Source organism: Danio aesculapii, chromosome 16 (genome assembly GCF_903798145.1).
Source record: "Danio aesculapii chromosome 16, fDanAes4.1, whole genome shotgun sequence".
NCBI lineage: Eukaryota > Metazoa > Chordata > Actinopteri > Cypriniformes > Danionidae > Danio > Danio aesculapii.
Genome location: NC_079450.1, coordinates 20,523,816 through 20,582,631, shown reverse-complemented (window position 1 = coordinate 20,582,631; position 58,816 = coordinate 20,523,816). Strand labels below are relative to the sequence as shown.

General features: G+C 35.4%; 2 protein-coding genes across 5 annotated transcripts; one reads left to right on the top strand and one right to left on the bottom strand.

The window, feature by feature from the left end:
- The first annotated feature begins 835 nt into the window (after positions 1–835).
- Positions 836–29,389, top strand: sh3d21 (SH3 domain containing 21). 4 transcript variants are annotated; one of them, XM_056475416.1, is made up of 16 exons: positions 836–1,030; positions 4,340–4,497; positions 4,600–4,657; positions 7,781–7,893; positions 9,560–9,650; positions 10,391–10,440; positions 11,073–11,118; positions 11,445–11,539; positions 13,740–13,838; positions 14,276–14,327; positions 19,047–19,109; positions 19,258–19,381; positions 20,840–20,906; positions 25,593–25,658; positions 27,178–27,489; positions 28,873–29,389. In XM_056475416.1, exons 1-15 carry the CDS (start codon positions 1,027–1,029, stop codon positions 27,352–27,354), a joined length of 1,263 nt encoding a protein of 420 aa, XP_056331391.1. In that variant the 5' UTR covers positions 836–1,026; the 3' UTR covers positions 27,355–27,489; positions 28,873–29,389. The 4 variants fall into 4 exon arrangements, with proteins under 4 accessions (XP_056331391.1, XP_056331389.1, XP_056331392.1 ...); XM_056475414.1 differs by having other exon boundaries at positions 837–1,030; positions 20,840–21,053; XM_056475417.1 differs by lacking the exon at positions 25,593–25,658 and having other exon boundaries at positions 837–1,030.
- An 8,549-nt stretch (positions 29,390–37,938) lies between these two features.
- On the bottom strand, positions 37,939–43,985 carry eva1ba (eva-1 homolog Ba (C. elegans)). Its single transcript, XM_056475103.1, is given in 7 exon segments — positions 37,939–39,136; positions 39,138–39,264; positions 39,267–39,338; positions 39,341–39,382; positions 39,495–39,524; positions 39,527–39,585; positions 43,852–43,985. Coding segments are annotated over 7 exon segments (645 nt in total). The 3' UTR covers positions 37,939–38,955.
- Between the last annotated feature and the right edge of the window lie 14,831 nt (positions 43,986–58,816).

Sequence of the window (58,816 nt, the reverse complement as noted above, 5' to 3'; positions counted from 1 at the left end):
CGTTAACACCATAAAAGCATAGATCCATCCTGCCCATCCTGTATCAACGGTTCAGGCTGGTGGTGTTGGTGTTATGGTGTAAGGGATATTTTCTTGGCACGCTTTGGGCCCATTAGTACCAATTGAGCATCTTGTCAATGCCACTGCCTACTTGTTTGATGCTGACCATGTCCATCCCTTTATGACCACAGTGGACCCATCTTTTGATGGCTACTCCCAACAGGATAATGCACAAATCATCTGAGACTGGTTTCTTGAACATGACAATAAGTTCACTGTACTCAAATGGCCTCCACAGTCACCAGATTTCAATCCAATAGAGCACCTTTGGGAATGGTGGAACGGGAGATTCGCATCATGGATGTGCAGCCGAAATCTGCAGCAACTGAAAAATTCTATCATGTCAATATGGACCAAAGTCTCTGAGGAATATTTCCAGTACCTTGTTGAATCTATGCCACGAAGGATTAAGGCAGTTCTGCAGGCAAAGGGGTCCAACCCAGTATTAGTAACCTAATAAAGTTGGTGTATCAACGTAGTCTAGTCATCATATAAATAAATAGAATTAACCAGTGTTAACGCTACAAACATTTTTTAGTTCCCGAATTCATGTGTTACGAGCAGCTGATCAATTATAGCCTAATTCCGACTCGATGCGATGTGGCAGACATTGCAATAGATGCTTCAATATTGCAGCCCTGATCCAAACATCAGGCTTTCCTTGAGTTCCTTCCGAGTATGCACGTGACACCAGGAAGCTCATACCAACACAAACCTGTCTCACCTGTCGCGCGTTCTCTCTCTATCTCTCCCTCAGAGTGTAAACGTGTCTTGACTAGCTGGGAGGTGTTTTTTTCTTAACAATGCTAATGTTTGACTAGAAAGAAGGAGGTCCAAGAAAGATTTCGCTGTTTCTGGATTACCACTGAATCAAGCAGTGCAGTTCGCAGGGATTCATGCCACTTTGAGAAGTGAACAGAATCTACATTGTCTGATTGGTGCTCTGAGCACAGCTTTAAACGGGCCATGGGTGAGTTTTTGTCACTTTTTTCTGCTTTTAAAATAATGTCTTGTTATGATGTTGTCTGTGGTGTGTGTGGAATTTGGCTGGCCAGTATTCAAGTATGTACAATTCACACTGTAATTGAGTAAATGTAACCATAAAATAAGTGACAAAATGATTCACAGATGGTTTAGAATATTCTGGTATATTTCAGATTTTATTATGTGTTTTATTAAATGTTTATTATTATTATCATCAGAGATGGAAAAGCTTTAATAATATATTTTCTCCACACGTGACGTGTGTGTGTGTGTGTGTGTGTGTGTGTGTGTGTGTGTGTGTGTGCGCGTGTGTGTGTGTGTGTGTGTGTGCGTGCGTGCGTGCGTGTGTGTGTGTGCGTGTGTGCAAAAAAAACAAATTACCATGACACATTTGGCCATTTGTTGTGCAATATAATGTCACAGAAATTGTTGCGATAAGCGATAATATTGTCATTTAACACACATTTGATTATACAATGGTTATATACAGCATAGTAATGCATATAACCATAAAAACTTTAAAATACTTTCTTAAGGTTATTTAGATTCATTAATTTGATGTTAAAAAAGTTAATGTCCTATTATGTACTGTATACTAATTAAATGTCCTATTAGTTATAAAAACTTTGACACCGGTGAGGTTGAATGTAAATGTCTTTGTAAAAGGGCCTTAAAAGTTATTTGTGAATTTGTAAATATATATCGCAATGGCAAAAATAATTGAGGTCACTTTCAAGTATTGCACGATAAGATTACTATGACAGGCCTATAGTTAATATACCAAAAACTCTTGTCAGGCTCATTTAGAACTAATCATTTGATGACAAATCTAAAGGCTCAATTTAAGGATCACATTTGTCCATGAGAAATATCTAATTATTTAAATCATAATCTAATTTAGTATGAACACTGCTTATTTTTTATATGCTTTAACATGATTCCTTATAAAAGTACATATTTTATGGTTTATGTGTATTAGGCATGGGATGATAACCGTTTTCAAGTTATACCGCGGTTTGGAAAAGTCAAGGTTTTAAAACCGCCAACATTTTCTGCTATACCGCTCCGATGGTGTATGTCAGACTTTTTATTTGTTGTTTTTTAGGACAACAGTATCTCCAACAGAAAAGATATCCAAAAATGCCATTTGAAATAGTAAATAAATCTGTGTTTTTGAAACTATTTCAGACAGCAGAAGTCAATGATTCATTTGAATTATTTAGCCTGACATGTTTACTGCGCCAAAATATTATAAATGTTTCTCAAAATAAAATATATTGTTTTTAAAAGGGGAAAAAGTTTTTGTTTTTTTACCCAGACATTTAAAAAGAGCATATATTAGAGCAGTTATCACAATACCATGAAATTGTGTAATCGTGATATTTTCATCCAAGGTTATCATAAGGTCAGAATCTAATACCGGCCCATGCCTAATGTGTATACAAAATGATTCTTGGATATTTCATTTGGTGCAAACACCAAAAATATGTAGCATGTACTTTCTATGTGTACTTATTTACATCTGTACTCTGGATGTATTTTATATGCATTACATAAAAGAAAAAAAAGTATATAGAATAACTCAAATCTGAACGACATTCCTTCATTATCAAACCTCCATATTTGGTAAAGAAACTTGAGATTCCTGTCATCAAATGAGGAAACACCTACTGTATCTCATTTTGATCCTGCTTTCGTCAGTTTATAAGACCATAAACTACTAGTCACTGAGATTTGACATTCAGATTGACAAGCAAGAAGTTTCTTCCTGGAAATAAGATTTATGAAATACTATTTTGAATCTTGCACTGTGTTCTTTGTACTGATATGCATGCATTCTTGAGATCAAGCCACTCAATGTTCAGCTCACATACCTGTAGGCCTGTTCAAACACATAGCTCATGGCTGTCCAACTCCAGTATTGCACTTGATTTATGAAACAAATCTCACCACTTTTGTCTCTCCTGCATGTTTATTCATGTGTTTCATATAATTGGAAGCATTTGTCTGTAGGGTAAGTATTTAGTTTTAAAAAATAGACTGGTTATTGTCGAAAAAAACATCACAGAAAGCTTAGATCAGGGGTGCCTAAACTCGGTCTTGGAGGGCCGTTGTCCTGCATATTTTAGTTCCAACCCCAATTAAACACACCTGAACCAGCTAACCAAGCTCTTTCTAGGTATACTGAAACATCCAGGCAAGTGTGTTGAAGGAAGGTAAACTATGCAGGACACCAGCCCTCCAGAACTGAGTTTGAACAACAGTGGCTTAGATGATGCATCTTCAGCCATTTTTGCTAAGACTTTTGCAGTGTGAAGTGGATAATAAGCTTATATATATATATATATATATATATATATATATATATATATATATATATATATATATATATATATATATATATATATATATATATGTATATACATAGTCAGTTGAAGTCAGAATTATTACCCCTTCTGTTTATTTTTTCCCTAATTTCTGTTTAACAGAGAGATTTTTTCAACACATTTCTAAACATAATAGTTTTATTAACTGATTTCTAATAACTGATTTATTTTATCTTTGCCATGATGACAGTAAATAATATTTTACTAGATATTTTTCAACACACTTCTGTACAACTTAAAGTGACATTTAAAGGCTTAACTAGGTTAATTAGGTTAACTAGGCAGGTTAGGGTAATTAGGCAATTTATAGATTAATCATGGTTTGTTCTGTAGACTGTCGAAAAGAAATATAGCTTAAAGGGGCTAATAATTTTGACCTTAAAATGGCTTTTAAAAAATTAAAAACTGCTTTTATTCTAGCCGGAAAAAAAACAAATAAGACTTTCTCCAGAAGAAAAAATATTATCGGAAATACTGTGAAAATTTCCTTGCTCTGACACACATACACACATACATGTATGTATGTATATATATATATATATATATATATATATATATATATATATATATATATATATATATATATATATATATATATATATATATATATATATATATATCAGTAGAAACTAAAACTGGTTTGGAACAAGTGAAGGGCGAGTAGATGATAACAGATTTTCTGGCAACATTTATTGGAAGAATACAAAGAATAAAAGATTTTTTACAAAATGTAACTTTTGCACATTGATATTTACATCCCCATATGAATCCAAAGAAATGTATAGAAAACCTTTACAAACTGATGCTTTTTTTGAAATGTTTCAAAGGCCTGAATCATTTTGACTGCAACTAATTTACTCAAATGCATCACCGCCTATGGCTTTTGCTTTTTTTTCTGTCCATTCCAGAGGTGCTTGTGCTTCTAGGCTTTGAGGCTACGATGCCAGATGAATTAACTGTGCAGGTAGGGGATATAGTGAAGAACGTCTCCAAAGCCAAAGAGGAAGGATGGCTGGAGGGAGATCTGAGAGGAAAGAGAGGCATGTTCCCTGGCAACTTCGTCAAGGTCTGGACCTGTTAAAGCACTTTTTCCATGGCCTTGTACAATGTCTTTTTCTTGTGTTTGTATTTTTTTTCCTCTTAAAAATGACACTTCTTTTTACCTCAGGAAGTGCCTGTTTACTTAATAGGGGACAGCAATAGAGAGCCAAGAAGCATTAGGAAAAGTAAGTCTCCTTTATTATGAGTTAAATAACAAACACAATGGTGCTGTTCTGTTTGTAAACAAATCTTTGAATGAACAAATAATATTCCTTTACCTAGATTAATGATTTTGTGAAGCTGCCTCATTTGAAGGGTTGTTGCTAGATCAGATATAGTTGCGGCCGGAAGTTAACGAAAATGATTTCTATTATTTATTAAATTTCCCATGAATTGTATTTTATTAATGTCTACCCCCGGCGACACGATGGCGCAGTGGATAGCATGATCGCCTGACAGCAAGTAGGTCACTGGTCTGATCCTCGGCTGGGTCAGTTGGCATTTCTGTGTGGAGTTTGCATGTTCTCCCCGTGTCCGCGTGGGTTTCCTCCAGGTGCTCCGGTGTCCCCGACAAGTCCAAAAACATGTGGTATAGGAGAATTGGGTAGGCTAAATTGTGAGTGTGTATTGATGTTTCCCAGTGATGGGTTGCAGCTGGAAGGGCATCCGCTGCGTAAAAAACATGAGCTGGATGAGTTGGCGGTTCATTCCACTGTGGTGACCTCAGATTAATAAAGGGACTAAGCCGAAAAAGAAAATGAAAGAATGAAAATGTCTACACCCACCCCAACCCTAAACCCAACTGTCACCGTGACGTAAAACCAGTAGTTGTACCAAGTATTATTTATGTTATCTATTAAATTTCCCTATAAATTGTACAATTTTTTTAACATTTACCCCTATCCCAACCCTTAACCCAACCTTCAGAGTATTGTAAAAATAATAATTATTGTTATACAGTGTCATAAAAAATGCTGCTATATTGATGTGCATATCGCACTTCCAGCCGGCTGCGTATCCTATCTAGACTTTACCAAAGTCCCTTAAGTATTCTATAGTTTTTGACTTGACCCATAAACCCTTTTCACATTTCCGGGTTTCTCAGTAGCGGAAGTCATCATAGTTGGGAAAACTAAGAGCGCAGTGAATGGGAGAGTACAACAGATACTTTTTAAATAATCTTATTTACTCAAATACTAAAAGAAAAACTCCACAATGACGTTTAAAAGACGTTCAGAAAAAGGAGAAAAACTAAGTGAGACTGATGACGGCAGCCAGAAGAGAAAATGACGTCAAATAGATGTTGCATTAGACACACCTCGCACAAGCAGTAATTCGTTTTTTTGTAATTTGAAGCAAATATGATATAATGCATACATAAGCGCATTTAAATGTTCATACGATAAAAAAAAAAATCTAAATATAAAAAATTTTCTAGGATTTAAGATGCTGATGACTGTTAAACGCATAATAAGTCCTATGAAAAGGGTCCATTTGAGGCAAATGTATTTTTTCTCCTTTTTAACTGACTATAGCATAAACCAATGATATTCGAGTGCAAGCGGTTCAGATCTAATATGATTGGCTGCACCAAATAAAGACACGCCCCTTATAAAAACCTGGCTTTGGCAGATTAACGTAACCAGTGTTGCCGACTTTGTTGCTATATTTAGTGACTTTTCAGACAAATTGTAAAAAAAGTGACTAGCAACTTTTTTTTGGTGTTACTGGAGATTTTTATAGACTCCCATACTGTACCATTCCTACCTTTCTCAATGAGCTGAGGATGATGCTGTCAGCCCCTTCCCCACCTCAGAGTGCTCGCAGCCCAGTCCTTGTACATGCATACATAAAGCGTAGTACAAATATAAATTCATTAACCATATTCTATTAAACAAACAGAAGCGGTTGGACGTGATGATGTCAGTAATATGCAAATTGACATATGATGAAATCTAGCAACTTTTCGGGCAGAGCTTAGCACCTTTTCATTGAAAATAGTTGGCAACACTGAACGTAACATCTTCTGTTAATTCAGTCATCATAGTGATTCGCTCATGCACACAATGCGACTCTTGTCATAACTACCTGGCCTAAAAAGGTGAGCAAATCTGAACAAAACATTTCAACTAATTTCAACTAGAACAAACAAAGTCCACAGTGGGTATGTTTACATGGACACCAATAATCCGATTTTAATACGATTAAGACAATTCTCTGATTAAGAGTCTACCATATAAACAGCGTTTTTTGTTTGTTTGTTTGTTTTTTTAAATTAATTTAACCTGATTAAAGTCATAATCGAACAGAAATTAGATTAAGTCATGTGGAGTATGCCGATTTTAATGGCATAATTGAAGCGCAGTACAGACATGTAAACACCGCAATCAAACTATTACCGACATGTAGGACTTTTCACCGCATTTTGCAACAGGATAGTCTATACACACACAGCTGTTTGCCACTATTCTCTGCACATACCGAGTCAGTGAAGGACCACAGACACCTGCATCGAGAAATGCAGAGGTTTTTTTTTTCCTTTTTCCCAAAGGGCATGCAGTATCTAATTCCATTAAAACTACACTTCCAGCAGTTCATACTCCCATCCAATATCACCTTTGTCACGGGGGCATGCATGAAATGTTCCTGAATGAAATTAAAGTTGCCAAACTGCAGTTAAAGTCGACAAATTAAAAATGAAACACCCGAAGTTACATGAAACTCCAGTGGAAATGTGGATACTGTAATGATGCAATGACGTTAATCGAATTACTTTATGTGCTATAACATGTAAAACGGGATCATGAAAGGAACATTCAAAAAGTAACTCATGTAAACGCCTTAATCATATTGTTGTCTTACTCAGATTAAGGCAAGTAATTCGATTACTGATGTCCATGTAAATGTAGTCAGTGAGACATATATAGACATGTTCCCGCTTAAACATTCCGATTTCGTGGGACATCAAAATGGAGGTTTCAGTAGATTTTTAAACGTTTACCAAATCAATCTTGCTCCACAGACAGACCTCTGAAAAGTTTAAATCCTTGTCGGCTTGTCGGCTAAAATAAGTAAGCTAATGAAGGGTTTGTGCCTCCACATCCGGTCTCAAATTATACCCACTGAAAATCCATAGGCAACGACTGAACTATATCCGCTTATAAAACGCTGCCTGTCATAAAACTGAACTGTAAAAGTGAAAGGTGGAAGTGCCTTTGCAGTTTAAGTTAGTTCAGTTCAGTTTGCTGTCACTGCATCATAACGTGCTGACATGCTCCATATGTTTTCTACTTACTTCATTGCTCCAGCGACGAAAACGACGGTCCAGACGAGGAAATGCGAGGTGGTTTTTCCCTACATTCCCACACATGAGGACGAGCTGCAGCTGCTTGTCGGAGAGACCATCGAGGTTCTCAGAGAGGTAGAAAATACTGTTTTATAACCACAAAATCTCTGATGCTTGATGCAGTGCTGTGTTTTGCTAGATATTTATGCTTTCTATGTGCAGAAGCGGTTGTCTGTTATCATTGTGAATGTTGCATCTAAAATGTTTTGTACATTTGTAATATCCTTCTATTGACACAATGATTAAACTGCTAAAATATATGATTATATTAAGGATAATGTACACATGGTTGGTCAATATAAATAAATAAATAAGAATATATGGAGTGAACTTGTAGGAATATTTACTTTTTTATGGATTTCAAAATATTCATACAATGGCAGTACATTATTCAGAATGCATTGAGCCAGATTCCTCCATCAGAGATGAGACCTTTTATTAATGTTTACGCTGTAAATAAGTGGTAAGAGGAGTGGGATGCATTGGGAAATAATAAATTAAATCAAATTAATTTTACAATCTGAGTTTTAAGACATTTTAAGACTAGATTTGGTCAATGGATTTTTACCAGATCATCATATTAGGCATACAAGATTAACCCATGCTTTTTTGCTTAAAGATGAAGACCCCACTCAATGTACTGCACAATTCCCCTTACTGTAAAACACTTTTTACTCCACTGACCTGCTTTAATGATTCCAGAAGGCTTTTTTTAATGAAATGAAGTCTCTTAAGGACATTTTTAACAAATTTTTGTCATGTATTAACACTAAATATCTTATTTAATTTATGTATTCATTTGTTTGATGATTTTTAATTGTATATTTATTATTGAAATGTTCTTGCCATTAAAATATCCTTGGCTGCTGACCTGGCATTAAATTACATTACATTCAGAATACATTCACTATTCCTATTGTTCACACTTAAAACTTCTTTCAAGACTTCATACTTAGCTGATGATTTATCATAAGCTTGTTTGACATGCTGTCCCGGGAGAGAGCCCTGAGCTCAAGGGATCCTCAAATTAATAAAATTTGTGTCATATCAATTATCTTTGAATAGTCACAATATATAATTGTCATGTCAGATGTCAGTGCTTAGCATTTATAAGTACACCTCTCACAAATCTCTCTTTTAAATTCATATTTTTAATAGGAAGCTCTACAGTATTATATTTGTGCATATACATTAGATTAGAAAATTTGAAAATGAGGAAAAATCAAGAGAAACAAAAACATTTGAAAAAATTTAGTTGAAATTTTGTAGGTTGTCTTTTTTTTATTTTTTTGCAATATTTTGCTTGAATTTAATTGTATTTTCTTTCAATTTCTAAATATGTTTGGTGACTTAAATATTATTTTAATACATTTATCTGTTTAATAAATCTAGTTTGTTTAAATGCACCACAATACATTGCCTATATTCACTGAGAAATGGAGAAAAATATTCATTTTCAAAATGGGGTGTACACTATCATGCTGCGCACTGTACGTTGTGGTATATGATCTGAATTTGGGGACATATTAAAAAAAAAGAATAAGCAGAATAATAATAAAAAAGTGATCTAAACATTACATTATAGCAATATTTTTTAAATAATATATTGTACCCAGCAATATGTACTTTCTGTATGTATGTGTCTTTACTGCTGGGAAATGTTTGTTCCCAAAGCAGATGCGTCTTTACTTTTGAGTCAAGTATTGAATGAATTGAACTTTTCATTTGTTTTGTCTTGCAGATTGAAGATGGGTGGTGGATGGGAAAGAAAAATAACCAAATAGGAGCCTTTCCATCAAATTTTGTAAAGGAAATTTTTGTCCCATCAAAAGGTGAGATTTTTGTTTATGTCCTTGACGTGTTGCAGTTTGCTGGCTGTTTCATGTGTACAAGTTTGTAAGAGGACCTCCAGCTCTGCACATTTTCTGTATCCTTAACCAAACACCTGATTCAGATCACCAGCTCATTAGCAGAGACTGAAAGACCTGTAATGGATGAGACATCTAAAACATGCAGTGTTGGTGGTCCACCAGGAACATGGTTGAGAAACACTTATTTATATCATATGTAGCATCTGATATACTCCACAATTTTACATCAATTCTTAGTAGCAAATCAGAATGGACGCCAAATGCTAATGGAGTGAACTTTTTGTTTTTTGTGCTGAATTTTGTGTTATATACTGGTGCAGTCTTTTGTGTGCTGTTCTGTGGACAGATTCACACAATGCCCTCTTTTCTTTTACTCGTTTACTTTTATTAAAGTTTAGCAGTTACCTAGAACAAAGATTAGAGGATGAAGAAGTCTTATACCTGCAGGAAGCAATTAAATGATTGAGTAATCACAAACATATGTGAAACCATCAGTTCTGAACATTATAATGTCCTGCAATGGGGGGGGAAACCATAAAATTTTTTGTAATTTCCACAGGGAAAATTTGTATAATAATACTATTTAATAAAATCTGGTAATAGAAAAAAGAAGAATAAATAAAAATGTGTCCATTTTCAAACATTATGAAGAGCATTGAGTGTTTGCTTCTCTTACTGATCCCTGGATTAATGTTTTGCAGATGATGCCAAAGCCAGACCTAAACTCTCTGGTTCTGTCTTCGGTAAAGAGGTATGTTATGTTATGTTATGTTATGTTATGTTATGTTATGTTATGTTATGTTATGTTATGTTATGTTATGTTATGTTATGTTATGTTATGTTATGTTATGTTATGTTAGGTTACGTTAGGTTACGTTAGGTTAGGTTACGTTAGGTTACGTTATGTTATGTTATGTTAGGTTATGTGTTATGTTATATGCTATGTTATATGTTGTTTTATGTTATATTATGTTATGCTATATTTTATGTTATGTCATGTTATGTTATATGTTCTATTATGTTATGTTATGTTATATGCTATGTTATATGTTGTTTTATGTTATATTATGTTATGCTATATTTTATGTCATGTCATGTCATGTCTTGTGTTATGTCATGTCATGTCATGTCATGTCATGTTTTATGTTATGTTATGTTTTAAGTTATGTCATGTTTTATGTTATGTTATGTTATATGTTATGTTTTATGTTATGTTAGGTTATATGTTATGTTTTATGTTATGTTAGGTTATATGTTATGTAATGTTATGTTATATTTTGTTTTATGTTATATGTTATGTAATGTTACGTTATATATTATATGTTACGTTATGTTATATGTTATGTTGTATTTTATGTTATATCTTCTTTTTTCCCCAAACAGGGAAAACTACAACAGAGACCAAGTTTACGGAAAAAAACATCAAACGGTGAGGAGTCGCTCTGCACAGATGATGTTGTCTAAACAATTAAATGTTGTTTAGCTGGTTTCTGTGGTTGTTCTCCTTAACTTCAAGATAACGTAACAACATTCTTGTTCTATAATAGAAAGTGACCAAATCCATAGTCTTCAAACAGTACTATAGCAGTTTAATGCATGAGAAGACTTACTGCATTCTATCTATTCATTCAAGAAAAGACAATGTGCTTTCAGATTAACCCACCCAATCTGGCAGGGCAAATCCATTACACACACTGGATTAGTTGATGCTGGGCTTTTTGTTAAGGGTGTTGAGTACATTTGATTCCTTCACAGTGAAAGAATGCTGTCAGGTCATGTTCGACTACACTGCTGTTGCCGAAGACGAGTTGAACCTGAAGAAAGGAGACGTCATAACAGTTATCAACAAGGTGTGTCATCAGTGACGAGCTGACTGCTTTCTGTTTAAACGGCACGCAGTACATTATAAACAGAAAAAACAATGATGATTCACCAGATCTGAGTAATGTGCTCTCAGCTGGTTGTGACTGCAAAATAATAAAATATGATCATAATTCCAGCACAAAACAATCTGTCTATTGCTAATGAGGATATAGGAGTGGATCATCATTATCTTTAACTAACCAAGAAGTAAATAAATTCTCTTAAAATTGCTGAATTTACGACACTTTTTGAAATATAGTTTTAATTTTAAATTCATCTAAATGCAATATTTCAATTTGCCTTTGAATATGAATTTATTAAATGGGATAGCCCCTTGAGATGAACATTGTACAGAGATGTACAGAGATCTCATTTTCGAGGGGGTCCTTACAACACATCATAACAAACATACAACTAAACCAAACAAACAAACAAGCACACTTCACCCAAAACACTTCCCACAGTCTAAAGCCTAAGCAAACAAAAACATATAATCAAAAGTACAAACAATTTGATATACAAATAAATAACAAAAGAATAAAATTATAATAATATAACAAAATAATGAATTAATATAATGAAATTTTATAAAGGTTAAAAAGTTCAACAAAAAAATTAAGAAAGATGTTATATAATGCATTGATTTATTATGTTTAAACTGTTGTATTATATCTACATAGTATGTGACTTAGTTAAGTATAAAAAACCTTCTAGAATCGTTTTATAAGCCCATTTAGAACGGTGGAGTTAATATAGATAAGTCTTATTTTACCTTATTTGGAAGGATTGTGAATATTAATGAGCTCTGAAATAAGCCAGTAGTTAATAGTGTGAGTTGTTACTTTAACTAAAGTGAAAACCCAATTTGTAGATACTTTTTGTTGTGTCTCAAGTGCCAGAAATTAAAGTATATATTTTGCAAGTTAACACCTGTTAAGCATTCATAGGATATGAATTCAAAATTCATAATTGTCAAATGAATATAATAGCTCTTTAGTTATGGATAGTAATGAATGATAAATCATCACTGACTAATCTCAAACGCTTACAAATTTGATTAGAAACATACACATTCCTAACAATCTTATTAACTTGTAGACATGAAAACAACATCATGCAAAGTTCCATAAAAAAAGTAAGAAAGGTGTTATATAATGCATTGATTTATTATGTTTAAACTCTTCTCTGAAATCTACATAGTATATTTGACTTAGTTAAGTACAAAAAAACCTTTAGAAATGTTTTGTAAGCCCATTTAGAATGTGGCGTTAGCCCTAGAAAAGTCTTATTTTACCTTATTTGGAAGGGTTGTGAATATTAATGAGCTCTGCTCTCTTATTGCTCTTGGCTTATGCATCTGCTCCATCACCCTTCTCAGTTGGGTTGTGGATGAAATACAGGCTAAATTATAATTTCTACCCAAGAAAAGAGACATACAGATATATATTTAGAGTTGTATTTTGTAGTTTAATATATCTGAAAAAAAATCTTACTTTTCTCATAAACTGAATTTTACATAAAGGGATTGTCTGTTCTTCACTCCTGAAAAATCACAGCAAGTGCTGAGTGATAACATGTGATGCATAAATATGCATAAAGCACTTTTATTCAGCAGTCAACATGTGTTTGTTGCCTCATTACAAACATCCATGGCATATTTCACAATGTACATGTTAAACTAACAAAAGATACAGTTAAACAGACTTTATTCCCCTTTGGGGGCCACTGAATAGATTTGTAATCTGTCTTTCCCAAATTTTGATGAGAAGAGAGGTTTTGTGACTGGTTGCATTTCCTGAGTGCTCTGTAATGCTGATCTATATTTCAAGATATCCAGATTTGACCGTTATTTCACCGTTAACACAGCCTAATTATTTTCTTTGAGCATTTATTCCTCTTTATAGCATACAACACTCAAAAGAACATAATTCATTTAAAACTAAAACTCTTCACTTCAATCAAACAACTATACTGTCACTTTTGATCAATCTAATTTATCCTTGCTAAAAATATTCATTTTTTGCTACAACCGACAACAACGAACAAATGATAAACATTGTGGATTAATGCTGAATATGTATTGATAACTGACTACTGCCTCATTTACACCAGATATACAAGTTACTATCTTTTCCTGGGTTTTGAGTCAGCTTTATATTTAATGTTTTGTTTTTCTTCTCCCTGCAGTCCACTGAGGATGATGGCTGGTGGGAGGGGGAAGTGAACGGACGCAGGGGCTTTTTTCCCGATAACTTCGTCATGCTGATCCCAGCGGAGACTCTTCAAGTGAGTGTGGGACAGAGAAATGTTCCCATGATTGGCCCATTTTTGTGGTCTTAGAGAATGGGAGTTACCCTTTTGTCAACATTGCTTTTTTAGTAAAACACTGGCTCAGAAAGCGACTATAGGCCAAGCAAATTCATGCTAGTTTACAAATAGTTTTAAGATGGAGCAGATTGCAGGTTTTAAATCTGGTTTTATTGCCATGGTTCAGTCTGTGATGATAAAACACAGTTAACTTTGATATATGACAGTTTTTTTTGTTTTTTTTTTCTTCCTGTTACTTTGTGCTTATTAAAAGAAATTGACTCAGAGGTTTCCTTTAGAGGAGAGGAACACTAAAAACGGTCACTTGATTCCTCCTGCATGGAAAGACTGCGAGCTTTATCTTGCTCAGAAGGACTAATCTGTATTTTGTTGATCATTTTTTATTTGTGAATCAGACTGGGAATGTGGGCCAGGCACCGGTGAGAAGTGGCTCAAAGAAAGATTCAGGTAAGACATAGCTGTCATAGCGGCAGGGCCAGTCGGACTAGTTTGTTTCTTGTGTTGATACCAAACATAACTGGTAATGCTGCTACAAAAATAGCATTTAAAGGTTTTAGGGGGTGTGGAAGCTGCTTTCATAAGGTGGAAGACGTGGCTGGGCATTTTTGAAGAACTTGTTACTGTCAGTTTTGAAAGGTTTGAATCATGCATTGTGTGTCTTATAAACATTTACTTTTTTGACATTTAATTTGACCTTTTTTGTATGTGAAAATCTTCTTTATATTATCAGTAATTTACAAAAGTAAATGTTAAAGTAAAACTCAGTCAGATCATATAAAATCTGAATTTGGTCACACTTTATTTTAATGTAGAATTCACACTAATAACAAACTATTAAGTAAGACTAATAGCTTAATAAACTATTAACTAACTGACTGTTAATAGTTCGTAAGGTAGTTGTTGGGTTTAGTTGTTGTGTAGGATTAAGGATGCAGAATAAGACCATATTTTTATAAGTGCTAATAATATCTAAATAGCTAAATATCTTATTAATGCATAGGTTATGATAGTGTGAGTTATTACTTAAACTAAAGTGTTAACCTTAATTTGTAGATACTTTTTGTTGTGTCTTAAATGCCATAAATGCAGTATATATTTTGCTAGTTAATGTCAGTGAAGCATTCATAGGATATGAATTCACTATTCATAATTAACAAATTAATGTAATAGCTCTTTAGTTATGGATTGTAATGAATAATAAATTATCACTGACTAATCTCAAACACTTACACATAAGACATCATACACATTTCTAACAATCGAATTAACCTGTAGACATGAAAACAACCTCATGCAAAAATAAAGAAAATTGAACAAAATTTGTGTTGAATAGAGGAAGTCCAGTTTTTATACTTTTGCACTAAGATAAATTGTTACTTTAGATTATTATTCTTGTTATCCAATCTACAAACTGCTTCTACTCTGTATAATAAACTGCTGTGTATAATAATAATAATCATCATTATCATATTTCTCACCTTTCTTGAACAGCCCTTATTATTATTATTATTATTGCAATACATACACTCACCGGACACTTTATTAGGTACACCTGTCCAACTACTCATCAACGCAAATTTCTAATCAGCCAGTCACATGGCAGAAACTCAATAGATTTAGACATGTAGACATGGTCAAGACGATTTTCTGCAGTATCAAAATGGTGAAGAAAGGTGATTTAAGTGACTTTGAATGTGGCATGTTTGTTGGTGCCAGACGGGCTGGTCTGAGTATTTCAGAAACTGCTGATCTATTGGGATTTTCACGCACAACTATCTCTAGGGTTTACAGAGAATGATATGAAAAAGAGAAAATATCTAGTGAGTGGCAGTTTTGTGTGCACAATGCTAGGGGTCAGAGGAGAATGGCCAGAGTGGTTTGAGCTGATAGAAAGGCAACAGTAACTCAAAAAACCACTTGTTACAACCGAGGTATGCAGAAGAGCATCTCTGAACGCACAACACATCGAACCTTCAGGCTGATGGGCTACTGCAGCAAAAGACCACACCGGGTGCCATTCCTGTCAGCTAAGAACAGGAAACTGAGGCTACAATTTGCACAGACTCACCAAAACCGAAAAATAGAAGATTGGAAATACGTTGCCTGGTCTGATGAGTCTCGATTTCTACTGTGACGTTTGTGTGGTAGGGTCAGAATTTGGCATCAACAACATGAAAGCATTGATCTATTCTGCCTCATTTCAAAAGTTCAGGCTGGTGGTGCTGTAATGTTGTGGGGGATATTTCTTTCCACACTTTGGACCCATTAGTACCAAATAAGCATTGTGTCAATGTCACAGCCTACCTGAGTATTGTTGCTGATTATGTCCATCCCTTTATGACCACAGTGTACCCATCTTCTGATGGCTACTTCCAGCAGGATAACGCGCCGTGTCAGAGCGCGAATCATCTCAGACTGGTTGCTTGAACATGACAATGAGTTCCCTGTACTCAAATGGCCTCCACAGTCACCATATCTCAATCCAATAGAGCAACTTTGGGATGTGGTGAAATGGCAGATTTGCATCATAGATGTGCAGCAGACATATCTGCAGCAACCATGTGATGCTATCATGTCAATATGGATCAAAATATTTGAGGAATATTTCCAGTACCTTGTTGAATCTGTGCCACAAAGAATTAAGGCAGATCTGAAGGCAAAAGCGGGTCCAACCCGGTACTAGTAAGGTGTACCTAATAAAGTGGCCGGTGAGTGTATATGTATATAACTTTCTTTTTATTCAGCTTGACTTTTCTGAAGCTTTAATAGGCGTATGTTTGGTAGTGTACACGCACACAAAAAACGAAACCACAAACCATAAAATCTAGTTTCTGCACCTGTTAATGACAGATCTCATTTGTAGGACAGGAAGTCAATGTTTTTCCACATGTCACGTTTTGTTTCAGTGAAGTATTAAACTCTGCCTTTTCCCTTCAGGTGAATTGTGTGTGCTTTGCTGCAGCTAAGGTGGTGTTAAAATCCTAGAAATGTAGTGTTTTTGTCGAAGTTTTAAATCTGACTTTACACAAGTAACATTCATTACCGCAAACCGCTCTGAGAAGCACACTTATGCAGCTGTGTGGGGTTGTGAGAGGAAGTCGTAGGCCATGAAGAGATCATGTGAGCAAGACTCTAGAGGAAGACGAGGCCAGCACCTCATGATCTCTCTATATATACGCCTTCATTGCTTTATGAATTCAGGCTTGTGATGTTGGAAATCTAACAAAGCTCACAGGGTATGTATTTATTCTTCAGTGTTTGCGTTCTTGCAGTTTAGTGTTCTCCAGATGTGGTTGGTTAATTTTGTTTATGCTTTGTCTTAAATCTTTATGCTATAAGAAAAGTCACAGGGTATTTAGAAGATTTGCTTTTAAAAGAAAAGAAAATTGTCATGGTGTGGAAAAGAAAGCTCTTTATTAAAGAGGATGTTGATGTAGGATAATTGCATGTGATGTTTATGGCTCCGACAAAATCTGTGCATGCATTTGAATTTATATTATACTACTTTTTGCCTGCAAAAGAGTCATTCTGAGTCAGAACAGAGATTTTTGCCTCTTTTTTTTAAGGATGTGGTTTAATGACTCACTGCTTGAACCATTCCGATTTACTAAGGGAACCCATGAGGATTTGTGCATGTGTGTGTTTTGGTTTTGGTGGAAGGCAGCCATTTTTGTTAGGACATGACCTACAAGGGTACAGTATGTACTGTAAAAGGGTATTACCTAATTATTACAACATTGAAGTGGTCTATGATGACATGCCGTGTGCCCTTGTAATTCAAAACACTTACAAATCATACAAATGTTTGCCATAGGTTTCTTGTGAGGGTTGGTTTTAGGGGTAGAGGTAGGGAAAGTCAAAGTTGTGACATGTGGCCAAGTATAGTGAACCATACTTGGAAATTTTGCTCAGCATTTAACGCATCCAAGTCCACAAACACACAGCAGTGAACACACCGCCAGAGCAGTTCTGTTGCTCACGTGTTAAGAAAAAGTTGACGTTCCCATGCCACTGAGACCTCCATTGTGTTCTTCTAGCCTTGATGTAAAAGTGTTTCAAAGCATTTTGTGTTTTTAAAAAGAAAATCATGAAAGAGTATAAGCTAGATGTCCACATGCATGTGGCATGCTATTAAAAATGCTTTATTAAAACCTACCCAATGCAACAAAGCCTTGTTCGAGATGATCATTTAAAGGTGCTGTATGTAAGTTTTTGACTTTTCTAAAGCATAAAAATACCATATGTTTGTAGATATTTAAAAAACATGCCAAGTGAACATTCTTGTTTATCTGAAAAACAATGCTAAAGTCAGATATTCTGCTTTGAAAATTTGAGTAATGTGCTGGAAAGCTGTCTTTGTTTTGTCTCACTTGTTTGTCTTCAATATGGCAACCTATGCTTGCATTTGTTTTAATCCAAGAATGCAAAACCAAGTTTAACCACTGGGTGTCAAACTTACATACTAATAATTGAATCTAATATCCCTGTATGATATGCCTTTTCAGTACTACATTTGCACAAGTGCTTTTCCTTTTTTATTTGAGGGAATAGCAACTTTAATTTAAAAAAAAAACGATGTCTGATCAAAATTAAATCTTATGATTCAGATTTTTAAAATTGAAATCAAACTTTGCCTGCATATTTAAATTTAACAAATAGAAGGGGAAAAGCTTGATGGGTTACTATTTGACAAAAAAATTGACAGTACCTTTTCGGTAAATTTATTTATTTATTTATTATTAATTTTACAGCTCTTTACAAAGGTCATTTTAAAGATTTTGGTGTAGAATGTACTGTATGAATTTCACAAATGATCATAAAAAACAGCAAGTAATGCATTACATCAAGCATGGGTTTTCTGAAGTACAAATACTGAAATAGTTCTTAAAAATATTTAAATAAAAATTTGTGGAACATTGTAATTGAGCCAAAAAACCTAACCAAACTTAAAGAATAGATTTTATATTCTTAACATTTTTAATCCTGTTTAGCATTTAAAATAAAGTCCTCGTTAACATTAGGGCAAAACAATTATATCAATGATGGAGAGGAAAGAGCAGAAAAAAACAAAAAACAAAACAAAGAACAAAGCAAAAGCCACTCTTAGAAAAAATTCGTCAACAATGAAACTGACTAATAAATCATATATATCTTCTTATATCTCAGGAGACCAGATGCCAGTGATGGACCAGAACAGCTCTGATACGAAACCAAAGACAGAGACTAAAAGTAATAATTCAGAACACACCAATAAACAACATTTCTGAAGTGTAAAATTATGCCTTAAAGAAACATTCATTTATTTATATTACATGTCTGTGGAAGTTCGGCCAATATAATGATTTCTATCTTTTCTCTTTCTCTGCCTTTCGCACAGTTGACAAACCAGACAATAAAGACTTCAGAAGTGACCCACCTGGTAAAATCAAGTTGCCTGGTCTGCACAAACCACCCGTTCCACCTCCACCAGTGAAGGACAAGCTCATAAAGAAGGATCCAAAGTAAGGGAGGACATCACAATTAACACCAAATATATAAGAAATCCAAGGTCTCCATGCTTCTTGAAAGTACCTGAATTTCAGACACATAAATTCATGGAAACAAAGACAAACATAGGTTCTTGAAAGTGCTTGAATTTAAAGTTGTTGGTTTTATTTCAACAATAGTACTGTGCTGCTTTGAAAACACTGAACAAAAAAAACTTAGACATTGTTAACTTAAATCTTGTACAAGAACTATGACAAATAATCCACATTTTAGCAATTTTTGATAAAAATATTATGTATATTATCAGTACTGAATTCAACATATTGTATTCAAATTTTCTGAACATGACTGTTTAAAATGGTCTGTATATCATTACTCTGATATACTATACATATATACTGTAGATGTGTGTGTGTGTGTGTGTGTGTGTGTGTGTGTGTGTATATATATATCTAGATGTGTATATATATATATATATATATATCTAGATGTATATATATATATATATATATATATATATATATATATATATATATGTGTATATATATATGTGTATATACATGTGTATATATATATGTGTATATACATACATACACACACACACACACTCACACACACATACACGCATACATACATACATACATACATACACATACATACACACATACACACACATATATATATATACATACATACATATACACACACACACACACACATTTATTATTATTTTTTTTTTTTGCGGTTTCTCACCTTTTTATTGGGACAGGATAGTGGAGGACAGATAGGAAAGCATATTTGGAGCAGAGAGAGGGGAAGGATGGGCAAGCTGGGAATCTAACTCGGGTCGACCTGAGCACTACAGTGTTGGCGCACTTAGCCACTAATTTGGCGCTGACATTACTCTGATATTTTAATGTAAATATTATGTGTAAGTGAAATGTTAAGGATGGGGTGTGAATTTCAAAGGTGCTTGATTTAAAATGATTAGTGATTTTAAAAAGTCAGGACTGAGGGACTGAATTCCCCATAGTAAAGCAGTCGTTTAGTATTGTGTGTTATTCTAAAGGGCCTGTGAATGTTCAGTAAAGAGAGATGGAAATTTTATGAGTTGCTGAGGGACTAAACAAACTCAAACTGCCGGTTTCCTGTTTTTCCGAGTAAGCATATTAAAAAAACACAGACTGACACATCCTCAGGCAAACGCACAGACTGAACTGTCATTTTTGCTAAAATGCAATCACAAACTACATCACAGACAATTAAAAGTTAATCTAACATTTTCCATTACAACAATTTGCTTAGTAAAAGCACTTTAAAGCACATTAGACACAACTTTATTACATAATAACCATGTAACAGATGCTAATGTTTAGACTCTGTGTGACTCTATCAGTGTATTTTCAGTGTTTAAAAGTTTCTCAAGTGTTTCATTGTATTGTATGCACATAATGCATATTTCCTTCTTTTAGAAATGCTGAAGAGCCACAACCTGTTTTACAGAAACAACCGTCGCCTCCTCCTCCAGTGCACAAAGAGGTAAAAGATATTAAGGAGGTTAAAGATAAGACCCCTGACCAGTTTGATGGTGTAGACGTGTCCTCAGAGAAACTGAGCCATCCCACGGCCAACAGAGCCAAACCTCCACAGAGGAGACCACCAACAGCCCTCGCCACTGCTATACAAGTGAGCCGAACACAAGGGCACAGACATGACACTCATACTGTACATGCTTCAGGATTAAAGCTCACCGGCTTTCAGTGTGTAACAAAACAGCTCCCGATACAAAATGCTCCTATAAAGCTTTTCAGACTTTCAGCTTCCTTTAATGCTTAATGTTGCAGCTTGAGCATGTGAATGCATGAAATCGGCTGGGAATTTAGCCCTGTTCTGATTACACAATATTTTTTCCAGATTTTCTAGTTGATTTGCTTGATTTAGGGTGTTGTGGAGATTCATAAATGACAAATGGGTGACGATATGCAAAATTCAAATGTTTCTTCTTGTGTAGTGACTCACAACAACTGATTCAGTGTCTGACAAAGAAACGTCAGCACAGAAAGTCAAGCAGGTTTCATTTTTTTTCTTTTTTTCCTTGACTGGGTTTGTCACATGCGTCATGTAGACCAATAGGAGCACAGATGCTCTTTATTACATTTTTAACATGGCAAAACAAAAGATAGGCAAGGCAAGTTTATTTATATACAGTAGCACATTTCATACACAGTGGCAATTCAAAGTGCTTTACATAAACAAGAATAAAAGAAACAAGCATAAGAAAATAAAAACAAATAATAAAGTGATTACAAACAGATAAAACACGTTAAAATGTGTTAAAACATGTTATAAAAGAATGAAAAAGAAAAGAAAGACATAATAGTTCGATCTGTCGGACGTAGCACAGTGCTCATTTAGTAAAGGCACAGCTAAACAGAGGTGTTTGCAGTCTTGATTTGAACGTGCCTAAAGATAGAGGACTGTGCCACTAGAAATCTTTGAGGAGTTACACCAACGGTGCTCTTGTCTGTATAATGTGTCAGCAAGGGACTATTATGACAGAAAAAAATTTTTATGGTGGCAATTAATAGCCAAGGCACATCAGCAGCCCTGTAAATACTGGGATTAGCATACACTACCTGACAAAAGTATTGTCGTTGATCCCAGTTGTAAGAGCAACAAATAATAACTTCTAGTTGATCATTCGGAAAACTGGCAGAAGGTCTATTTTTGTGCTGCCCATGACATTACAAACCACAGGAAAGGGAAAGGGAATTCTTCAGCAGGATAGCGCTCCTTCTCATACTTCAGCCTCCACATCAAAGTTCCTGAAAGCAAAGAAGGTCAAGGTGTTCCAGGATTGGCCAGCCCAGTCATGAGATATGAACATTATTGAGCATGTCAGGGGTAAGATGGAGGCGGCATTGAAGATGAATTTAAAGAATCTTGATGATCTCTGGGAGTCCTGCAAAAATGCTTTCTTTGCCATTTCAGATGACTTTATTGAAGTTATTTGAAATGTATGGATGCAGTCGTCCAAGCTCATTCGAGTCATACATAATATTTATTTATTTTCCACTGCACCATGACTTTATATTATATTCTGTACATTATTTCTTTTAAGTGACAAACTTTTGTCATAGCAAAGTCAGACTTTACTGTCCTAACTAAATAATTAAAAATCAAGGCTTGATCATATTTTATTTTGGTAAAATAAGCTTAATCTAGAGGCCTTTGCCTTTCATATAAGCCTCTTCTGATAGCAAATGATCAACTAGAAGTCAAGTTATTATTGGTTGTTCCTAAAACTTGGATAGGTGACAAGACCTTTGACAGGTAGTGTATAAAAATACATTTCTCTTTAAGTTCTCATTTACAAGAAGTGCATCAAAATTGTATATAAATTTATCTTTGAAGGTAACTGACTGCCTGTTGAAAGTTTTATTGTCATCAAAAAGCATAGAATCACCAAGAGGCGACACTCTGTTGCTATTTTGTATACAGCCACTAGATGCCGCTAGTGTCACGCGGTGGCCATTATGGAATAAAAATTCCAATAGAACAACAGCACAGATATATATATATATATATATATATATATATATATATATATATATATATATATATATATATATATATATATATATATATATATACTCTCAGCATAAATGAGTAAACCCCTTTGAAAAGTAACATTTTAAACAGTATCTCAATGAAAACAATTACCAAAATGTTGTCCAAACTATATCTGGTATCTAAAATATCTTTTATATCACTATAAAAATCACTATATAAACTATCACTTATAACATGAAAGTAAGGTTAACAAAAAACCTTAAATTTTTTTAGCTTTACTCAGATTAGAGTGATACAAAAATGAGTATACACCACAACAAAAACTACTTTATCTAGTAGTTTGAATGGCCTCCATGATTTTTAATGACAACATTAAGAATCATGAATAATAAATTATGAATTTATGTGTCCAAATTCAATCATTTTCGACAAATGGGGCTTTTTACATAACTTTATTAGTCTTTCTTTAACAGTCAACACTGGAATTTTTTATACTATTATAATACTGCAACAAAAAGTGTACTGCCAATCTGCCAAACACATTTTAAAGTCATATTAATTTAAACATGGCAGTATTAATCTGTATTATGCCAGTGCATAAACTATTAAATTAAAGTAATTTAAAGCAATTTCACCTAAAAGGGACATTTTCAAGAAAACAAATATGGTTAAAATATATTAAACAAGTCTGTAAAATTAACTATTAAAAGTGCTGATGATCACCAGTCTTTGATTGTAAGTGTTGTATTGATGTTTTTCAGGTTGTATCTCAGCTTTAATGTGCTTTTTAAAGTAATAAATAAAAAACAAATCAGCTGCTTGCCATCGCAACAGCAATAAGATCCAATGGACAGGCGATAGCTTTCACTCCAATATGGCGGAATCACGAGGCTGTTGCTGGGCACTGCTGTTGCAATGCCTCTTGGTGATTCTAAGCTCTTTGTTGTCATTTGAAGTTGCATGGTTGCTTTGTTTACAGCCGTTGCTGGGAAGCCACTTCTGCACCTTCAATGCAACTTTTGCTAGCCCAAAAGCATTTACCTAATTACTGTTTTTGGTCAGAAAACATGCATATATGAGGGAAAGTTGATAATATTACACTTGTAATATTTGTAATATATGAGCATTCTTTACTAAAGAATGTGTAGCATGTTTTTGGCACCCACAACCACATGAAGATTGATCTAGAAAATCTAATATTTGAAAAAGTAACAATAAAAAGTGTGTAGTCTAAACAGGGCTTACAATGCATGAAGTCACCCCAACCCAAATGCCTTGATGTTAATCCTGAGATTTCTTGTGCAACATGTCATAATATCACGAATTTAAATAATTTTGGAATCAAGGGCATGAGGCCCTGGTTGAGTCATGTTAGTACTAGTAGTTCACTATTATCATGTCCCGGTCATAAGACATGGTTTTCACAGATCTATTATACTGATACGCAGGAAATTTATTCGCCAACTGTTTACATTCCCGACATAAGCAACTTTATGTAAACTGTGTGCTTTTGACATGACCCTCGTTACATTTGACAGTTGAGAAACAGAACTTACTATATATAGAACTAACTTGACAGTCGGCTTCTTGTGTGCCAGTGATTTGTGTGTTTTGTGCTCAAAACTATTCAGCAGTTTAAAACCGAAAGCCCTTTAAAACAAATGCTGATGTTTTACCTTGTTCCTGCTGGAGTAACTGAGGCACAGGCTGTAAAGGGCTCCTCCCTCTTTTGGATAGGGGCAGAAACAGCAGCTCATTTGCATTTAAAGTGACTTGCAAATTAAGTGTGCTTTATATGATAAATAAATGATCATGATGTATTTTCAGCTGAAGATAATCTGGAGTAACGTCTGGTTTATATTATACCCTCTTAAAAACAAAAAAAAAAAAAAAACCTTTTCGGACCCCTGAAATGAGTTGAAATGAAACAAGCCAACTCATGCCTGAGAATGTACAGAAAATAATGACAACTTTAACCAAAAGGAACTAAAATAAGTTCTGCTGATCAATAAAATAATAAATCATTTTTATATATCATAGTTACATATTATATACAGTTGAAGTCAGAATTATTAGCCCCCCTTTGAATTATGTTTTTCTTTTTAAAATATTCCAAAATGATGTTTTAACAGAGCAAGGAATTTTCACAGTATGTCTTGATAATATTTTTTTCTTCTGGAGAAAGTCTTATTAGTTTTATTTCGGCTAGAATAAAAGCAGTTTAATTAAAAAAAAAAAACCTTTTAAGGTCAAAATTATAGCCCCTTTAAGCTATATATTTTTCAATAGTCTTTAGAACAAACCATTGTTAAACAATAACTTGCCTAATTACCCAAACCTGTCTAGTTAACCTAATTAACCTAGTTAAGCCTTTAAATGTTACTTTTAAACTGTATAGAAGTGTTTGTAAAATATCTAGTCAAATATGATTTACTGTCATCATGGCAAGATAAAATAAATCAGTTATTAGAAATGAGTATTAAAAATATTACATTCAATCCAATGCAAATGTAATAGCAGGTCAGTAGAAATGCATGGAGAATAATAATCAAAACAAAAAATCTGACAATTATTTAGTATAATTATTAAATAATTATTGACTGTCCAATGTCTTAATAAATAATGCAAAAACATCTGTTTTTCATAAAGGAGGGTCCTGCTGAAACTGACTGCAGCAAACCTTCAGAGGAGAAGGATGGATTACCACATATTCCAGAGGTTTGGATAACTCTTTATAAGAGCTTTCATTTAAAAATATTACTACATTAAATAATGTTTCACAGAATCAGATCAGCTCATGTACCTTCAATATTTTTAAAATGTAATCTTATATATAGTCTTGTATATTTGAAATATTTGGAAGTATATGATCTATGGATCTGTCAAGCGTTATATAATGTTTTGAGCAAATAATAATGAAGATTGTTCTAAGTGTTACCAAAGGTTGGAAAATGAAATAAATTACATTATGGAATTTATTTGAGGCCACACTTTAATTATTTGCTGCCTTTAGTGTTTAAATTGAACATAACTTTTAAACTGATTTAAAATATAAAGTTGAATTTCATAAACTTTAGTTTAGTCAAACATGTTAAAACCAGTTAAAGTATAATGAAAACATATCTTAATCATCATATCATTTTGTACAGCGTATAAAACATCTCCTTAAACATTTAATGGTGTGAAGCATAGGGTGTGAAGTTAATGAGATGTTTTATGTTTTTGTTCAAAAATAGCTGATTTTCAGCACAATTACTGCAGTGGTCAATGCAACATGAACAGTCCTCAAATCATAAGGTCCCACTTTATATTAAGTGTCCTTAACTACCATGTACAAACTATAAATATAATGTACTTAATGTGTTCATAATGTATTGCAGAACACTTGTGGAGATTTAAGGTGGGATATGAGTAAGGTTAGAAAAGCTGTGGTAGGTTTAGAAGTGGGTTAAAGTGTAAGGGGTGGTCAAAATTGTGATTACAAGTTTAATTACAGAATTATTACAGATGTAATTACATGCAGGTATTTCATCAATCATAAGTACAATGTAAAAACATGTATTTACACATGAGTACATTGTAATGAATAATTCATTACAATGTACTGCAAGTACATATTAGTTAGGGCCACTTAATATAAAGTGGAACCAATCAGTGTCATAAAGCTGAGTTGATGCTTAAGAAACATTTATAGTCAAAACACTGAGACCTGTGCTGTTTAATATTTAGTGGAAACATTATCCACATTTTCAGGAGTATTTGCTGGAAAAAAGCAGTCACACCTTACAATAAGGTTTCATTAGTTAATAATGCATTAGTTTTCATTAGTTTACATTAGTTAATGTTACATTTAATGTTTATTTAGCATTTATTAATTGTAGTTCAACATTTACTAATGCATTAACATCCAAAAATGCTTATTAACATTAGTTAACGCACCATGAGTTAACATGAACTAACAATGAACACCTGTATTTTAATTATCTAACATAAACAAATACTTCAATAAATGAATTGTTCATTGTTTGTTTATGTTAGTAAATACTTATCTAACATTAATTAATGTAACCTTATTGTAAAGTGTTACCAAAAATAACTTGCTAAACATTGATCATGAATGCACCCCTTGCTGAGTAAAAGCTCCTCTAATTTAATGTAACATAATTTGTTAATATATTGCCTCAATTTCTATGCCTCTTGATCCTTATGTTGCTGAGCTGCTGGTATTTTCCCTCAGGCTACAGATTCCCAGTCAGCGTCTTCCAATAAGATAGAGCCAGTGACTTCACCTGCTAAAACACAGACTGATAGCAGATCAGCGGTTCAGAAGGATGATGCATCTCTGGCCTCAGTGCTGACTGAACTCAAGGAGCTCCGCATGTCTCTTGATCTGCTGAAAGCACAGCACGAGTGAGTAAAACCCCTTACACAACGCAGCCATCACATCACACATGTCCTTCATCACAGTCTCACTGTTTCCTGACCAGGAGAGACATAAGGAGCTGAAAGAAGAACTGAAGACGAGACTGAGAAGCGCACCAGATTACAGGTCAGATATCAGTCTCTTCTGTGGAGATAACAGAGTTCCAATTAGGGTTGAACAGTATATTGTTTGAGCATCGGTTTTGCAATGTGTGAACCGTAGTTGTTCTGTCACATCGCAGGATTAGATCATGTGTTCGATTAAAAGATGAAGAAAAAATTACATTTTAAAATTTATTTACACAGCGATGACCTTGTCATTTACGTTTGAATACTGATCGACCGATCAGAACACCATAAAGCAGTTATTTAATTTGTATATTTTGTATGTTATTTACCGTGTTTATATTTGCGTGTAATGTATTTTATTTTATGATGCACTGCATAGAAAGACTTTATGATCTCAGTCGATCTAAATGAATGAATCTTTCCAAATGGAGCTATTCAAATCATCTGCTGAAATGATATTCATATCGCAATAGATATTGCAGCAAAACAAAATATTGCAATGTCAGATTTTTCCAAAATAATGCAGCCCTAGTTCTAATATATTACAATTAATATTATTTTGAAGTCTTTTTCATTCTTATATTTTGCATTTTTGAATATCTATAAAGTTTTTACTCATTTTAATGTTAGTTTTATTTTAGTTTTATTTGTTTTCGTATGCAAAAGGAAAAAAATAAACAGTAACTGTCATGAAAGTATTTTTAAAGATTTATATATTACCTAAAAATGGGTTATATTAGTTAACAATTGCTAGAAAAAACAGATGATTATAGTTATAATTATGGTTTTAGTTGGTTATACAGTAATAATAACGGAATAGTAAAGCTATTTAGTATTTTTTTAATGTGTGTGTATATATAAACATTTATCTAATTTATTTTAGTACATCACATTGAACTATATGATCGTGAGAAATATTTTCTAGACATCCTTTTTAATAATCATAATCATATCTATAAGTGATTCTTTATTTAATAAATGTATTTTAGGTAACACTGATTATAGCTTTATGGTTTTAGTTTCAGTTCTGTAATCAATTAAAAATAGTTAATTTGTATCAATCAGCTTCTTTTTTATTCAAGATTTATTTTTATTAAAGTATTTGAAATCAGTTTGATAATAAATATTTTTGCTAGTTAAATCTAGTCAAATCTCAGCTGTTTTAGCCTAAGATTGCAACAGCATTAAATTACACATTTAGAGTTGCTCATAAATCTGTGGTAAATACCATCTTCTTCCACAAGAGAGCAGCAGTGAGTTAAAAATGCAGCTTGTTTCTACTGACCGAACGCCTCCATCACTCAAGATGTCTAAAAGGATACCATAAACATAAGCCAGATATACCTGACAGTATACGTTTGGGTTTGAAATAAAGATTTATTTCACCTTGTAGAATCTAAATATTGTCTCACCTTATTGATAACAACATTAATATTCATAGGATGAAGTGACTGCTCTGAGGAAAAAGCAGTGACCCGCGAACATCAGGAGAACTTCACAATCTCAGTGCTCTTCTGAATATGGATACAGAAAGACAGTAATGCAGTGCTGAGTGGAATGTGAAGGTATGAGGAATCGTATGGAAATCCAGCACTTGTGACTTATTAATTATTGCTGGTTCAGCAGACCAGAAGTCTGATCTCCATTCAGACTGCAATCAAGCTACAAAAACACCTCTTCGTTTCTCATATAAATCAGCTCATTTGGTTATGGGAGCCCTCTCTCGGTTTGTTTCTTGAGACGCATATATATATACAGTATGTGCATTTTGAAATATGTAAATATCAAATACTGAATGTCTTATATTTCCATGGACATTCAGGGTGAAACTAGGTCATATTTCAAAGTATTTAACACTTTCTGTTGTTGTTATTATTATGTTTCTGTTTTGTGGCTGTACTCTATAGAAACTCAATTAATAAATATTGGCATTTATATTGCTAATGTTTTACTCCAAATGAGTTGAGCTTTTGTTGTTGTTGTTTGAATGCTACATACACATTTTCACTATATTAAAGGGATGGTTCACCAAAAAATGTAAAATATACTCACTGCCCTCGTTTCAAACCTGTTACGTTTCCTCTTCTTTTTGTTTTAAACAAAGGAATATATACTGAACACCATTAAGAAGATAATAAAGTCAGCTGAAAGGTTCGCTGGAGTCAAAATGGCATCTGTTGAGGAACTGTATCAACAACGATGTCTAGTGGAAATAGCATTTTAAGGAATCCAAACCACCCTGGCCATAGTCTGCTCATGCCATTAGGCAGGCTGTACCAAAGCCTGAGGGGCAAATCAGTGTGGTTTCATGGTAGTTTTTATCCTGTCTTTATAAGACTTTTGAATAAGATCATATTTTAATTTCTATTATATAGTATGTAATAATAAATCTATAAATGGTTAAGCTAGCACAAATTGTTAATAGTATAACCATTGTAACAAACTGTGCAATAGTTATGTATAATTAGTTTCCTTCTGTGAATTTTATTTTTATTTATTTTATTTATTTTTTTTATATTTTGTATATTTATGAAATTATAAAGGCTTATTTAATATAAAAGGTTTTTATAGTGTTTGATGTTTTTTGGGTCCGATGTAATGTAATTTCGTTCTGTATTACAATTTATTGTGATGTTTTGAATAACAAAAACAAAGAAACTGAAACTGAACTGAAGAGTATTCAGTAAAAAAACAGCCATTAGCCCCTTACACACATACAGACCTTTTCGGAAATTACCGGCAATTTTCTGGAAAGGTCTGTATGTGTGAACAGGCCCTTTTTGAAAATACCGGTAAATTCTTTCCGGCAATTTTCCAGAAAGAGAAGTTGTAAGATTACCGGTAATTTGCCGGAATGCTGCTCTGTGCGTGAATGCAGAAGGAAGATTGCGGGAAAGAGCGCGTTCATGTCTAGAATGCACTGACGTAAGACGTCTACTTTAGCCAATCAGAACACTCCGACGCATTCATATCTGCGCGGTTTATGAAAATAAAAGCCTTTGAATATTTTTCCAGACACATTTAGCTACTAGATGTTAGTCAGATAACATTTCTGTTCCTTCTTAATGCCAACTGTGTAAAAAAGTTATCGATAAAATGCTTATGATAAGTCGTTGTTTGTTTATCTTCAAGCTCTGAAGCGTGTGCACGTAAACAAAGACTCCAGAATACACAAGACATGTCACTTGTATACTTTTGAATGGGGAAATTGTAACTGTCAATATGGCGAATGAAGGCCCGCCCGCCATCTAGTACGGGAGCCAATTAGCTCCTGAGAGTTGTTGCTTAATTGTATTGGTTATTCGTGATATAATTTAATCGTAAGCTTGGCTAGTAGTTTTGGAGAATTTGTTGTTTCCCCATCTAAACTGAATGCCCGAGCATACTGCCGGAGAGGCGTTTCAAAGATGGCCGCCGAGTTAAATGACTTGCCTTAAAGGGACTTTGACGTAAAGTAGCCGGTGAGTGCTTTTCATCAAAGTTGTTCAGAATACTTATCCATCCACGGGATGTTTGGAATGTAGTCAAATGTTTACAAATACAAGCGCAGATGAGGTCATTTCTGGTTAATGACGTCAGAATTTACCAGTATTTTGGAATGGATGTGTGAATAGTCTTTTCCGGAAAAGTTGTGTAAAGTCCTTGCCTGTGTGAACAGTGCTTTATTAATCTACTAGTAAAGTCGTTCCAGAAATTTTCCGGAGATTTACCGATATCACTGTGTGAAAGGGGCTATTGACTTCCATTGTATTTTTAGTCCTACTATGGATGTCAGTGTCTGCTTTTCTCCAACATTCTTTAGAATATTTATTTAAAGATAAGTTTAAAACCACTTAAATATGATGAACTTTTCATTTTTGAGTGAACTATCCTTTTAAGACTTTAAACAAGATGGCTTTATTTTCACAAGTAACAAACAAAGGTCACACTTTATCTTGATGGTTCGTTTGTTGAAGTAGACTGTTAGGTTGGGGTTAGGGTTAGTGTACATGTAAGTTGACATGTACTTGCTAAGTTTCTTATAGTCAGTAAAATGTCTGTTGAAGGAGCAGTATCAGCAGATATTAAGCAGACAGTCTACTAATACTCAAATGGACCATCAAAATAAAGTGTTACCCAAACAAATACAAAACCTGCATCTTGAAGCAAGCAGCCTTTGTGCACATGAATTATTCATTATTTTCCCCATAACCCCAGTGACCTAATAAATGAAATGACACAAATCATTTATATTTATTATTCGTTTTTATTTTATATAGTGTCAATAGGCTTCAATGTGGTTGAAAAAGCTTGTGACAGTCGGCGCTAATAGCCTAGTAGTTAAGTGCGCCCATATATAGCACCATGGTGCTCACGGCAACCCGATTTATGTTGACACATTTTAACGAACATCGCAAAAAACGCTATAAAAGTTTCTTTGTGAATGATTTGAATCACTTCACGGAATCTCTTAACAGAATCTGAAAGTCCATTTTGGCTTGGTGAAGATGAGGTTTTAGTTTCTCTTTAGATCGAAAACAGCATCTGGAAACCATGTGGAGTGCATTAGATCTTCATAGTCTGACTAATCACTGGGAATGGATTATTTTTAATGACATACAGACTAATCCTGCATAACAGAAAGATGTTAGTAGGGTTGCAGCGGCGAAAAGTATCATGAATCAAATTCTTTCCCTTTTCCGGGCTCATTTTTGATGTTGTCGGGTCTCGTTCATACATATTGGGTATAATAATTTAGCATCTTATATTAATATGTACGTCATAAACCTAATGACAAAGTGTTTATTAGAAAGTTCTAGCATTTTCTGTGTAAACTCTCAGTTATTGGTTACACTGTAACTGTTTGTGGTTTGGGCACTTGTAGTGGTGTAAGGTTTAATTATCTCGCCAAGATCTATTCATATCATTGCACAGCCAGGAAATTCATCTGGAACTGAAGCAAATGATACAATAATGCTTGGTGGGCATATTTGAAGGAATAGTTCACCCGAAAATGAGAACGGCGCCATGATTTACTTCAACCTCAAGGCATTCTCGGTGTATACGGCTTTCCTCTTTAAGACGAATACAGTCAGAGTAGGTTTACATTTTTACCCTGGATCTCCATGCTGTATATTGGGGTTGGGTAGTGGCCATTTTTAGTGATGCATTAATCTGTCATAAACTAATCCATACACAATTTTTATAGTAAATAAATCAATTGGAATCGTAAACTCAAATACTGACTTCATGCATTCAGCCCCTGCCGGTTCTCGATAACTTGACCTAAGATGCATTTGTAGCAGAAGCGTAAGAATAATGTAGTGTTTAATGTTAAATCAACTAGTTTTTTTCTCGTTGTCTTCTGTGGTGAACAAACTGTAATAAGTAGTTTCTGTGAGACTTTTGCTAGGAATGCATCTTATGCCACGTCAAGTCAGAGGTCAGGCAAGATGTTCTAAAACACGTCAGTGATTTGAATTTACAATTTTAATATTTAAAAAACATTGATAAGTCATAGGTGAGAGTAGGAACATAGATTGACCGGTAAATCGAGAGCTTTGCCTTTCAGCTCAGCTCCTTCTTTACTACAACGGACCAGTACATTGACCGCATTACTGCTGCTGCTGCACCAATCCGCCTCTCACCTATGGTTATGAGCTTTGGATCATGACTGAAAGGACAAGATCTCGGATACAAGCAGCCGAAATGAGTTTTCTTAACAGTGTAGCAGGGCGCACCCTTATAGATCGGGTGAGGAGCTCTGACACCCGGGAGGAGCTTGGAGTAGAGCCGTTGCTCCTCCACATCGAGGGAAGTCAGCTGAGGTGGCTCAGGCTTCTGTTTCAGATGCCTCCTGGACGCCTACATAGGGAGGTGTTCCAGGCATGTCCAATGAAAATGAATGAATGAATTGATTGATGAAATGAAGTCATATTTAGCCCCTGGTAGCAGGGTTACTTTTATGATGAATTATGTGCTTTTGGAAGCTTTAAAAAATGGCCACTAACATGGAAGAGCCAGGATGAGCCAGGACTTCAAATGTTTTTATCTGGCAAAAGAAAGTCACAATGAGGATTGAGGGTGAGTAAATTATTTGGTCATTTTCATTTTTGGGTGAACTACTCATTTAACTTAAATATTAAAGATGATTTTAGTCTATTTGGAACTTTTAGTTCTACTCTTAGTTAGATTTTAGTCTATTTTTTTACATACTCTTTTAATGATATAAGGCAGTACTCTTAATTAACTGATGGCTAAAACAGCTCTGAAATTGACTGTCAATTGCACATGGAAATCTGGAAAACATCAGGTTTGCAAGTATCTCAAATATAATTTGTCACTCATATTCTGAGTTCAAAATTTTTTTGGCAAATCAACCCATGATTGTTTAATGTTAGTTTTATAAACTAATGCTGTGGTCACACTAGAGTTTGTGTGTGTGAAACTCTGCTGTGAAATGGGGCGGGATTAAGAAAGATGATTAGACATTTTAAAATGCAAGCGATTGGTCCATATTTTAAATTTCTGTTCTTCGATTGGTCTCACGCAGTCCCATGACTGTCCCAGAGCAGGTCAGAAGTCACCAAGCTTGAACTTTGCAACTGCGAAACTTGTCGCACGAGCTTGTGTTCGGTCTGACGCATTCGCATGCGTATAAATGGAAGTCTATGGGGAGAAAAGTGCAGTGTGTCCGCAGCTTACCTTCGGGAGGAGCATGTGATGAGATTTATTGCAGCTGGTCTCTCATCTGCAATCATGGATAAACCAATCAGATTAATCCAGCGGTGTCAAACTCAATTCCTGAAGTTCCAAAGCCCTGCAGAGTTTACTTTAGCCTGTTACATCTGTAGGTATTTAACAAGCCTAAAGGACTCAATTAGTTTGATCAGGTGTGTTTAATTAGGGTTGGAACTAAACTGTGCAGAGCTACGGCCATCCAAGAAAGAGTTTGACACCTGTGGATTATTCCAAGTCTACAATAAATAGCCCATTTCATATTACTTCCCTTATATTCATTTTTTGAAGAATCCCCCCATCCACTCGATTCTCCCCCCTTTTCCTCCTTACCAGGGGAGCTCTCGAGAACTACCTGACTCGGACCCCCCTTACTTGCTAACTGACCCAGGTAGGCTCAATTATGTCTGAGCTCAGGGTTCTCTCCTGGGACAGCATCCCAAAACCTGCAATTAGTATCAAGCAATCTCTAATGCCGAATTCAGACTGCATGATTTTAGCCCCGATTTGACTCACCGACGGTTTTGAGAAATCGCAGAGAAATGCTGAAATCACACAGTATGAACTATGAAAGACGTGATCGGAGAGAACGCCGATGAGTCGCCGATGCCTGTGAGATTTGGCATGCTAAATATCTGGAGCTGTCGGCAATTCAAATCATGCCGTGTGAAATGAAATAACATCGGCAATCGCCTACAGCCAATGAGAGAGCAGCATTCACTTGTGTGTGTGTGTGTGTACCAGCGGGAGGTTGAGGGAGAAGTTAAAAGCGCTCATTTTCAGTTTATTTGGACCCAAGAAATGAAGGCAAAACTAGTGGAGGTTTGACAGGAGCGCCCTTGTCTGTTGACATTTCATACAGAAAGTAAAAAAAAAAGTTGAGAAATTGCTGATTACCTTCAAACCCAGGTGAGTAAATATGTACATTTTCTAACCCATTAAAGGCTTCTTTCTCATATGTAGTTAATAATAAAAGATATACTGCGTGTTTTTGGCTGCGAGATGTAGTTTTGCCGAAGTTGTCGGCGATTCTTCCTATTGTAAAGTCATTGCAATGTGAAACCCCCTGTCGCCGATCCATCTTGCAGTGTAAACAAAGCAGCGACCAAAACGCTAGCCCAGATAGTCATGCAGTGTGAAAACATCTGTGACACGACTACTTTGAAAATCCTGCAGTCTGAACTCGGCATAAAGCTGCGGTCACACTGGACTTTTTTCCCCATAGCTTCCATTCATACGCACGCGAATGTGTCAAGCTTGGTGACCTCTCTGGACAGAAATTTTAAAACATGGAGCAATCACTCGTTTTTTTTTTATGTCTATTCTCTTGTTTAATCCCGCCCGTTTTCGCAATGCCGCACGACAGAAGTCCGCATTATCAAACTCTAGTGTGACCACAGCTTAAGTGTGGAACTCTTAAAAATAACATCTAAGTAGTTTACTTGCAATCGTGAGAAAATGATCTATCTTGGATTTTTTTTTGATATATTTAGTAATGCACATATTGCTGTATCATTTATTAGTTTTTTTTTAATAATTGATCAATATTGGTCAATACTGAATGTAACATTGCTGTTTGCTCATCTCCAATTTCCCCTTTTTAGCAGGCTTTATTATTATACTTGTATATTTTATTTTATATTATTATAATTTATTACTATATTTATTATTATTATCTATTCTATATATATTATATATATTATATTATAATATATATATATATATATATATATATATATATATATATGTTCAACATTAATCATAGAAAATAATCAGCAATTTAATATTTTGCACACTTTTACAAAAATGTCAAATCTATGGTGCTTTTAAAGACATGTTTGTAGTGTTTAATTACTAATTTAAAAAACAAACATTGGTGTTGAGTTTTAATACTGCGTCTCTAGCTACTTGGTTGCTGCATGATATGATTTACATGAAGGATTTCTTTTTTAAAAAAGTACAACAATAGTAAAAAACAAAACAAAAAACCAAAGCATTTATACAGAATAAACGGCATGGTGCAAAAGTGCATTTGCTTCGTTGTGAGCTTCTGCTAATTCACAAAACACATTTAAACATCAACTCAGACTCAAGGAAGAAATTGCGCTTTAAATTTTACACCCAGTATTAAGATGTGTTTTGTTGATTTGATGATAGTATATAAAATAGTGTAAACACTGTCTGAAACATGATCTCGTCCATTCATCACCCCCCAGAGGTAGTCGAAAACACATCAGATTGGATTACCTTCATAATGTAAACAGTCATGTGATCGAATGTGATGTAACTGCCTACAAAAAAAACCCCATCTATTTCCCACCTACCGACTTCATTCTTGAACATTTCAGGATTATTGTTGATCAGCAAGTCCTGATTGTAACATAAACTTACAGCGTTTGGATAGATTTGCAGCTTTCAGAGCAGATGCAAAAGCTACTCTCTGTCATATTGTCCATTCATTCTCTCATGTGATTATACATACTGTAAATTGAAAAATATAAATTTTTTTTATATCAAATATAAAAACTTAAATCAAAAGCTCAGAATGGCTCATATACGCTACTGTAAGAGCAACAAATAATAACTTGACGGTCGGTAGAAGGTCGATTTTTTTTTCCAATGAATAATTCTGTTGAACTGCAAACATCCCAATCATCACAAAAAATGCTGAATAAAATTGCAGAAGACTTATGGAACCTGCTTGGACCCAAGATTCTCATAGAAATCAGTCAAGTTTGGTGAAGGAAATATCATGGTTTGGGGTTACATTCAGTATGGGGGCATGTGAGAGATCTGCAGAGTGGATGGCAACATCAACAGCCTGAGGTATCAATACATTTGTGCTGCTCATACATTACAAACCACAGCAGAGGGCAAATTCCTCAGCAGGATAGCGCTCCTTCTCATACTTCAGCCCCCACATCAAAGTTGGTCAAGGTGCTCCAGGATTGGCTCAGCCCAGTCACCAGATATGAACATTATGAGGATGTCTGGGGTAAGAAGGGGGAGGAGGCATTGAAGGTGAATCCAAAGAATCTTGATGAACTCTGGGAGTCCTGCAAGAACGCTTTCTTTGCCATTTCAGATAACTTTAAATTATTGAGTACTTGCAGAGATGTATGGATGCAGTCCTTCAAGCTCATGGGAGTCATACACAATATTAATCTTTCCACTGCACCATGACTTTATATTCTATTACTGTACATTATTTCTGTTAAGTGACAAGACTTTTAGACTTTTGTCATAGCAAAGTCAGAAATTACTGTCCTATTAAATAATTAAAAATCAAGGCATGATCATATTTTATTTTGGTAAAATAAGCTAAATCTAGAGCCTTTTCCTTCATATAAACCACTTCTGATACTAATGATCAAGACTAGAAGTCAAGTATTATTTGTTGTCCTAAAACAGGGATAGGCGACAAGATTCTGTCAGGTAGTGTATATATTACCACCCACAAACTCGTATGGCCAAAAGATTTATTAAAAAATCGATTAAAAATGGACTTCTGTTTTGTTTTTGTTTATTCTGATTGGTTGAGTCGCATTCTAATCTGTGGTAATTTATTCTACAAAATGCACATCAGTTTCAAGTATTTTATGTCGTGAAACCTTAGTATGTACAGTTGAAGTCAGAATTATTCACCCCCTGTTTATTTTTTTTCCCCATTTTCTGTTTACCGGAGAGATTTTTTTTTCAGCACATTCTAAACATAATAGTTTTAATAACTCATTTCTAATAATGATTTATTTATCTTTGCCATGATGCAGTAAATAATATTGACTAGATATTTTTCAAGACATTTCTATACAGCTTTAAGTGGCAATTTAAAGCCTTAATTAGGTTAACTAGGGGGGTTAGGGTAATTAGGCAGGTTATTGTATAAAGATGGTTTGTTCTGTAGACTATTGAAAAAAATAATAGCTTAAAGGGGCTAATCATTTTGACCCTAAAAAAATTCTAAACTGCTTTTATTCTAGCCGAAATAAAGCAAATAAGACTTTCTCCAGAAGAAAAAAAAAAATCAGACTGCTGTGAAAATGTCCTTGCCCTGTTAAACATCATTTGAGAAATATTGGAAAAAGAAAAAAAATTTCAAAGGGGGGCTGATAATTCTGATTTCCAAATGTACATTGGAGTAAAAGTTTAATAAAAGCAATAATCCCAACTAAATTGTGGTTACAGTGCATTTATAACAGCAATAATCCTCCTCTCCACATTGTTATAAACTCACAGTAAAGCATTGTTTCTTGGGGCTCATTGCTTTAGTTTCTCCCTTATCTTCTTTTGATCCATCAGCCAAAACACATCCTTAAGGGATAGTTCATCCAAACATAGAAATTTACTCACCGTTTACTTAACAAGTGGATTATTCCCTCATGACTATAATTTTTATTGTTGAACACGAAAGAAGATATTTTGAAGATTGTTGAAAATCATTGACATCCATAGGAAAAACACAATACAATGGATATCAATGGCTAACATTTTTCAAAGCATCTTTTGTGTTCAACAGAAGAAAGAAACTGGTTTTGAACAAGTGAACGGCTGAGTGAACGATGACAGAAGTCAAATTTTTAGGTGAACTATCCCTTTAAACCAGGTGTAAACAGAGCCAAAATGACTTTTCATTAAGCACCTTGACTTGAGGACTGTCCACAGTTTGCCCAGTCCAACATTTCAGACAGAACATCTGTACCCGTGGTCTACAGGAAAACAAGAACACCCAGTCTGATGTGTTTTAAACAAAGTGAACGGGCTTCAATTTTCAGTCTTTGAGCTCATGTCTCGAAGTCTCAGGGAGAGCTCAATAGTAGTGGACTCTGCCAATAGTCCCCGTCCCCGATCCCAGAATATCAGGCTGTCCGTTCCTCCAGATCTCCCTGATGATCCTCTCCCGCTCCTCCAGCCGCTGCGCTCGTTCCAGCTCCTCAGCCGACGCGAACACGTTCCTTCCCAGCGTCCCGTCCGGAGTAATCTGGTGGTGTTATGGGAATTTCTGTGGTGCTGTGGCGAATGGAGGACTCCAGGCCTCCTGCATCATCCTCTTCATCTTCGCTCTCCTCATCCTCCTCGTCCTCTTCGCTATAGTCTTTGAGCTGTTTTTTCTCCGGGTGGAGGGAGCTGTGGTGGTGCGAGGCTTGCAGGAAATCCGGATGACCAGGAGACAGAGAGTGAGCACCAGGCCAAACACACGCCGATGACGAAGTAAAGGCCAAAACTCTCTGGATTTGCTGGAAAGCATGAGGGAGTAAAGGCTGGTTAGTTCTTGAGCATCTCAATATCTGTTAACAGTTCTGTTAAGCTGAGATGCATGTTAAATATTGACGTAAGAAATGTTCTGACCTTTAATGTGAGCATATGCGGCAATAGTGTGCTCAAGAAATCCATCTCCTTCCTTTTCAATTCATCCTGGCTTTGTCTTGGGTTTCCAAATCTACCATATGAAAAAGTGGAAACATGAGCATGGAACAGTTGAAGTTCTGCAGTTCTTTGAAACACACAGAAATTATATTAAATTATCTGTTGTAAATATATATATATGTGTATATATATGTGTATATATAATATATATATAATATATATATAATATATATATATATATATATATATATATATATATTATTATATATTATATATATATATATTATATATATATATATATATGTGTGTGTGTATATGTGTATATGTGTGTATATATGTGTGTATATATGTGTATATATGTGTATTATAATATATATATATATATAATATATTATATATATGTAATATATATATATGTATGTATGTATGTATGTATATAATAGATATATATATATATATATATGTATGTATATATGTATAGTATATATGTATATGTATATAGTATATATATATATATATATATATATATATATATATATATATATATATATATATGTATATGTATATATATATATATATATATATATATATATATATATATATATATATATATATATATATATATATATATATATATATATATATATATATATATATATATATATATATGTATGTATATATATGTATATATGTATATATATATATATATATATATATATATATATATATATATATATATATATATATATATATATATATGTATATATATATATAGTTATATATATATGTATATATATATATATATATGTATATATATATATGTATATATATATATATATGTATATATATATATATATATATATATATATATATATATATATATATACATATATATATATACATATATACATATATATATATATACATATATATATATATATATATATATATACATATATATATATGTATATATGTATACCGGCCAAAATAAGAAATGCCAAACAGCTTTTATGCACTTTTATGTACATATACATATATACAAAATATATATATATATAAATATATATGTGTGTATGTATATTTATATGAATATATATATATATATGTCCATAAAAGTGCATAAAAGCTGTTTGGCATTTCTTATTTTGGCCGGTTTAAACAATTATAAACAACATAAAATTGAAATATTTGATGTTCTGATAGCGTATGTAGAAGTATCACTTCCTGCCCTTCATCTGAATTTTGCACATCATCAATGACATCATGTGAAAACAACCTACAGGGCAGTATGTGTGGGGATGAAAGATCGGTTTAGATTATTCTGTACTTTGTGTTTAAAATGGAAAAATCCAATAAACATAATGTTAAAAAAAGAACATCATTTAAGTATAGAAATTGTTAAATTACAATTATTAAGTCCAAAGGTCAAGCTCCTGTGTATTAAAAGTGAAAACTGTCAACATATAATTTTTTAAACAAAGAGCTTTTGCTATAATTCTTTTGCATTGACTCAAAGTGTATATTGACCAGTAAAATACCTAAAGATTCCTACCATCCACATGGGCTGTTTAGTGAGGTTAAAGGTCAGCATTGCCAGCAGGCTACTGAGGCCCGTTTCCCTAACAAATCTCCATTTAAACCCATGTAACCCAGTAGTCTATACGTGAATAAAGGACATGATACACACTCCTCCCTCATGACGTCCAGCTGGATTCATCTGCACCCATGTCCTTTCCTGTTTTGCTTGTGTCTGTAGTGTATTTCCTCCCTGACTTTTTCCCTTTCTAACTGTGAACTCCCAAGGAAGACTCATATTTCCAAAAGCCAACAAATAGCGGCACACCCTCACGTACAGTACGGGGGCAAGAGTTTAAGGAGGTTATATTTATAACCCCAAACAAACAAATCCACCACATTGACAGCTCTGGTTCCCATTTCAGAGCGGACGCCACAGAAAACACAGGGGTCACGAGCATCGGCCGGATCTGAACACACTTTCCTGTGTTCTCCTCATTCATCCCATACACTACAGTTCCCGCTGACTGGGGCTTTTCTATTGTTCTGGCTTTGTGACATCACTGCTGTACACATGCCATTCAAGAGTGTGCTACTCAGTAGGAAATTACACATTATCGTAGCCTGCGGAAAAGACCTTTAAAGGCACAGTTCACCTAAAACTTAGCTGTCTTTTCGTTTATTCTAACTTTTTCTTTCAAAGGAACACAGAAAATGTTAAGTTAAAACTGTTTCCGTCCAATAAAACTATTGATTTTAGGCATTTGAAAACAAGAAAGGGCAACAAAGCGAGAAAGGAGAAAAGTCTCCTATACTGAAAAGCAAATAGTTGACTTAATAATTATAAGGGAACTCTCTTATTAAGTTAACAAACTACGCGCATAATTATAAAAGTATATATTTATAAAAGTAAGGGTTTGCTCACTTTTTAAAGGGAACCTATGAATCATCTTTTGGAAGCTGTTTGGACAGAACTGTTTGTAGGTATAGTGCGTCCACAGTCATATTGGGGTGATATAAACACAATAAGTCTCTTTTTTGAATGCCCTGACGTTTAAATAGAATCCAAATCCCTCCCATCTTGAGGCCGACCTCAACTTGACGTAGGAGTGCTGTTTCCCTGCCCAACAAATTTATTGATGGCCTTTTATTACTATATCTTTGTAGTTATGTGTATAATCATATCAACAAGACAGCACATGCTTAAAGCAACCGGGATTAAAAGATCTGTTCAGCTCACTGTGATCATCAGTCATCATCAAATGTGATCAATAATGAGGTATACAAGCTTAAAAATGTTTTTTAAACAGTGCATGTTTGTAATAAAGACGGTAAAATCACTGTGGTAATTCATCACCACAGGCTGCTTGTCTGTACAATTATAAAAGAAGACTTTTATTCCGGTTTATTTTGTACATTAACATAACGGATATCCATACAGCAGTGGAAGTTAACCTGTATCCTGTCACATTTGCAAAGTGCCCTGTGTTTGTGTGTGCGTGAACTCTGTAACGACATTGCGTGGACTCATCATTGCAGAAGGCTTAAATTAACTCCACAACAAATACATCAAATAATCATTGGTAAAGTTCTTAATGTTTTGAAAGATTCTTTAGTATCAGTTTAATAACCTGAATTAAAATGTGATTAGTTATTTGAAAATTTTTCTCTACATTGTAATAAGCATACCTTTCATTGTTATTGAAATAAAATAATAAAACTAAATAAAAAAGCAATGTACAAACAATACATTAAAAATGCAGGATTAATAAACAGTTATTCTCTAGATTTGAGCATACCTTTAATACAATGTGCAAGCAACACCGTTAAAAAAACTAGGAAAGTAAAAAACAAACAACAAAAAACCCATTGTGGAATTAAGAGTTATTCTGTAGCTTACTTTCAGTTGTTGAAACAGTCAAAAAAAAAAAAACATGACTTAAATGAGACGTGCAGGCAACAACAACAAAAAGGACAAAACTAAATAAACCAAAGCAATGGTAAAAAGTGTAAATGCAGTGAGATTTACCATAAAAAGTGGTCAGATTCTCCTCATGTTGTTTCAGATGGATCAGGTCTTCTGGCTCTGGTTGTGTGTCTGTATCCTCTGAATATCTTGGGCCTTCGTCTATATGATGACAAAAGCAAAAGCAAACACGCGCATGTCAGACCACATCACATCTAAATCACTCCGGCATCTGCAGTGCAAACAAACCGACAGGCGCCGGATTGAGCTGCGCACACAGGAAGTCAGCTTGAGATCCAACAGGATCTAAAACAGATTCACATTTCATCTATAAAATACAATAAATCATGTTGCAGATAGGACTCCGCTACATGATGAATAAGTCTTTCTCAAACCGAGCAGGGGTGAAATGAGAAAAAATAAATAAATCACAGCATGAACTGCCACAACAGAAGCTTCATAAATGCTAAGATTAAGAATTCTTAGTTTAATTTTGTCAGTTTTCTTGAGTGGTAGCCTAAATTATTTAGTTTGTGCTAGTTTTAAAGTTATGGTTTAAGTAGAGATGATTAGTTTATGCCCTATTTCCCCTCATGCCATTCATTCCAGTGAGACATTCATTTGACTTCAGACCACAAATTAATGTATAAAACCTGGGTGTCTCGGACGAAACTGAAGAACTGGTGGGTGTGTGGGAGTGTGTTGGTCCTGGGCCTTAGGGTTTAGGGTAGGAGGAGGTGTAGGCGATCGTCAACTAAGTAGCGGACCTTGTACCGCCCACTAAGATACCACCCATGCTAATGTGATGGTTGGGTTAGGGTAGGGGAGGTGTAGGCGATCATCAACTACGTAGCGGACCTAGTCACTACGTCATCAAACTGCGGGCTGACGCAAGGACTGTCTTCTGAACCCTGGTACGCTTGAGTCATCGAGCTGCTGTTGTGTGTACGGCTGTTGCTGGTGATGGCCACAAAAGCAATCGTTTTGGACATGCAGAAAGCGACTCGTGTCTATCTGCCGCAAAATGTTATAAACGTACACAACCCGATGTCTGCAGAAGCTGTTTTTGAGGAGACAAGCAGACGCTATCATTGTGTTTGCGCTGGGTCAGTCCCGCTTATGACCACAGTACAGTACGTGATACATAGACACACACACACACACACACACGAATGAACGTTATGAAAGCGATAGTTGTACAGTTGGCGGTTCACTTCCGTTATTTGGTACTATTGCATTCATACCAGAAGTGAACCGGACCAGAGTTCGCGTGAACCTTACCTCAGACCCCCTCTTTCAGGTGGACTCGAGTGTGGTTCACAGGTGCGCACCCGAGTTCAGAAGTAATGTTTACACTAGCTAAACGTACCAAACTCTGGCATCAAATGAACCCAGGTGCGAACCAAAAGTGCTAGTGTGAAAGCAGCCTAAATGTCAGTATTTGATGTCGATATGATGTTGGTTTAAGATGTTGGCTCGATGTTGGTTACTCTCTATCACAACCTAAAATCAACATCATTTCACGTCATTATTGGCATCAAAATAACTTTGTCTTTGGATGCTGGCGACCTAAATCCAACCTAAAATTAATGTCTAATTATGTTGTATGTCTGTTGGAAACAGTCACGAGACTCTTATCCCATGTTATCATACGAAGCTCCAAGAACACTTTTGTGCACCAAAAGCACAATTTTTTTTTTCACAAATGTTTCCTCTATCGCATCAGGTCATCTAGGTGCACATTTACTGATTGATTACAGGTGAACCACTGAAGACACATGGAATATTTTGACACTGATTAGGTTCCTTTTCACCACACACTGTGATATTGATGCTAAACTGATATATTGTGCAGCACAAGTTCATGTTAACTGCATTAACAAGCATGAATTCATATTTTAATAATGCATTAGTCAATGTTAAACTATGATTAATAAATACTTATTGGTTAATGTTAGTGAATATATTAACTAATGAAACTTTTTTTGTAGTGCGACTAAAAAAATACATAAATAAAAAGCTGAAACTATACCATGTAATTATTTATGACATTAATAATGTCCTTTGTGTGTGAATCATAGTCCCTCCAAAAATCGAAATCCTAATCACAAGCACAGAATCATGACCACAACTTATTTTTTAAATAATGAAAGTAACTAAAATCTAACTTCTAAACACTAAGTATAAACTAAGTAAATAACTAAGTAAAAGAATCCTTGGAAGTAAACAACACAAAAAAAAAAACTTTTTCTCAGAGTAATAAAAGCGACCCCAAAATGATGTAACCATCTAAAGTGAAAACTAATTTGAAGAGCAATTGGATTATTAGGTTTTAATATATTTAGGGTAATATACAATCACTGACCACTTTATTAAGTACACTTGTCTAACTTGTCTTAATGCAAATTTCTCATCAGCCAATCACATGACAGCAACTCAATGCATTTAGGCATGTAGACGTGGTCAAGACAATCGGCTTGCAGTTCAAACCGAGCATCAGAATGGGGAAGAAAGGTGATTTAAGTGACTTTGAATGTGGCATGGTTGTTGGTGCCATTTCTGAATATTTCAGAAACTGCTGATCTACTGGGATTTTCACACACAGCCACCTCGAGTGTTTACAGAGAATTGTTCTTTGGGTGCAAATGCCTTTTTGATGCCAGAGATCAAAGGAGAATAACTCAAACTCAAATAACCACTCGTTACAACCGAGGTTTGCAGAAGAGCATCTCTGAACGCACAATGCACAACACCTCAAAGACCAACACAAGATTCTGTCAGCTAAGAACAGGAAACTGAGACTACAATTTACACAGGCTCACCAAAATTGGACAATAGAAGATTGGAAAAACGTTGCCTGGTCTGATGAGTCTCGATTTCTGCTGCCACATTCAGATGGTAGGGTCAGAATTTGGTATCAAACAACACGAAAGCATGGATCCATCCAGCCTTGTATCAACGGTTCAGCCTGGTGGTGGTGGTGGTGTAATGGTGTGGGGGATATTTTCTTGGCACACTTTGGGCCTATTAGTACCAATTGAGCATCGTGTCTACCTAAGTATTGTTTCTGACCATGTCCATCCCTTTATGACCACAGTGTACCCATATTCTGATGGCTACCTCCAGCAGCATAATGCGCCATGTCATAAAGTGCGAATCATCTCAGACTGTACTCAAATGGCCTCCACAGTCACCAGATCTCAATCCAATAGACCACCTTTGGGATGTGGTGGAACGGGAGATTTGCATCATGGATGTGCAGCCGACAAATCTACAGCAACTGCGTGATGCTATCAAGTCATATGGACCAAAATCTCTGAGGAATATTTCCAGTACCTTGTTGAAGCTAATGCCTCAATGGATTGAGCCAGTTTTGAAGGCAAAAGTGGGTCCAACCCGGTACTAGTAAGGTGTACCTAATAAAGTGGCCGGTGAGTTTATACTTATTATTGTACTTGTTTGTAGCATAAAATGCTTGTTTTTGTTTGTTTGTTTTAATTATTACATACAATGTATTTTGGCTATTGCTAAAACCAACACCACCAGGGTCATATTAAGTTTAGTCATCTTAGAAAATCTTTCTGGGCGACGTGGTGGCGCAGAGGGTAGCACGTTCGCCTCACAGCAAGAATGTCGCTGGTTCAAGTCTCGGCTGAGTCAGTTGGCATTTCTGTGTGGTGTTTGCATGTTCTACCCATGTTCGTGTGGATTTCGTCTGGGTGCTCCGGTTTCCCCCCACAAGTCCAAAGACATGTGGTACAGGTGAATTGGGTATGCTAAAAATTGACCGTAGTGTATGAGTTTTTGTGTGAATGAGTGCGTGTGGATGTTTCCCAGTGATGGGTTGCGGCTGGAAGGGCATCCGCTGCGTAAAACACATGCTGCTATTATTGAAAACGAATGAATGAATGAATGAATGAATAGAAAATGTTTCACCTGACTAACTGTGCTTCACTATTTGCTCACAGCCCAAGCATGGGGTCTAATGGCAGCCAGAACATGTTTTAAAGCCTAATCTAAACACTCATTAACCTGCTGTGTTGTTTTGTTTGTGTTTTGTTTTTCCCCTGAGGAGGAAATTATTTACAGGCCTCCCGCCCTGCGATCCTGTCACTCTAACAACCAGCGCTTTCCCTCCTCTGACCTCCAGTTCTGCTCCAAAGCAGATGTTGCATTTAAACTTGACAAAGCAAAGGGGAAAATACCAATGTATGCTGTGTTCTGGCATCTGGAGACATTAATAAGGCTCGGAAACATTGTTTATTGGTTTGAGCTAACTATAGGAACATGGTCAAAATGTGCAGAAAAGGTGGAGATTTTGACTTAAACACCATCAATTTAGAACAATTTGGAAATAATAACAATAATAGCAGATAACGTAGTGTGACAAAATCATTCAAAAATCTATATAATATACTTATTATTATTTGTTGCCAAGAAACATTTATTTTTTTAAATGATTGATACCATATTTTAGTGTAAACTGATACATTTCAGTAATCGCTTACAAATAAATTCAACACAAAATTCTGAAATGTTTGTGATATTATTAGTCTTTTTTTAAAATACAACAATCCACCCTTTGAACATACTGTAATATGCTTTATTTTAAACGTAAAGTGTAGTAAGTAAAATTTTAGTAAAGTCTAAAGTCTATTGTCCAGGACGTCCAGTTTTGAAAAGCACATATATCAACCATTCCAGGCCCGTAGCCAGCTTTTTTATGAGGTTTATGAGGTTTAAATAATGCATTTCAGTGGCATTTTAAAAACAAATTTTGCTGGATAAGCTTGATCATAACCACACTTTTTTATGTAGGCTACTAAAAATATTTCCTATTCACCTTATTTTCCGTGTGCGAGCGGGCGCAGCCATTTGAATCCTTTTGGCTCGAGACTTCCGGTCTCATTCACTTCCATTCATTTTTAGACATTAAAAACAGCTCGTTTTGCTGCTTGATGTTGCAAACTGATATTTTCTTATTATATTATTCTATTTTGTCTGTATTCTAATGCAAACACTTGTTTGTAGAGCGAGTAGTTTGACCATTTTCTGCCATTTATTATTCCTAGTCATTTATCCTATAGGCACCTGAATCGGAAGTTCTAAAACAATCGCAAAAACGAGCACACTTCCGCATTGAAGAGTAGTCAATTGATGGTCCTAAATATTTTTTTTTCAAATTGCTAACCAAACTATTTTACTACAAGTGTTTATTTACAAATGTGCATTTAAACTGTCAGCTTTGTATTACAGTTTCATAAATAATGTTATGAGATTAGCATTTTAAATGATCATTTTAAAATGTAAAATTTTAGAATAAAGAAATATGAAAAATACTTATTTTTAAATACACACTTATTATCATCTTATACTTTTTTTAGGAATTTGTTAAAACTTTTTTTAAACTAAAAACTGAAGCCTACAGGCAAATAACAAACTAGCCAGCTCATTCATAAAATAATTAAAATAATAAAATAACTCAATAAAATAATTCAAACATAATAATAATAATAATAATAATAATAATAATAATAATAATAATAATAATAATAATAATAATAATAATAATAATAATAATAATAATAATAATAATAATAATAATAATGATCCAACAGAAGATTCCATTTGGTCCTGAAAGCCATCTTTGACTGGTTATTTTCACAACTTATGATAGCATAGAAGTCAAAATTCTGGACCTTATCAGTGGGAGGTTGGTCTTTCAAACAACCCAAACCCACACACACACACACATATATACAGTTGATTTCTACAGTTTTTTCTTTTTTAAATATTTCCCAAATGATGTTTAACAGAGCATGGAAATTTTCACAGTATGTCTGATATTGTTTTTTCCTCTGGAGAAAGTTTTATTTTTTTTTATTGCAGCTAGAATAAAAGCAGTTTTTAATTAAAAAAAAAAAACTTTGTGGCAAAATTATTAGCCCCTTTAAGCTATATTTTTTCGATAGTCTACAGCAGTGTTTCCCAACCCTTTTCCTGGAGGCACACCAACAGTACATATTTTGGATGTCTCCCTTTCCTGACTAATTAACTTCAGGTTTTGGAGTCTCTTCTTATGTTCTAATTAGGTGATTCAGGTGTGTTTGATTAGGGAGACATTGAAAATGTGTACTGTTGGTGTGCCTTTAGGAACAGGGTTGGGAAACACTGGTCTACAGAACAAACCAATTAACCTAGTTAAGCCTTTAAATGCCACTTTAAGCAGTATAGAAGAGTCTTAAAATATCTAGTCAAATATTATTTACTGTCATCATGGCAAAGATAAAAGAAATCAGTTATTAGAAATGAGTTATTAAAACTAGTACGCCCCATTCACACGGGGCTTCAGCGTCAACGCTTGACAGAGGGTGTGTCTGAAGTTGGGCCTGACGCGATCGTCATAGCAGCGCCAGTCAATGAAATTAGTCAGCAATAGGCCACTGTCTGAGCTGGTGTTTTTGCATACAGCGATCTGATTGGCTGACGCTTCCGATCCACAATGCAGCTCGGCAACGCTTGACGTCACCATTAATAAACAGGGGGGCTAATAATTCAGGGGGGCTAATAATTCTGACTTTAACTGTATATATAAATATGCTGGATAAGTTGGTGGTTCATTCCTCTGTGGCGGCCCCTGATGAATCTGGAATCTGGAATCTGGAGGAAACCCAGGCTAACACAGGGAGAACATGCAAACTCCACGCAGAAATTCCAACTGACTCAGCCTGGGCTCGAACCAGCGACCTTCTTACTGTGAGGTGATTACACTTTTCAGTGTACTTACTAAACAAAAAACAAACCAATACCAAAAGAAACAACACTTATATCATAAAGCCATAGGAAAAGTCTAGAAATTCTCATTTTAAGTCCAACATTGTTTGTTTAAAGTCTCGGGAGAGGCTGAGGAAGTCCAGCCACTGTCATATCTGGTGATAATTCTCGTCTTTTCCACAATAAGAAGACCACAATAGCATTTCCTTCCACTGGATGTGTCTCCATCGCACAGGAAAAACCATGACCTGGTGCAAATACCCAAACAGCAGCCTTTCAGTTCTTCTACTGTTCTTCACAATAACTTCATTCATTCATTTTCCTTCGGCTTAGTCCCTTATTTATCAGGGGTTGCCACAGCAGAATGAACCACCAACTATTCCGGCATATGTTTAACGTAGCGGATGCCCTTCCAGCCGCAACCCAAGAAATGGAAAACACCCATACACTCTCATATTCATGCATGCACTACGGCCAATTTTGCCAATTCAATTTTAGTGAATGTCTTTGGCCTGTGGGGGGAAACCAGAGCGAACACGGGGAGAACATGCAAACTCCACACAGAAATGCCAACTGACCCAGCCGGGACTTGAACCAGCGACCTTCTTGCTGTGAGGCGTCAGTGCTAACCACTGAGCCACCCTCACATTAACTTATCTGTCCAAATAAAGACAGTAAGCACGTGATTTGTGGGGGACAACGTGACAGGACAAAAGCCTCTGGGTGATTCTTCTTCTGCTAATCACTGAACAGAAGCTTCAGTCTGGAGGGAATCATCACTCATAAACAACCTGACTGAACGACTCCCTCATTTGTACCGCAGTCCAAAATATCAGCACAAAGCATGAACGGAATTTACTCCAGGACTTTAAAGGCTATAAAAGAATCTGCCAATATCAGAAGAGAAAACAGAGTTCGAGCAGCCAGTGCAGCGCCGTTGTTATATGACACATACAGCCCGCCAAAATAAGCAGATGGATATTTTTTGATACTTAGAAATGTTCTTTCAGCCACTGGAATTTCCTGGCATGGTGGTTGAACCGCTTGTGGTCTTCTTGGCGAAGGGCTTGATGACTGATACAGAACTTTAAATCTAAATATAATCAGGTTTCTTTGTCTTGCTGAACTTTTCCCCAAACTTTGGACAGCATAAAGAGATAATCTCAATATACTAAACATGCATAATGACTATTTTATGCTGTCAGCCACAGCAGAAAACAACTTTATCATGATTGGAGTTTTTTCAAGGAGTGTTTGTGCTCCTGAAATGTTATTTTTATCCTTATATTACGTTCTGGGAGAGTTTGACCTAAGCGAGAGCAATGGAAAAGTTAAGAGACCTCTTGAAAACTCACAGTTTCTCTGTTTCTGGTAGTTTTACATGTTTGGGTTTGAGTAAAATGTTAATATTTGCTTATGCTACACTGTAAAAAATATCTGTTACTTAACAGTTTCCGTATTTGGTGATTCACAAGTGTTTTCTGTTTGTTTACAGCTGTGAACTGCATTGTGGGACATTTATGCTGCTCTGTTGACTTTTGGTGTTGAAAATTCAACTCTACAGTTTAACAAAGTGACTTTTATTGACATTTTAGTAGCATGAAATAATATAATGTACACTACCTGACAAAAGTCTTGTTGTAAGATTTACGAACAACAAATAATAACGTGACTTCTAGCTGATCATTTGGTATAAAAAGTGGCTTATATAAAAGGCAAAGGCCTCTAGATTAGGCTTACTTTACCAAAATAAAACATGATCATGCCTTGATTTTTAATTATTTAATTGAGACAGTAAGGTCTGACTTTGCTTAGACAAAAGTCTTGTCACTTAACAGAAATAATGTACAGTATTGACTTTATTCTTCAATGCGGAGGTGAGCTCGTTTTTGCGATTGTTTAGAACTTCAGATTCAGTTGCCTATGGGAGAAATGACTAGGAATAATAGACGGCAGAAAACAGTCAAACTACTCACTCTACAAACAGGTGTTTGCATGACTATACAAAATAGAATAATATAATAAGAAAATATCAGTTTGAACATCAAGCAGCAAAATGAGCTGTTTTTAATGTCTAAAAGTGAATGGAAGTGAATGAGACCAGAAGTCTCAAGCCAAAAAGATTAAAATGGCTGCGCCCGCTCGTACGCGGAGAATAAGGTGAATAGAATATAAAGTCATGGTGCAGTGGAAAAAGAATTAATATTGTGTATGACTCCCATGAGCTTGGAGGACTGCATCCATACATCTCTGCAATGACTCAAATAACATTAATAAAGACATCTGGGATTGCAAAGAAAGCGTTCTTGCAGAGATCATCAAGATTCTTTGGATTCATCTTCAAGCCTCCTCCATCTTACCCCAGACATGCTCAATAATTTTCATTTCTGGTGACTGGGCTGGCCAATCCTGAAGCATCTTGACCTTTGCTTTCAGAAATTTGATGTGGAGGCTGAAGTATGAGATGGAGTGCTATCCTACTGGAGAATTTGGTTTGTAATGTAATGCGCAGCACAAATGTTTTGATACCTCAGGCTGTTGATGTTGCCATCCACTCTGCAGATCTCTCGCACGCCCCTATACTGAATGTAACCTCAAACCATAATTTTTCTTTCACCAAACCTGACTGATTTCTGTGAGAATCTTGGGTCCATGTGGCTTCCAATAGGTCTTCTGCAGTATTTGTGATGACTGGGATGCAATTCAACAGATGATTCATCAGAAAAATCTACCTACTGCCACTGCAACAAGTCAAGTTATTATTTGTTGCTCTTACAACTGGGAGACTTTTGTCAGGTAGTGTATAAGAAATAATATATAGAGACATAAGTCTGTAAAATAACACCAACACAGACAATTTATCACTTTAAAGTATTAAGTATTTGTTCAACCTTTTAAGGTTGAAAGTTGTTGGAAGAAAAATCAAGGTCCCATATTGCAATTCATTCCTTCATTCATTCATTCATTCATCATTTTCTTTTCGGCTTAGTCCCTTTATTGATCTAGGGTCGCCACAGCGGAATGAACCACCAAATTATCCAGCATATGTTTAAAGCAGCGGATGCCCTTTCAGCTGCAACCCATCACTGGGAAACATTACACACTCATTCACACACATACACTACGTACAATTTAGCCTACCCAATTCACCTGGACCGCATGTCTTTGGACTTGTGGGGGAAACCGGAGCACCCGGACGAAATCCACACAAACATGGGTAGAACATGCAAACAGCACACAGAAATGGGGGAAAACGGGGCACCCAGAAGAAACCCACGCTAGCACGGGGAGAACATGCAATATCCACACAGAAACGTCAATTGAACCAGCCAAGGCTCGAACCAGCGACCTTCTTCCTGTGAGGCGAACGTACTACCCACTGCACCACCGTGCAGCCCCATATTGCAATTCAAAAACATTAAAAAAATCAGGGAAAAATAAAAACATCACAAAATACGCAAAACTGCTAATTTACAGATAATTTTTTACAATGTAAATTTCTTTTTGAGCATTTTAGAGCACACTTTTCTTTCAACAAAATGGCAATTGGTTAGAATAACAAATGTTTTCACTTAAAAGGGGCTTTCCACTAAATGTTGATTTCTTAACTCATCTGAAATTAAAACATTGCTATTGTGTTGCTGTTGTCTATAAATTAATATATATTTCTGAAAACAGCTTAACTTTTTCTCATTTGATGCAAAAAGAAAAGTTTATATCAAAACATTTTTGTTTTCAATTTGGAAAAATGTCATCAATTGGATCTGAAGAAAAACACTAGACTGATGTACATTTTTGTAAAATATTGGTTCTGGCATGATACTTTATCTTTATGCATATTGAGATGAGATGGATTGATTATTAGATACAAATTTGATTTCTATAATTTTATTTTATTCTAAAATAATATTTCTGTTGCAACTATAATGTATTACTGCTCAAGCGTAAAACGAGACAAAAAGCCGTTTACATGCACACCCCTGTCAGAATCGGCAGGCTAGCGCAAAAGCTCCATTGAATATACTGGGGTAAAATAAATGTTCACATTTTAAAGACATGGTGGGGGGAAAATGTAATTTAATGCAGTGCTTCTTGTACAATCTGAGAGCCATACAGTTCACCAGAAGCGCTTAACCCAGGTTACTGACAAATTAAAAGTCCTTTAGCATACTTCCGCATATACCCCATTGCGAAAGTGTTGTGATATCGATGCTGAAACGATATATTGTACAGCCCACAAAAAGGTAACAATTTAAGCTTAATGTTAAAAAAGGCTCACTACAGAAATTAAGAAAGAAAAATGTTTTCCTCTCATCCCATAAACAGCTGTGTTGGAAAACGGTGTGATGTGCCCCTGGAAGCTCATTTAAAACTTTGAAACATTGCTTTTGTCATAATTTTTTTTTTTTTGTTTGGAAGAGCGTTACAACCCCAACATCCTCAAAGTCTTGCATTCTTTCCATAAACGACCCTCCAAAAGCACTGCAGAAATGCTGACGCTGCAATCTCTCAGCCAGCACGAGACCCTCGAGTCCCATTTCCTCCCATCACCAAGATTCACCTGAACACCAAACCTGTCCAAAACTGTCTCAGTAAATTAAAGGCAGGAGCTCAATGTATCTTCCAAGCCCTCAGAGGTTTGAGTAACTGTCCAACCAGTAAACTTGGAGCCATTTCTACCAGCCGAGCTGCCTGTAAAACCGCTCAGGAGGGCTGATAGTAAAAAAGCATTAGCCATGTGAATTAACTTGAGCTCCTGGACCTCACCATGACACTTTCCAAACAATGCAGAGTGTCTTTCTTTCTTGTTGCTCTAGACAAAGAATCTAGCAGATTAAAGTGTGTAATTCATGGGGACTGTGTTTCCTGCCAGTAGCTCCTACCAAGGGGGTTATTTAATTTGGAGCAGAGTCAGACATGTGGTTGCCATCAGATTCTTGACCCCAGCATCAAATGTGGGGTCGAGCCCATAGACACATGCCAGCGAGAAACAGGAGACCAAACCAGCGGCTTTCTTGACTTTCCTCAAATGCACAAACCTTACTCTATAAGATAGTATTTCTCTCATTTAAACGATTTACCGCTCTTGGAGACTCCAGTCGTATCAAAAGCATAATATAATACTGACAAGCAAATAAATTCTGTTGTCAAAAGTGGTTTCTATCAATTAAGGAACATTGCCCAATTGAAGTCTTTTCTGTCTTTTAAGGAGTTGGAAACCATCATCAACATATTTTTCAGATTGGACTACTGCAACTCTTTGTATTCAGGAGTTTCGCAAGATTCAATTGTACGCCTGCAACTGGTTCAAAATGCAGATGCTAGACTTTTAACTGGGACAAAAAAAAAATTCTAGTATCTCAACAGTTTTATCATCCATTCACTGGCTCCGAGTCCAATTTAGGATTCAATACAAGTTGTTGTTACTTGTTTTTTGAATGGTCTGGCACCTACTTACATTGGTGAGCTTCTTCACTGGCATACCTTATGAAGGCCAATTAGGTTGGAAAACCAGTTTCAGCTAGTTGTTCTCAAATCACGGTTAAAATCAAAAGATGACAGGGCTTAATTTTAATCTGTTTTACATATTTTTACATATAAAAAAATATGGATTTTGTATGTTGGTTGTTTTGTAAAGCACTTTGGTCAACATCTGTTGTTTTTAAATGTGCTCTATAAATAAAGCAAACAAATTCAATACCCTCTTGTTCTGAAGTTTGGATCAGTATGATTTTATTTCAAAGAAATTAATTCATTAATTTTCCTTTGGCTTAGTCCCTTATCAGGGGTCGCCTCAGTGGAATGAACCGCCAATTATTCCAGCATATGTTTTATGCAGCGGATGCCCTTCCAGCCGCAAACCAGTATCAGGAAACACCCATACATGCTCACATTCACTCACACACTCATACACTACGACCAATTTAGTTCATCCTATTTACTGACACCACAAGTCTCTGGACAGTGGGGGAAACTGCAGCAAAGAAATTAATAATGTTATTTAAAAAAAGGTGCATTGATCTAAATTGATTGTTCAAATAAATGCTTTTCTGAGCTTTATATTCATCTAAGAACCATGGAAAAAAGGATTATGGTTTCCACAAAAATAATAGCCAGATTTGTCAGCTGCATATCTATGATGCAAATCTCCCGTTCCACCACATCCCAAAGGTGCTCTATTGGATTGAGCTCTATTGGCGACTGTGGAGGCCATTTGAATACAGTGAACTCATTGTCATGTTCAAGAAACCAGTCTGAGATGATTCACATTTATGACATGGCGCGTTATCCTGCTGGAAGTAGCCATCAGAAGATGGGTCCACTGTGGTCATAAAGGGATGGACATGGTCAGCAACAAAACTTAGGTAGGCTGTGTGGTTGACATGATGCTCAATAGGTACTAATGGGCCCAAAGTGTGGCAAAAAAATATCCCCCACACTGTTACACCATGACCACCAGCCTAAAACGTTGAGACAAGGCTGGATGGATCCATGGATTTCATGTTGTTGATGCCAAATTCTGACCCTATCATCTGAATGTTGCAGCAGAAATCGAGACTCATCAGACCAGGCAACATTTTTCCAATCTTCTATTGTCCAATTTTGGTGAGCCTGTGCAAATTGTAGCTTAGTTTAATTGTAGTTTAGTTTCTTGTTCTTAGCTGACAGGAGTGGCACCCGGTGTAGTCTTTTGCTGCTGTAGCCCATCAGCCTCAAGGTTCGATGTGTTGTGCGTTCAGAGATGCTCTTCTGCATACCTCAGTTGTAACAAGTGGTTATTTGAGTTACTGTTGCCTTTCAATCAGCTCGAACGAGTCTGGCCATTCTCCTCTGACCTCTGGCATCAACAAGGCATTTGATCCCACAGAACTGCCGCTCATTGGATATTTTCTCTTTTTCAGATCCCTCTCTATAAACCCTAAAGTTGGCTCTGGGTAAAAATCCCACTAGATCAGCAGTTTCTGAAGAACTCAGACCATCCCATTTGGCACCAACAACCATGCCACATTCAAAGTCACTTAAATCACCTTTCTTCCCCATTCTGATGCTCGGTTTGAACTGCAGAAGATCGTCTTGACCATGTCTACATGTCTAAATGCATTGAGTTGCAGCCATATGATTGGCTGATTAAAAATTTCCGTTAACGAGCAGTTGGACAGGTGTACCTAATAATGTGGCTGGTGAGTATATATATACAAAAGTTTATTGGTAAGCAATTCAGCATATTTTAAGGATTTCTGAAGCTAAACAAATGAGAGAATCGTTTCTACAGATGACACAAGAAGCCAAACAGAAATAAATATGACTATAAATACACAGTCAAGCCTGTATATTTTGACTGGTGTCAAAACCTTTCACTTCTGACAGTTTTTTTTGGGGAAAACAAACAGTCAGAAATGAAGTAGTTTCTCGCCATGAAAAAACAAAACTGTAATTTAAAAATTATTTTGAGAAAAAGAAACATCATTTTCATGCATTTCCAGAAATTTCCAAATAAAATTATTCACATTATCAGTTTTCTTTTTGTTTTGCAGTCAAGCTCTGCAAAGTTCATATCAACATTTGTTTTAAAAATCCCCCAACATATCAGTTATCGGTTTCCAAATATAAAATTTATCAGTATATCCACCAAAAGTTCCATATCAGAGCAACCCTAAGATTCTGGTTTAGTACAATAACTTATCTTAATTCATATATTGTATGTGTGTAGTATGCTTCGAGCTATATTAAAGCCAAACTGTAAAACTACACCCATGTTCAAAGCCAGCCATATATCAAACAGAAAGTCTGTCACCGTCAACATACCCTCAATCTAAAACTTTAACAGCAGCACTGCTTTAAGCTGAAGGAGGTCTCCTTTTCAGATTGTCCTCATGTTGTGTGTTCAATACCAGCGAACGACCCTGATCTAACAGAGGCAGTATGTGTGTGTGGTGTCAGTGGGGGTTTTGTGGCTGCAGGCGGTGCTCTTGGGTGTTAATATGGACCAGATGTGTGTCTCAATGGAGCCAAAGAGCCTCAATGGTTTTCTATGCAAATGCAGAATAGAAAAAAAACACTTCTTTTAATAACGTGTGTTTTAAGTACCTTGATTTCAATCTGCCTCCAGGCTCAGCAGGGCCCAAAAGCTCTCTATGGGAAAGTACTATGAGAATGCAACAATCTCTACTCATTACCAAAACCCTAAAATAAAAGCAATTAAGACTTGTGTTAGTTTTAAAGCCCCAAGGAGACCTATTATGAAAAGGAGAGTGTGAGTTATTTGGGTTTAATTATGCATCCACAGTCTTGTTGTCAGTGTGAAAACATTCGGGCGATGGGCGAAAACCCTCTCAGGTGATCTCATCTGCAGATCCATCTGAGCCCGGAGGCCTTCACAGATCCTTAAAACATGCTGGATCCATTACACAGGGACCCTCTGATTACTGTATGACACACTAAACACAAGGTCCATCTTTCCCATGGGTGGGTGGCACTGTTAACCCCATCCTGACCATAGAGATTTGTCTAAACAATACTCAAAGTTTGTGAGAGTAAACACATGTTCATTTACATGCTTGATCTTTAAGTCGTGTTGTATTTTTCTTTTTGTTATATTGGTGTTTAAGGGTGACACGGTGACTTAGTGGTTAACACTGTCACCTCACAGCAAGAAGGTTGCTGATTCGAGTCTCGGCTGGGCCAGTTGGCATTTCTGTGTGGAGTTTGCATGTTCTTCCCGTGTAGGCATGGGTTTCCTCCGGGTGCTCCGGTTTCCCCCACAGTCCAAAGACATGCGCTATATAGGTGATTTGAATAAACTAAATTGTCTGTAGTGTATGTGTGTGAATGAGTGTGTATGGATGTTTCCCAGTACTGGGTTGCAGCTGGAAGGGCATTTGCTGTGTAAAACCTATGCTGGATAAATTGGCAGTTTATTCCGCTGTGGACTAAGCTGAAGGAAAATGAATGCATGGATGATTATTTGTGTTTATATAATTGAATGGCATCATGTATTTGCTGCAAATAAAGTCAACTGCATTTTAAAAAATACTATACCGACAATGAA

Coding starts and splice junctions, on each gene's coding strand:
- sh3d21 (XM_056475414.1), top strand. Junction 11,540..13,739: donor TCATAACAGTTATCAACAAG/GTGTGTCATCAG, acceptor TTCTCCCTGCAG/TCCACTGAGGATGATGGCTG. Junction 25,659..27,177: donor GATTACCACATATTCCAGAG/GTTTGGATAACT, acceptor ATTTTCCCTCAG/GCTACAGATTCCCAGTCAGC.